At 38.3% G+C, this 72,089-nt stretch overlaps 1 protein-coding gene across 1 annotated transcript; it reads right to left on the bottom strand.

Annotated features, from left to right (window-relative positions):
* Positions 1–15,337: 15,337 nt before the first annotated feature.
* Positions 15,338–65,985, bottom strand: LOC124612650 (integrin-linked protein kinase). Its single transcript, XM_047140957.1, has 9 exons — positions 65,705–65,985; positions 59,206–59,371; positions 55,738–55,930; positions 40,200–40,280; positions 37,143–37,338; positions 36,778–37,021; positions 35,068–35,167; positions 34,522–34,652; positions 15,338–15,979 (listed from the first exon to the last, which is right to left on the bottom strand). The coding sequence occupies exons 1-9, from the start codon at positions 65,791–65,793 to the stop codon at positions 15,833–15,835; spliced, it is 1,347 nt and encodes a 448-aa protein (XP_046996913.1). The 5' UTR covers positions 65,794–65,985; the 3' UTR covers positions 15,338–15,832.
* Positions 65,986–72,089: the final 6,104 nt, after the last annotated feature.

The raw sequence follows: 72,089 nt of genomic DNA, 5'->3' as shown, positions 1-72,089 counted from the left end.
CTGATTCATAAGGGAAAATGCCAAATATAGGACTCCAAGTCCAGAAATCTTCTATTTGTCAGCTATTGTGACTCTATCAAAGGGCACCGTTTGATTGATCTTGACACATACATCATTAAGAGTGGAACTGTAGTATTTTTAGTCATCTACAAGAATTAAACAGAAGAAATCAAAAGACAATATAGAAGAAACACAGAATGTGTAATTCCACAGATGATAGTTTTACTACAAGTTTCAGTGATGATGTTGAATTTCAATCAGATGATGATGATTCCTGCATACGTGATAGTAGAATATTTACAGATACTCCGATACAAGGTTATAGCATACAGAAGCGACCTACAAAACGAGATTATTCCGTGCAGAGAGAAAGACATGCATGATGTCAGTTTATTTAACCAGTTCCATGTCAGAATGGTTCTCAGACTGCTGAAGGAAGTGATGGATGAAGAATAGGTCTGCTTGATGAACAATAAAACATGGTCATTGGTAGATCTTACTCAAGAAAAAAGGGTTTTACCTTGTAAGAAGGTATTTAAAAAGAAAGAAAAATGAGGAGGAGGAATCAATGTGGAATAAGGCAAGATGTGTTCAAAGAAAAGCTGCTGATTATGAAGAAGACTGCTCACCATTGTGAGGTTTTTTATCTACTTGCTTTGGCTGCTAAAAACAATCTTGAGGTGTATAAGATGGATACAGCTAAGTGCATTTCTGCATTGGGACAATGACATTGAAATTTTCATCAGAACCAAGGATATACTCAGAAGAATGCAGGTATGTTTTTTACATAGGTTTCTGTATCATTTGAAGCAGGTTAGCTGATAATGGAATCTGAAGTTGAATAAAATACTGTTTGAAATAGGACTAAAAAGGGTTAAGAATTGATCCCTGTATATATTACTCTGTTGATAAATTGAAAATGTTATTTCTCACAGCAAAACAAATTAAAATCAAGAAAAGCTAAAAGATAAATTGTGTCTGAAAGTTATTGGTGAAGTGACATAATGTATTGAAATGAGCATAACCAGAAATTATGAAGCAAGTGTGATTGAGCTAGACATAAGAAGTACATTTCTGCAAGCAGTAGTGCACACAGTGTGGCGTAACTGTTGGCATTGCTGGCTGGCAATTCAAGTCTAGCCACCAGCAATTATTTGTTAGGTAGTATTTACCATTTCTAGAACATTCTCAAAATTTCTTCTTTGAATATTCTGGAATATACGATGTTTGTATGAATAGAAGCCCTCTTCATCCAGGAGTTCAGTTCTGTTCTGGCCGTATGTTGGTGTCGGTAATAAAAGTGCTTCCAGTGCTAACAGTTGCACTTGACTGATGACCTTGCTTTTGGATTCGGACTTGAGTGTAATTATGAAGTGACAATATGAGTGAAGTATTGGATCCTGATTTTTGGAATATGCAAGTATAAATGAAAAGTTGAGGCCCTTCTCTAGAGTTTACTACATGCAGATATTTACAAGATTCGTGAAATATTTCATGATTAAAACACAATGCAATCCATAATTCAAATTTGTTTTACATGCTGTTTCTCACATAAAGTTCAGCAATATTACTGAAAAACTTATAAGTTATCCACGAAATACCATCCATTAGCTTCAGAGACACTGAAATTAAGAAGGCAGCTGCATGAATTGCTGCTGTCAGCCAATCACAGGAGCACAGGACACATGATCTAGCTAGCCAATTGCAGTAAGCACAGCAGACATGATCTAGTCAGCCAATTAGAACATGACTATTTCATAGCGTGCACAAAAAATATAGGTACAATATAGAAATAAATAGAACTATGGCTTCATGTATAATTTGGGCTGTTTGAAAAATTGGCAGCTTATTTTTTCAGAGCTATGGTTCGACTGTGATGAAAGTCTTAAATTTCTGTGTGTGAAGCAATGACACTCCTATTCTTGTTTGCAGGAAATATTGGGTTGCTTTATTCTGAATATGTTGCAGTTTGCTAATTATGATTTCTGAGGGTATGATGCAACTTGTACATACAAACACAACTTAAATTGTTGAGAGCGAAGCAGTGACATTGATATTCTTTGTTGTTGTAACAGATTGATCTGTAGCATAGCCAGAGGTGTAGGTTAGGTTTCAAGGTAACAGTTTGGTTGTTGTTAGAGCAAAGAAATTGGTCGTGATGACAGATCAATCTTTAGCGCAATCCGAGGTCTTGGTTACTTCAGAAGGTACCAGTTTGTTTGTGAGTTGATGAAACCTACAATCATGAAAGTGAAAAACCTGGTTGTGGTGACATAGTTGTTTATATGATGCGGTGCTGTTGTGAAATGTGTAGTCTTGCTTGTCATGAATAATACAATTATAACCTAGATTACAATTGTGCTGCTTCACAAAAATCTCTTTTTTTTAGCAGAGTTGTAGCTTATTGTGACTAGCTTGCGGCAAATCTCTGGTGGTCTCTTGGGATGAGTCAAATTAAATGTTATCGTCCAACCAGTGTTAAAGTGCTGTGACATATTATAAAATTTGGGCCCATTCAGAGGCAAGTATCACCTGTTTAGCCATAATTCAGTCTTCAACACGGATTGCCGCAAGTGCTTTCTAGGTGAAGTAGCTTTTCATAAATTAATGAAAGTAGCCTTATGGTCGGCAGAGCACAATGTGCTACCACAAGGAATGGAATGCTCCAGGTGCCAGATGCACGTAATTTTTTACCCAACAAGGGTTCTTTCTGTTGCTAGCGCCAATGGATGGTGCTGAAGGGTAGTCGCATGGTCAGTGTGTAGTGCACATTTAAGTGTAATGTCTGGATCAGTATTTGGTTTGATGATTTGCATATGGTGCCTGGAAAATCTCTGACTTCTGTACCATGTGGGAGTCCATGTGTTATCTGATGACAGTGAGACGTGTCACAAATTTCAACATGTCTACATGTGTAGTGACTGACTGATCTTCCTTCTGTATTTATTGAGTGGGTGATAAACAATTCACAACAGTCAGAGGGACCAGGAGTCGTCGTTGAAATAGACTAGGTGAAATTTGGGAAAAAGGACACACAACGGCCGTGAAATTGTAGAAAATTGGGTGCAACATTTTGCGGATTATCTAGCTGAGTATATCTTCTGTTGAACACTTCTGAAAAGAAATATTTCACCACTTGTTTGTTGATGTGGCAGTACTGTGATCAAGTAATTATTTCCAAGAATGTTGCAAGCATGACTAGTGACTACAATTCTGTGCTTTTTGAGGAAACTGACCTCAACACTAAAGATATGTTGCAGCACCAATTTGATTGGTACTGTGCACTTTGTATATTAATTTGAAAATTACTTTAGGTAAGTTCCATGCTTGAATTTTTTTCATTGTTTGTGTATCCACATATTGAAAATTTGATTGGCCGATTACAAATCATGTAATGTGCTTTGATTCACTGAGGAGATCACGTCTTGTGCTCAGATTGTCTAACAAAAGTATGTCACACAGCAAAATCTTGATTTCACAGTTTCCGGCGCTATCATACCATATTTGGTAGAGTTTGTATTTATCCCTGCATATTCCAAAAATAACAGAAGAGACAACACACCCTACAGACAAGCAATACAAAGTTTGCCGTATCTCACACTAGTGACAAGACTGAATATCCTATGTATTGTAAACAAGTCAGTACTACAATGATACACAGAACCTACACTGGCTGGGTGTAAAGTGAGTTCTTAGGTATCTCCAGGTAAACAAGGATCTGCAACTACGTTTTGCCAAAGAAAACTCCACAGAAATAACTGGTTATTGTGACACAGACTAGGCCAGTGTTCCAACAGATAGGAGGGCCTGTCTGGATAAATTTCTCAGTTCCAAAAAGGTAGCAATGCACAGAATTTGTGGAAATAGTGAACTATATAACTTTCTACGGTGGAGGTGATATACATGCTAAGGTGTCAGTAGCTCATGATGCTCTGTAGCTTCAGCATGCTCTGTAGCTTCAGCAGCTACACACTGAACTTTGAAATATAAATTAAAATAATTATCTTTGTCAATCACTTTTATTTTCTGCCATAATATATATCGAGAGCTTATATCCTTATCTTCAGGTGGATCAGTGGATTATTATTACATTTTTGTATTCTGGATGTAGCCAGAGGTTTGTTTTGTTGTTTTGTATCTGAATGCCATCTAATAATTTAAATGTATATTTACAGTGTACCTCAGGTTTTTTTTCTGCTGAACAATTCAATTCAATTCAATTTTTATTATCACATAACATGCCTTATACAATAAAAGATTGTGACATAGGTGACCTGTCAGTTTTACACTATATATAATAATACTAAAAATAGACAATAAACTAATAATATATATCGTGTAACATCTTCAAAGAGGTATTTTAATTACAATTGTAATGCATTGTTGCCATTCATGAAATCTTCTACACTATAGTAACATCTATCTTTCAGATATTTTTCCAGGTCTCTTTTGGTACCTTTTACATTTGGGTCATCCATATCTTTCCATATTTTATTTACAAATTTCATGCGCATATAGTATGGGGTTTTTTCATATGATTTTAAACGGTGGGTAGGTAACATGTAGCTCGTTCTATATCTAGTATCATATTGATGCAAGAAGAAGTTGCCCTCAAAAAGTTGTGGGTTTCTTTTTGTGAAAGTTACGTAGATGTATATGCTTTGAATGCTCATTAGATCTAGTTTTACAAATAAAGGTTTGCAATGTTGCTTTGGTTTTGCTCCCACCATTGCTCGGATGATTCTTTTTTGTAGTTTAAAAGCTCTAAGTAAATTTGTTTTTTCAGACCCCCAGAAAATTGTACTATACCTAATGACTGAAACAAAATATGCATTATATACGGTTTTTCTTACAGCTAAATCAGTAATACTATACAAGATATTAATAATATATACAAGGCTATTCAGTCGACCCAGTATGTTGTCCACATGGTGACTCCATAACAGGTTTTTATTGACTAACACGCCAAGGAATTTGACACAGTCTGCAGTCTCTAATTTTTTGTCCATATACCTTATTTTATTTATAGACTGTGCAGATTGTTGTGGTAAAATGAACAATTTCTGTTTTTGTAAAATTTAATGTCAAGTTATTGTTTTTGACCCATGCCTCCACTTCCCCAAGTGTTTTTTCAATATGACAAATTAGGTCTACCTCATTTTTACAACAGATTACAGCTGTTGAGTCATATGCATAGAGGATAGTATCAGACTGGACCTGACATGGCATATCATTAATATAATACAGAAAAAGCAGTGGCCCTAATATTGAACCTTGTGGAACACCTAATTGAGTGTTTTTTCAGCCAGAGAGAAATTTCTTGCCATTGATGTTAATAAGTACTCTTTGTTTTCTGTTTGCCAAGTATGACGACATCCAGCTAAGAGATTTGCCTTGAAAACCATAGCGTGCCAATTTTTGGAGAAGCGGGTCATTATTTACTGTGTTGAAGGCTTTGGACAGGTCACAAAAGATGCCTGACACACACATTCTTTCATCAAGATATCTGCTGACTTTTGTGACTAATTCATTTATTGCATGGATTGTGCTGCGGCCTTTTCTGAAACCATATTGATTGCCTAAGATAATGCTGTTAGATGAATTGTGATTTTCGATCTGATCAAATGCAGCTCTTTCAAATATTTTTGAGAAAACTGGTAACAGTGAGGTTGGCCTATAGTTGCCCAATTCATCTTGTTTGCCTTTTTTATGTATGGGCCAAACTTCTGCATATTTTAATCGATCTGGAAAATATCCCTCATCAAAAGATTGGTTGATTATGAAAGAGAGTGGATATGCAATACTGTGACGGACTATTTTTATTATTTCAGTGGGGACCTCATCCCACCCCGCAGATTTTGAATTTTTTAGGGACATTATGATTTTGATGACATCTGAGATCGAAATACGAGAAAACTTAAAACATGGGCAATTGCTATCTGTCATATAGGGCTTTGTTTTTGGTGGTGAACAGTCACCAAATTTGTTACAGTTTATGAAAAAGTCATTGAATGATTCACAAATGTCACTGGGTTCTGTAACAGCTCTACCATTTATCACTATTTTAGAAGGGCATTTTCTCTCTGCCTCACTGCCAACTTCGCTTCTTATAACAGACCCAACAGCTTTTGATTTGTTTTTCAAAATGAAGTTAAAAATAGACAATTGGGTAATCATAGAAACAAAAATGTAATGTTATGTATTAATAGCCATTGTAAAATTTTGTGAGAGAAAATAAAATTATTTAACAAAGATAATTGTTTTAATTTCTCTTTTGTAATATAAACAGTCAGAATTTCAAAATCACAGCCCAACATCACAGGCAAATTCTGTACTTTAGTCAGTCTGTCAGACACCACGTCACATCCTTTGATGAACACAAATTTGATATATGACCGTGTAACAGTTACACTGAACTCTGTTATTCAGGACAATTGAAAAAACACAATGGAGCTGGCATCTAAAAACTGAGGATGAAATAAACAGTTATCCCTCTGCACTTTAGAGAGAATGTTACACAGTCATAAAGCAAATTTGCGTTCATCAAAGGATGTGATGTGGTGGCTGACAGACTGACTGAAGGAACAATGTACAGACATCAACTGTATTGTGCCTGTAAGGACGTTACATATTAGAATGCAATCATTATACTCCGATTAAAATTACTTTGTGATTGACAGATCGCAGTGGCAGGGAGTAGCGTTGTTGGTGCGCAGCCAGCCACAGTTCACAAGTTGCTGCATGTACCTACAAAATAGGCAACAAAGGGAGCATGTGGTGCTCGAGAAAGGACTATGACATTTGTGGCAGGAGCCACCTGCCAGCCAATCACACAGTCAGCTAATCTCACAATAATTTTTATCAGAATATATATGCTCCCACAGTCTCATGAAATTGTGGAGGTAGATATGAATATTCATTGACTGGGAGATTATGTTCTATGTGATGTATAATCTTTGGAGTTAATTTCCTTCAGTTGCGATGGCTGCTGATGCTATTATCTCAGTTAGCACCAATATAATAAATTTTGTTTTTATAACACTAGCATATGAAAATCATATCAGAAACTGTTATTGATAATATTCAAAGGCACAAAATAAGCAAAGACTTTATTAAATTGCAACCCACAAATAATGTTGGACAGGCACAGACTCATGTGAGTTGGGGGGGGGGGGGGGGGGTTGGCTGGATGGATAGAGACAGAGAGAGAAAGGGGGGGGGGTGTTTATTTTGCTTTGCAGGAAGAGGACTTACTAAACACAAAATTTAGCTTCTGGAAAGCCAAATGTAATTTTCACTCTATGTACAGGCACAGAAAACCACCAGTGTTCACAAGGACTGTGTTCTGAATGAAAAGCCTGCAGCATTTGTAAAAACTAGAAAATATTATAAAAGAAGATACAGATAGTGAAACTACAAATTTTTGACTTTCTTGTTCATATTAAAGAAGAATTACTTTGAGAAGACTATAAAATTATGAGACAAAATTGCTGGCTAGTACCTACCTCTAAGGACCACCACACACATTCTGGTATAATTGTCAGGTAAAAGTGTACAGGTAAACAGGAGCGTGTGTGCCAGCTGTTGCAGGCCAAACTGTACAGGTATAGCAACCTGCGCAGGTGACCAGAGAAGAATCAAAATTCAATTCATTCTACCTGCACGGGCGTGTCGACCTGAGCATGTGTGTCACTCCAGCACGCTTGTACAAGTTTTTGATTAGCTGGGGCTAGCTCCCTGAGTACAGAGCATCAGTTGTCTTTGTATTTACGTGTACAACAGTGTTAACTAGTGATTACATGCACAGTAGTGCTCATCTCTTGTGATCAACATGTCAAATCGAAAATGGAACCCAGTGATAGAAGAGTTTATTGAAACGTATAGATTGGAACCTTGCCTATGGCAGGTGAAATGTAGAGTTCCACAACATGCAGTTTATGAAAGACTTGTTATTAAATTAAAGGGGTCAGAATCCGATGCTACAAAGCAATATCTAGTTTAAAAAATAAATAATTTAAGAAGTAATGTACGTAAAGAGAAGAAGAAATGGGAGATGTCACTGAAATCTGGAGCTTCAACAGACAACGTCTACATATCAAAATTGTGGTACTTAAGATTTGTTCAATTTTCTTGGCAATCGAGATACTCCTGGTGCATCACTGTCAAACCTGGATGATGAGGATGGATGTGAGACTGATGAAGTAAGTACTGACTGTTTATAATTCTCATATAATTTAATTAAACTACATTTTGTACTTACAAATAGAAAGTTTATATTTAGAGTCCACATTTTTTATTAATTAATACAAAATATTTTAAACTGTATGAATTAATAACTTACTAAGACCAGACTTCTTCTTTTAGTCTATTTTTTTGTTTTGATGAATCCTATTGTCTTGCCATGGAACTTTGCCTTCATTCATGAAGTTTGAAGCTGTTTAGCAGCAGACGTAATGTTTCCGTGGTTCAGATGTTTCAGTGTGGTCATATATGATTCTGAGGTATCCAGACCTGTAATGGCAGTAGTTCCATCGCACGTCTCCTAATAGGTACTGTTTGGAGGTGCATAAGAGCTTGGATGTTGTTCCATCAAAAAATTATGCAATGCACATGTTGCCATCACCACTTTTATTACATTCTCTGGTTCCAAATTGATTTGAGTATGGAATCCAAGTATTCCAAAACAATTTTCAACAGTGTGTCTTGTTCTCAAAATGTGGTACTTGTAAATTTCTTTACTAGCTGGATCTAGTTGCACTTGTCGAAAAGGCTTCATAATATTAAGTGTTAGAGGAAAGGTGTCATCAGTCACAAAAATGTAAGGGACGTTTTCGAAATTTTCTGTAACATTGCATGGCTTAGGAAGTTTGAGCTCATTACTCTCTAACTTTTCATAAAATGTAGTATTCTGAAGAACGCCTTGTAATGGATCTGGGAGATGTTATTTTTTTACCGTATTTGTCGATACTGAATTGAAAATGTTTTCTTATATTTTTGTCAGAATTCATTATAATTTGTCTTATTATATGTTAATTTACTTCTGTTTTTGAGAGTAAAAGCATATTGATTACTATTAGAAAATGTATCGAAGAATAGCAAAGAAACTGATTGTGTAAAATATCTTTGACGTTGGAGTAGTCTTTGACTATAGTCAGTCCGAGACGGAAGCTAACTCTTTGTGTGTGTTGACGGAAGAACAATGTGAAGGTCGCAGTCATAAATAATTTTGAATTATGTTAACTATTATTTTTGTATTATCTGAAAAGAAGAAACTACATTGGAAGAAACTGTATTTGAAACACCAAAATGAGAGAAACACGTTGAACCACGTCATTTTCTGCAGCCGACATAGATGCATTGTGGAATCATACGTAGACAACTGAAGCCAAGACTTATATTTGCTTGCAAACGTCTAATGGAAAAGGTACTGTCACGAAATATGGCAAATTTAAGTTTATAAAAAATAGTGACCATATTTTCAACTTGTGTAATAGCCGGGAAGCCATATTTCAGCCTCCATCAGTAACACGTCTACTAGTTCCAAAATCCACTAACAGGAACCGATAGTTACCATCTACTATTGCAAGAAGTACCATACTGTGTCTGGCTTTGTAGTTGAAGTAAAAAGATCTGGAATTTGCTGGGGGAACTATGTCTATATGTATACCATCCATGGCACCAAGACAATGTGGGAAATTCCATCTGTCTTCAAATGCTTTAGAATAACTTTCCATTTCTCAGCAGTCAGGAAACTGAAACAACAGCAAATTAATGGTATTTTTTCACACTGAGGATGTATAGCAATGATGACTGCAATGGGCTTTATAAATTTCCTTTTACAAGCAAAATAAAAACAACATTTAAAATAGCACAAAACCAATGCTTGTTTAAAAAGCTGGGTTATGAAGAAAATATGAAATAGAATTTTGAAATACTACAGTAAAACTATTTGTTTAATATATTTTTTAAAGAAGTTTTGTGTTATTTTTATCTTATAGTTTTGTCTTTTCTTGATGTAAACAATAAAGCAAGGGAAAATGACTTTTAGGGTCTAATAATATGCTTCCTTCAGAATAATATTGAGGATGCTGCCCCACAAACACCCAGCATTGAAGAATCCTCAGAGAAAAAGAAGGGTCCTCAAAATTCCAAAGACTCCCAGATCACGACCTAATTTGGCAAAAAAAAAAAGAAAAGTGTGGAATTGGCCAATGAAGTTCTGCTATCAGTGAGAGACCATTTTAAAAAGTCTTTGCCCCATGATGGCAGGTATGATCTATTGGGAAAATCTATTGCAATGAGAATGAGGACAGTGAAAAATATTACTGTTTGATTGTTGAAAAAGAATCATTGACCTCCTGCACAGCCTGCCGCTGTGGCCAAGCAGCTCTAGGCGCTTCAGTCTGGAACTGTGCGACTGCTACGGTCGCAGGTTTGAATCCTGCCTCGGGTATGGATTTGTGTGATGTCCTTAGGTTAGTAAGGTTTAAGTAGTTGTAAGTTCTAGGGGACTGATGACCTCAGATGTTAAGTCCCATACTGCTCAGAGCCATTTGAACCTCCTATATGAAGCTGAAATGGGAATGCTTAAAGTGCAATTGAGTTCATACACCTCTGAATATTGAAGCAGTCCCAGCTCAAGTACGAGCTCGAGTCCTAAAGCAGCTGCTTCATATGATCACTTTAACCAGCAAACAGTGCCTGTAGGATTTGTAACCTATGAAGAACTTCCACTTCCACACTCACCATGTACTTTCTTAGCTACCTTTGATAATATTTGATTTTTGAGGTACTTTCAATTTTTCTATGGCTTTAATTGATGAATACTACCAAATTTTCAATTAGTTTTCTAATTTCATGAGTTGTTCATTATTATGCCTCAGTTAAAATTTTGTCTTTGAATAGTAAAAAGAGTTCTAAGAATAAAAAAATGTGTGTATCTGTTATACATACCTGAAGATACACTCATTTCAGCATACTGTAGGTGGTGTCACATGTCTCTGGAATTATTTTGCCAAGAGCTTGGGGTGGTATTATAGCAGAATATTTGAGACATTCGTACCATCGACCCATTGCAAGAAACCTCAGAGTAGCTGTCAGTCTTTCATGGGCAGAAATAGAAGTTTTCATAACTGTATTTTTCATTTGTATTAAAGGAGTCACAAGCGACAATAGTTTTTGGTAGGCGTCTTCATTCGTCCGCAAATAATTACAGTAATCTGAACATAAATATTTTACTAATCTCATATGAGTGTATTCATTTCTCTTTGTCAGCCATTCTTTACACCACATTTTTTGTTTTTGCTTCTTTTTACACTTCATGGCCACTAACAAACTGACTAACACGATTGCGCCGTCTTCTTGCCTGCTCCCCATTTCTCAATTGACTGAGTTAAAATCATCCGGTTTACCATAGCATGTGTGTGCCCCACCCTGCACAGGTATATCTTTCTAGTATACCTGTGAAGGTTTACTTGACAGGTATACTGGAATGTGTGTGGCAGGCCTAAGAGAGATGTCAGTACTGCCAATACACACAAGTAAGAGTACATACACTACCCTTGTTTTGGTGCTAATAGTTCTCTCCTAAGGGAAAAGACAGGGCTATATTGGGGAAGGTTAAAAAGGAAGGTTAGGTCACTCTGACACCAGGATGAGAAGGACCCACCTGCTGCGCCCAACCTTGACTGTGTTACTTCTTCTTCAGTTATTTTCTTGCTTTCATATACTATATCTCATCATCTTCTGCACTGAGTTCTTAAGGTGTGCCATTCTCCTTTACAATGGGCTTTTCCTCTACACCATCTCTGAATAGCATGTTGTTACGAAATAAGCAGAAGTGAATCATAAATTTACAATTTGTAAAAAATTACAAAGCGTAATACATACTATAGAGCAAAATTAAAATTTCTCCAATAAAGTATACAAAACTGCCTTCTTGAGGACACTGATATTTTGGCTGGGTAACAAGTTTGTACTATAAGTAACAGAGTATTAACTAGTTTCTGCCAGAACTTAGCTCTAATTGCCAATTCTTAACCGTGTAGTCTGAAGTACTGCTTGGAAATTATGAATTCTATCTGACATAAGTTTCGTGGACACTGTGCCTGCAATATTTACTCTCAACAAACAGGAATTAACTCCCATTCTGGGATTTGGATCCATTTTTAAGATACTACACACAATGTAAGGAACTAAAATAAATGAAGATTACATGTAGTTTAAATGTGTATTTACTATGGAAATGATTTTGAAATATATAGTTTAAAGCTAACACTAGGTTAGCTTGGTTACAAAGTATCTGTGTTCACAATCAGTATTTATCAGAAGTTCTACTTATTTCTTAGATGTTCCACTTTGAAATTGTAACAAAAAAATTAACAAACATGGCTTCTGGAGAAAAACTAAAAAGTGAGCCTTTGTAAGCTACGAAATCCACAGTATCACTTGTAATGCATGTTGTCATATATGAACCCTTATTTTATTGTGCTATGTCAATAAAAAGATCCAAAGGTAATTTAAATTAATAGATGGGGGCCAAAAAAAAGCGTAAGATTCCACAGAATGCTACACTCTTCACCCAAAATAAGTCTAATTTTCGTACAGCTTTGGCTAGTGTTTAAATACTGAGGGAAATATACTCATCACAAATCCATAGTAATAACTAATATCCACAATAACAATGAAATGATACACTTCAAAATTATGTTAAATGTTACAATGGTAATACATTATGTGTTTTCAAATAGAAACATAAAGACATCTCTTCAAGCAATTAACTTCATTAATAAATTAATATTTTATAGACAACAACATAAAAATAGAACATCAAAAGTAAGATTATAATACTCCAGCTAATTCACACAAAGATAGGGAGTTTAATACAAAAACGAAATAAACATTATTAGATACAAAAAATAGCCATTTAAAGTGGAACGAAATTTGACAAATTATACGTACAATCTTCACAAGATACCCAGAACTACACCAATATCTCCATCAATAAGAATTTTCAAAATGTCACATGCTATGCTACAATGCAACGTTTTGAGATTCCACACAATCAATGCAAGCTGCCTAAATGCTGACATATAATTTCACACAAGCATGTGGGCAGCAGATACTGAGTAATTTTAGGAAAAAATGAACAAAACAGCAAACATTCCCAAGAGAGCCAACATGTGTTTACCAGTGTAATGGGCTGAAATTAATATCCTTGACATCAGGTAAGTATGTGCTGGACTGCATCTAATCCTCCACATCCAACAAAAGACATTTCAAATTTAAGTCTTAGTCCAGCACATGGTTCAATTTGTCACAAATGCTCAGTAAAGCAATTACTCTTTTAATGAGTAAGATATTCCACTACAGAACTGCTATGGATTTAGCCTTGAGAAACACAAAATGAAATTTAAAATGTAATACAAAAAATGAATGTGAAAAGCATACAAAAATAACTTGAAACTAAAAACAAAAGGTTTATTTTCGAGTTTCTTACTGTTACACAAAATCACTCTTGTTTTACTTAAACATTCTCTCACAAAATGATGAAACAAATCAGCTCATGGACAAATAAAATATCAGCCACAAGCTCGTAATGCTTCTTAAACAGAAACCAAAGTGCAACAATCTAAGTACCAACAAACACAATATTTAATTCTTATGTAAGTTTAACATTGTACTTAAGATCTGTTACTTATCAAGAATGCACACACATATGCAATTGAAAATATCTGAAAATATGTATCTTCTTGTATTAAGGACATGAAGAAGTTTCAGTGACTGGATATCATAGCATAAGAGGCAGTAACATGCACTGCCTTTTGTCTCAGGAAGTCCCATTTCCACAGCTGAGGAGAGGAAGGAAAAAAATGGGTATTCTAAAGATTTAACGGAGTTTCATTTTTACAGAGATGTTATACTTAACGTCCTAGTGCTACCCTACATTTCAAACACAAATTAGGTAGCACCGTACAGGGGCATCTACATTCTGACTGAAAAATGACCCACTCAAATATAAACTTAGTAAAAAATGTGAATAATATAAATCAGTTTCAAGTGCGATACAGCTTAATGAACAACAGCAGTGAAAACTCTTGGAGCACATGAAATGACTACCTCTCATACTGCAACAGAACAGCTTCTGCAACATGTCTTCTGAAGGAAATTGTGTATTACGGAAAATATCAACCTATAAGTTACTGACTCTTATTGTTGACTGAAGTGTAAAAGGAACACAGGGGATGAAATAAATCAAGACTAAAAAACACTCACACTCTGTGTGTAATATAACTGAAAAGATGCCTCATTTTGTAAGAAAATTACAGAAGATAGCATTTATGGTTCTGTAAGTGTCCATATTCTGTAACCATACAATTTTATTATCTGAAACATCAAACAAAATCGAGAAAAGGCAACCACTCACTTGCAGCTGATTGATGTTTGACACAATTAACTGCTCATAAAATTGCACCATGTGCCTGCAGCTGCCTTTCCTCATTTCCACAATCCGAAATACTGCTATTCTTTAATATCACGTGTTGATGCTGACACTAGGACAGTGCATCCAAATATTCAAATGAATTATGTGCATGACAAATGTTAATGACATTACCAATGAAATGAGTATTATTAAATAAACAAAGAACTTATGAGATTCTAATATGATAAAAAAACAAAAAGCAATGACAAAATACTGACAAAACTATGATAAAATAAGACTACTGGCAAGCCTTCTGTGTGTACTAAGTTACACTCAATTAGGCACTTATGGGAAGAACAAGAATGTGCGCATTTCTTTCGACATCCAGTTTTAAAATATAATACGTGATATTACTGTCTTTACTAGTAAACAGTTTGTACATGGAAGTCTAAACAACAAAAATATGCTCCTTCTTTATCATAAGATTTGATTAGTCTCTTGATACAACATAGGTAAATTGATATGTAAATATAAACACATCCTCAAAAACAAGGCACTTCATATAGAAACTATGAAAAGTGTATGGTGGAAGGCATATCAACTTTCTATATTGGAGAACTCACCTTCTGAGATCTAAAAATACATGGCAGTGTTTGCAATATAAATTCTAAAATGCTAAGCAAAATTAGGTAGTTTGTTTCATAAATGTGCTATCAATGGCATACACCTATGGTACAATAAGGCACTATTATCAGACTAGTGATAAACATCACTGACAAGCAGCACCAATAAAGAAGCCACTTTCTGCAATTATGCTTAGGAAACCTTATGGTTATGTAATAATAAGAAACTGCACTCACTTCTTATATCTCTATCCTCTGTGTCAAATTTGAATAAAAGTTAACCCCCCCCCCCCCCCCCCCCTGTGTACACACACACACACACACACACACACACACACACACACACACACACACACACACACACACACACAATATTGTGTGTATCAGCCCACAGCTATTCAGTCCTACTCAAAATTTCTTTGTGATATACTGTGGCACCTTGTTACAATAGAACTGCTGCAAAATAAAAGTCATCTGCATTGCAGCTGTATATGAACACTGCTATCAAAACTTTAGTGTCACAACTGCATATCCACTTCCAAATTTGGTGAATATTATGTTACCTGGAGCTATGCTATAATTTTGTATTGTCTTCTTGAGTAACTAAAGTAATTTTGTGACACAATTTTTGCTAACATGGTTGTCGTCAATGTATGTTAGATGCTATGCCTTATCCGCACAACCCAGCAACAATGACTGAGACAGAAAAGAATCTGCCACTGTTCACAAAGTAATTCTGAATAGGGTGTACACTTGAACATGTGCTGTAAAACAGACGATGTGCCAATTATCGTTTCATTTTATCAAGAATAGGCAAAACCATATCAAAGGTTGGCCTCTTCCCTGGATCTTCATTCATACATATTCTAATCAATTTAGCTAGATGTGATGAAATCCCTGGTGGGATACTGATCCGTAAACCTTCCAAAGCAATCTGAAACAAAATAAATAAAAAATTTCTACATTATTGCTCAAAGCAAACTTTTGAAATTAGCCTTAATATCTTGGTTATCATTGTGCAAATAAGAGATAAAACATGTGAACCACAACAAAGTGTAAAAATAAAATAATATCTGTAAAACTGTAGTATGTAGCAGATCATATCCACTGAAAAACCAATTTCAAATAATGTAACCAAAAATACATGACAGAAAAGAATGATATAAGACTACAGTAGAACTCATCAACAAAGTAAATCCTCAACTGTGTATGCTGGTGTAGGGGCAAAGAGGAAAATGAACTCCAAAATTCAGTCAGCACTTCAGTAGCTATCACTATTTACTGGATATGTGAGAATTATTGTAATACGAAACCTTCTCAATTGTTCTGAACTGTAATAGCACACAACAAAATAGTCTACGAGGCAAATTGATAGGTGAAAAGAATGTGAAATGATCCTGAACAAAACATGGGTATGTGAGCAAAGGACCAAGAGAGACAACATAATACTAAAAAGGCAGTACGTGAACCAACACCTGTCAACTCTTAGAAATGCAGCAACAAGAGGTGGACTTTTTTTTAACAAGTCTGTGATGATGTTCTGCCGGGTTTTTGAGTTTGATATGGTCACGGCGACTAAAATATGACAAGTCTATTCTCATGTCAGACGTATTGGAGAGATTCATAGCAAGCTGCCCGAGTCTGCACACTCCTGGCCCATACATTTGTTCTGGTAAGCAGTTGCTCCATTCATGTGTAGCTGTCAGTTCACTCAGTTCAAGGCTCCAAAACACGACAAGTATGAGTAGAAATGCTGGATGACTGTCGGTAAACATTCCAAATATATACTAGATCTTTTCCCATGCATTGGTAAATATGAAACTCGTCCTAGTTGTGAACATCTTAATGAATTTGTAGTGAATAAAGTTATAGGTAAAGATCTAAATAAAGGAAGGAATGTTATTTCCAACAACTTCTTCACCTCACTTTCACTAGCATGACATCTGGAAAAAACCAAACAAGCTTGCTTGCTTGGTACAACGAACAAAACCAGAATTGAAGTGCCTGAGTGCATGAAGAAAGCTCGCAAGGTCCTATGTGTAACTTTCAAGAATGCTGATACGATCCACACAGTGTATCAAAGAAATTCATGAAAGAAGCTAATAATTCTGTTCTCTGCATCCTGATTTACAAACTGGGACTGTTATGAGGTCAGAGCCTGACAGTGTCACTGTAGAATGAAACTAAGTCAGGAGTAGATATTATTGCCCATATGACTGGCAAGTATTCAATGAAATTGCGTGAAGACAATGGTTTGTTGATATTTTTTATAATATTCTAGATATAGCAAGCATGAATGCTACAAACAAATAAGAAACCTTCTCAAGCTCATAGTGGAAACTGCCAAAGATTACACAGAAATGAGATGTAGGTGGAAGTCATTGTCACTGCCAGGTGCAAAAATCTCACAAAGAAAGGAAAAGTTCATATGAGTGAGCAACATGTGACAAACCAGTTGGCAAGGAATGTGTTGTTACTGTTTTCTATGGCTGTGCAGATTGCAAAGCTCAGTGTACAGAGGACAATAAAACATATTCAAGTCTCTGCATATTTGAGTTGACTTGAACACAAATTGTGAAAATATTCAATTCTTATTTTTTTATTACTCTTATTATTATTATTTTATTACTACTACTACTCCTGCTGCTGCTAATACTACTATTAATTTTTTTGTAAAAGATTAATACAATGTCTCCAAGACAGAAGTCAGCTGTATTGCCCAACTCTATTGCTGTACTACCGTCAGACACAATGGACCACTGCTTTCTATCAGGTTGGTGGTCTATTTGAAAGCACATTAGATTAGTTTTACTAAAGCTTAAAGCTTAGTCAAGTACATTAGAAGTAATTTTTCAATACATGTAAGAAGCCAGAACAATTCTGTGCCCGATGATTCCACAGGTCCTCAGCAAACAACAATTTGCATAGTTTAGTAATTCGCTGTTGTGCACAATGGGTAGATCATTTATGTATAATATGAGTAATTGAACCCGCAGTACTGATCATTGGTGCACACCATACTTTACAAGAGCTCAAACAGAGCTGTACTTATTAAATGTGTTAGCTTTTTATTGCTTCATTTGTAGAAACAAATGTCAGTTATCTAGGTATGACTAAGAGACTTTAAGCTGTTTCTCTGATGCTGTTAACGTTCCAGTCTAATAAGTACCAGTTCATATGAACATGAAAAATCTAAGAACAAATGTGCCACTCTTTATCTGTTCTCTAATTTCATTAATATTCTATGTATACGGTCACATATGAAAGATAATGTAGATGAACCTTTCCTAAACATGTTGTACTGGTTGTTCATACATTTTTGTATTCCTGCTATGCCAACCACAAGAGGGAAAATCCCCACCCCCTCCCCCTCCGCGGGGAAGGTTCGATACATGGAACCCTGAGGTTGGCGTGGCGCATGCAGTGAATGGCGAGTGAGTCATGTGGACACTGTTGGACGCTGGTGCTTCAACTGCGTGTGTCTGACGAAATTTTGTGCAGGAGAGCACAAGAGCGGTCAGCACAATTTGTGGCAATTGTCTAAAAAATGTGGGGAATATCATGTGTTCAGCATGTATTATGACTGCACTCTGCTTCTCAATTGGTGTGTACTGCAACAGAATTACTCATCGAATGGGGAATGCTGGCTGAAGTTATAGTTTGAATTTGGTTAGTCTTGTCAGTTTGACTTGTCAACTGTATTTAAACTTACTTCATCACATCCTTTTGAATATTCTGTGAGCTGCTACAGTGATTCAGACGTTGTGCTTACACTGTGTTATACCTTCAACGTGAACTGCTACAATGTCATTTCACTTTAGCTAACGCATGCATCCTTTGATCATACAGTAACCTGAACATTCGATTGACCAACAATGAATTACTATGAGTGAACGAAGTATTTGGCAAAGAAGTAAAGCCCCTAAGGTAGTTTTAGCTTAACTATTATATGATTCATTTTGTAAATTTTTAATGTGACTGAATTTACTTGATATGTTATTAATGTGTTACATCAGTTGTGCGTTATCACAAGTTGCTCATTATCATGGTTAAAGTTATGATTGTGTGATATTAATAAGTGCTCTGATACACATTCGATTTAACATAAATTTGACTTGTTCTGAGTTAAGATATACACTAAGGGGGCCACACCCTGTGCAAGGTTAGAATCTGTTTAAATAGGTCCAAGTACCAGAAACATCTGTAAATCCAATCGTGTTCAAAAGGATACAAAAGCTTTGGGATTTGGTAAGCTTTCTCTTCGTGAAGCTTCTACTATTTAAATTCTTTGATAAAATTGTTTTTGGGTCAAAATAGTCTGTCTGTATTCAAAGAAAACTTTATGAAGCCAAAGAGTTTTTCTGCACAGTAAATAAATTACAGCTCGGTGATGCTCTTAAATAAATGTGTAAATTCTGTATAAGTGCAGCCTGTGTGTGAATTGGGCCAGCCCACCACATTATCCTTATCAGCTGCCTTGTATTCCCTTTTGATGTCAAGTCGATTTATAGTAGGGTAACACTGTGAATTTTAATTCAAACTGAAAGCTACGTAAACTTTCACTGAATGGGTGAACTAGAATGGGAATGAGTTAGTGTTCACATCTTTTAAAATAATGGAGACTTTGCATCTCATCTACTAGAGATTCTATTCTGCATTTGTTTATGACACACACACACACACACACACACACACACACACACACACACTGTCCAAACAGGTCTTGAAGCCCCAATTGTACCGACCGGCTGCCATGTCATCCTCAGCCTTAAGCGTGGATATGGATGGGAGCATGTGGTCAGCACACTGCTCGTCCAGCTGTTGTAAAGTTTTTGTGACTGATGTGCCACCACTTCGCAATCAAGTAGCTCCTCAATTGTCATTTTATGTGTAAACACTGCCACAATTAAACGGAATTTTATATGCCCCTGGGGTGGCTAGGCGGTGACGAGCATCTTTTGTTGACCTTAGGCAGTGTAGTTGTGGCAGGGTTTACATAGGAACTACAAAAAGAAGCATCAATACACGGTTGACGGAGCACAAAAGAAACTGTCGCTTGGGACATATCGACAAATCGGAAGTAGCGGAACATGATTTTAAGGATGGAGATCACAAAATAAAATTTGGTGAGACAAGTGTGCTAGCGAGGACGTCGCATTATTATACACGTATGTATAGAGAGGCAATTGAAATCCACAAACATAAATACAATTTTAATCGTAAAGAAGAAGGATTAAAATTGGACAAGATATGGCGGTCGATGCTGCATCAATCACGTGACAATCGATTGCCTGCAATCGAGAGAACAGACGATAGCCAGAGATAGCTACACATCAACGCCACATGACGTGCGGTGGCGCCCTCTAAGATCTCCATATAAGCGGCGGCCCCAGCTCCTAGCAGCCAGTCGTCGACTCAGCTAGGAAGATGTTCTCCGTAGTTGAGAACGAAACATCAGGGAGAAGATGTTCTACAGATCGACCATGGCAACTTAGCCCGGAAGTGTTTACTGATGAAGACGCCGGCGGTGAAAGCCTACATGGGATGATTCGACGCCTCTACGGGGAGGAAATGTCAACCAGGGTACGACGACTGGAGAACCTACACAAGAAGAAAGGTCAACAACTTTGCTCACTCACTTTTCTGCTATGCTGTCATGATATCGGTATAGTTCCCAAGTTTTTAAAAGTGAGAAGAATGTTTCATTCGGCACAAGCTAACCGTATTTATTCTCGTATGGAACTGGCATTACTACGTGAGCGGATACATCAGACATGACGAGGACTGGCGGTATGTGATAGTCAACTGCTAAATCTTCATTTACTTATTAGCAATACTATGCAGTTTTGTCATTGGAACAAAGTTGACAGTTTAACATTTAGATCTATGGAGATTAGTGCAGAAGTGTCTTCCAATAGGCAGAAGGAGAAGTTTGATCGTCTACAAGAGGGTCGACAGGAAACACTGATTCCAAACAATTCCCAAACGGTTATTAATTTATCGGAAAAAGAATTGTCTAAGGAATAACTTTCTGTTCTGTCTAAAGGAGGGAATTTTGCAATCACTCCATCCAAGGTTCCTATGGAGGACATTATTGCTAATATAGAGGTAGGAATTCGTCAGTTACCATCATATTCTGCTGATGAAATTAGGATGGAAACCTCCAGGATATTTCGTAAAGCTAAGCCACCCAGCAGCAATCTGTCTCAAGGGGAAAGGAAGGCACTGCGGGAGATCAATGCAGACAAGAATGTTATTATAGTTGCCGCTGACAAGGGAAATGTTACTGTTTTAATGAATACTGAGGATTATCGCAAGAAGATCAGTGATTTCCTGGAACCCAGCACATACAAGAAGTTGAAAAAGGATCCCACAACGATTGTGCTGAATGCCACCAATCGTCTGATAAAACAGTCTTCCATTCCTACAGAAGTTAAAAAGTATCTTTGTAAAACGGAGGCTTATCCTCCGAGATTATATGGATTACCAAAGATACATAAGCCTGATGTTCCTTTGAGACCGATAGTCAGTGCAATTGGAGCTCCTACCCAAGAACTAGCCAGACACCTTGCCTCTTTGTTACAACCTTAGATAGGCAAAACTGAGAGTCATATTAAAAAACTCTCTACACTTCATTGAGAAATTGAGGGAAATTACTGTCGGTCCTAATGACATCCTTGTCAGTTTCGATATAGTGTCTTTGTTCACTATGGTTCCAGTTGATGAAGCTCTCTCTCATATAGCCGATATGTTCCCTACTGATATAGTGGCCTTGTTCCAACACTGTCTATCCTCAACCTATTTTCAGTACAATGGTGAATTTTATGAACAGATTGATGGGGTAGCCATGGGAAGCCCCCTAAGCCCCGCAATTGTGAATTTATTCATGGAATATTTTGAACATCAAGCACTGCAGTCAGACAAAAAAAGTCCCTCGAAGTGGTATCGGTATGTGGATGATACCTTTGTAATATGGAATCATGAGGAAGAAGACTTGAATGATTTCCTGATGCACTTAAATAGCATCAACCCAAAGATCAAATTTACTATGGAGAAAGAGAAGAATGGACAACTTAACTTTTTGGATGTATCAGTTATCAAACGGGCGGATGGGACCTTAGGCCATAAGGTCTACAGGAAGGGTACACATACTGATCGCTACCTCCATAAGAACTCAAACCACCACCCTAGGCAAAAGAGGGGGGGGGGGGGGGGGGTCATAAAAACACTAGTGGATTGGGCCAATAATATTTGTGAACCAGGCTACTTACAAGAAGGACTAAATCATTTATAAATGGCTTTTGCGAAAAATGGTTACACGAAAAACGAGATTAACCGAGCACTTCACCCAAGTAGAAAAATGCCTAAAAATAGGAGACAGCAACAACCATCAGCTGGAAAAGTATTTCTTCCGTTCATCCATAACATCACGGGTCGCATTGGGAAAGTACTAGCCAAGTTTCAGGTGGAGACTATTTTCAGACCTACTAAGAAAATTAGTGAATGCCTAAGATCAACAAAAGATGCTCGTCACCCCCTAGCCACCCCAGGGGTGTATATAATTCCGTTTAGTTGTGGCAGGGTTTATATAGGAACTTCAAAAAGAAGCATCAATACACGGTTGACGGAGCACAAAAGAAACTGTCGCTTGCGACATATCGACAAATCAGAAGTAACGGAACATGTTTTTAAGGATGGAGATCACGAAATAAAATTTGGTGAGACAAGCATGCTAGCGAGGACATCGCATTATTATACACGTATTTATAGAGAGGCAATTGAAATCCACAAACATCAATACAATTTTAATCGTAAAGAAGAAGGATTAAAATTGGACAAGATATGGCGGTCGACGTTGCATCAATCACGTGACAATCGATTGCCTGCAATCGAGAGAACAGACGATAGCCAGAGAAAGCTACACATCGACGCCACATGACGTGCGGTGGCGCCCTCTATGATCTCCATATGAGCGGCGGCCCCAGCTCCTAGCAGCCAGTCGTCGACTCACCTCGGAAGATGTTCTCCGTAGTTGAGAACGAAACGTCAGGGAGAAGAAGTTCTACAGATCGACTACGGCAACTTAGCCCGGAAGTGTTTACTGATGAAGACGCCGGCCGTGAAAGCCTACATGGGATGACATACTTTAGTACTTCGTGCACTAAGTGCTTTACATCCATGAAGCTGGCACCATAGATTCCTCTTAGTCTGCAGAGGAAAATCTTCTAGCATCCGTAGAAGATGGTCTGTTAGTAGGTTGCAATACTTGTGCGTGTTCAGTGTTCTGACTTTGAAAAACGGGCCCTTTGAGCTGATGGTTCACTATCTCGCATTGCATGCTTACACTCCATTAATGCTGACGTTCCACTTGACGTAACCAACAGACCAATAATGCATCATTTGGTGATGATTGGTAAATGTGGCTTCATCATTAAACAAGATATATGTAACATTTAGAATATCCTGTCTTAACACCCACATGCAGAAGTTAACACGATTCTCATAATAATTTCCACGCAGCTCTTGATGGGCTTCGTGTCCATCTTGGCCACAATAATGTGTTCACTATGCTGTTTGTAGTAGCTTACCCGCACTCCTATTTTTTTATTCATGAAAGAAGTAAGTACAAAAATGTTCAGGGAAATTTGGAAATACATAAATACAGGTCACTGAGGAATGATATAAACAGGAAGCGCTCAAAAGCTAAGAAGAAATGGCTGCATGAAAAATGTGAAGAAACTGAAAAAGAAATGATTGTTGCAAGGACTGACTCAGCACACAGGAAAGTCAAAACATCCTTCAGTGAAATTAAAAGCAAGGGTGCTACCATTAAAAGTGCAACGGGAATTCCACAGTTAAATGCAGAGGAGAGAGCGAATAGGTGGAAAGAGTACCTTAAAGGGTTCTATGAGGGGAAGATTTGTCCGATGTGATAGAAGAAAGAAACAGGAGTCGATTTAGAAGAGATAGGGGATCCAGTATTGGAATCACAATCTAAAAGAACTCTGGAGGGCTTAAGATTAAATAATACAGGAGGGATAGATAACATTCTAGCAGCATTTCTAAAATCATTGGGGGGAAGTGGCAACAAAATGACTCATAGTATGAAGGCTTTCACGACCGGATGAAATATCTTCTGGTAAACCTTGCGGGATGTAAGGTCGTGGTCCATGAAACTCTTCAGCTCCTGACGTTTCGTCCAGTGCTTCGCTGGACATCTTCAGAGGGGTGTTTCTCCTCCGGTGAGTCTTGCCGACTGACGGGTCGGACGTCTGAGAGCGACTTATGTATAGTAGAAGGTGGGCGTGACCAGAGTTACACGTGATATGCAGAGATAACCTTTGTCAGAGATAAAACTTAACTATCGATCGTAACCTTGTCACGGATAAAACTGTCTAGCAATTCTGTAGTGCTACTGTCCAAATATCACTAAGTTTCATGGTCTCTTCTTTCCGATTAAAATTATCCCTATGTTTATATATTTCAATTGCTTCTCTACAAAGCCGTGGGTAATAGTTCGTCGTCGTAGATAAAATTTTTGTTTCGGAAAACTTCACTTGATGATTTCCTGGCTGAAAAGCGTGTTCTGCTACAGCCGATTTATCTGTTTTTCCTAATCGGCAAAGACTTCTGTGTTCTTTTAACCGTGTATTTACGCTTCTTTTTGTTGTTCCAACATAAACTTTACCACATGTACACGGAATTTTATATACGCCACTGGCTGATAGAGGAGCGCGTTTATCTTTTACAGACCGAAGAACATGACAAATTTTCTTCGTTGGTCTAAAAACAGGTCTAATATCATGTTTACTTAAAATCTTTCCAATCTGATCCGTTACTTTCTTTATAAAAGGGAGAGAGACTGTATTCTTCCATCGTTTTTCGGACTTGTCCTTAAGCTTTTTGTTGTTTGGGTGCAGAATTCTGCTTACTTCTTTCTTTGAGTAGCCATTTTTCTCAAAAGCATGCTTCAGATGTTTTAATTCGTCGTCTAGATACTCCGGCGTGCAAATCCGTCTGGCTCTGTCAACGAGACTTGTAATCACACCTCTTTTTTGTTTTGGATGGTGGTTAGAGTTTTTATGTAAGTATCTGTCTGTGTGCGTTATTTTTCTAAAAATCTGTTGTTTCAAGCTTCCATCCGTCTGTCTCATAACTAAAACATCCAAAAACGGTATTTTGTTATCATTTTCTCTCTCCATGGTAGACTGGATTCTTGGATTTATATTATTAAGGTAATCAAAAAATTCGCCTAAGGCTTCTCTACCATGTGGCCAGACCACAAATGTATCGTCTACATACCGATACCAGCGGGATGGTTTCTTATCTGCTTTTTCCAAGGCTGACTGTTCGAATTTCTCCATGTAGAAATTAGCTACTGCAGGACCCAATGGGTTACCCATTGCTACGCCATTAAGTTGTTCGTAAAACTCATTATTCCACTGGAAATGACTGGAAGTAAGACAGTGTCTGAAAAGAGCAGTCAGATCTTCTGGAAAAATATCCGTTATAAAATCCATAACTTCATTAACTGGAATCATAGTAAATAAAGATACTACATCGAAACTTACTAAAATATCTTCAGGAGTCAGAATTAAACCTTCAATTTTCTCTATAAAATGACGTGAGTCCTTTATATATGAATCCGTTTTTCCTAAATATGGTTGTAAGCGAGTTGTTAGATATTTTGCTATTTCGTACGTAGGAGAATTGATAGCACTAACAATCGGTCTCAGAGGAAGGTCCTTCTTATGTACCTTGGGTAGGCCATAGAGTCTAGGACACATAGCTTCAGTCTTCAATAAAGCTCTTTTTTCTTCTTTTTGAATAGAAGTGGCCGATTTTATCAAATTATTTGTTTTCCGTAGTACGCTGGCTGTAGGATCTTTCTTAAGTTTTTTGTATTGCCCTGCCGTTAAAAGATTCAAAATTTTGCTTTGATAATCTTCTGTATTTAAAACGACCGTAGCATTCCCTTTATCAGCAGGAACAATCACTATGTCTTCATCTGCATTTAAATCTCTCAGAGCCTTTCTTTCGCCATTGGTTAAATTACTTTCCAGAGGTTTACTGCGGCATAATACTCTGGTGGTTTCGATCCGGATTGCATTTGCAGTTTCTTTGGGGAGAGTACGTATACCTGCTTCTACATTTGCAATAATATCCTCAACAGGAACTTTCGGAGGTGTTATAGAGTAGTTTCCTCCTTTTGCAAGAACTGAAATTTCGTCTTGAGATAAAACTCTGTCTGACTTATTAATAACAGTTTCGGACATCACTATATTATTTGTAGTTTCTGCATAAGTTTGTAACTTTTCGAACTTCTTCTTATGCCTTCTAGTAGTCGTTTCCATCATGGTTTCCATAGATCGAAATGTAAGGCAATCTATTTTATTCCATAGGGCTCTCTGTATCTTACTAGCAAGGAATAAATGTAACTGCAGTAACTTACGGTCAACATTATCCATCTCTCGTCTTGTATAATGTATCCTCTCTCGAAGTAGTGCTGCTTCTGTATAATCAAATATCCGATGAACGCAGGCTGTCTGGAACATCCTCTTCAACTTTAGAAAATTCGGTATGGTAGACGAATCCCTACAACGCAACAAGAATGTTAAAGTACAAATTAAATGCGCTCTCTTCTTACGTAAAATTTCCAGGCGTCTAACTGATTTTGAAAATTGCTCCCCGTAGAGTCTTCTGATCATAGTATGAAGGCTTTCACGACCGGATGAAATATCTTCTGGTAAACCTTGCGGGATGTAAGGTCGTGGTCCATGAAACTCTTCAGCTCCTGACGTTTCGTCCAGTGCTTCGCTGGAGGAGAAACACCCCTCTGAAGATGTCCAGCGAAGCACTGGACGAAACGTCAGGAGCTGAAGAGTTTCATGGACCACGACCTTACATCCCGCAAGGTTTACCAGAAGATATTTCATCCGGTCGTGAAAGCCTTCATACTATGATCAGAAGACTCTACGGGGAGCAATTTTCAAAATCAGTTAGACGCCTGGAAATTTTACGTAAGAAGAGAGCGCATTTAATTTGTACTTTAACATTCTTGTTGCGTTGTAGGGATTCGTCTACCATACCGAATTTTCTAAAGTTGAAGAGGATGTTCCAGACAGCCCGCGTTCATCGGATATTTGATTATACAGAAGCAGCACTACTTCGAGAGAGGATACATTATACAAGACGAGAGATGGATAATGTTGACCGTAAGTTACTGCAGTTACATTTATTCCTTGCTAGTAAGATACAGAGAGCCCTATGGAATAAAATAGATTGCCTTACATTTCGAACTATGGAAACCATGATGGAAACGACTACTAGAAGGCATAAGAAGAAGTTCGAAAAGTTACAAACTTATGCAGAAACTACAAATAATATAGTGATGTCCGAAACTGTTATTAATAAGTCAGACAGAGTTTTATCTCAAGACGAAATTTCAGTTCTTGCAAAAGGAGGAAACTACTCTATAACACCTCCGAAAGTTCCTGTTGAGGATATTATTGCAAATGTAGAAGCAGGTATACGTACTCTCCCCAAAGAAACTGCAAATGCAATCCGGATCGAAACCACCAGAGTATTATGCCGCAGTAAACCTCTGGAAAGTAATTTAACCAATGGCGAAAGAAAGGCTCTGAGAGATTTAAATGCAGATGAAGACATAGTGATTGTTCCTGCTGATAAAGGGAATGCTACGGTCGTTTTAAATACAGAAGATTATCAAAGCAAAATTTTGAATCTTTTAACGGCAGGGCAATACAAAAAACTTAAGAAAGATCCTACAGCCAGCATACTACGGAAAACAAATAATTTGATAAAATCGGCCACTTCTATTCAAAAAGAAGAAAAAAGAGCTTTATTGAAGACTGAAGCTATGTGTCCTAGACTCTATGGCCTACCCAAGGTACATAAGAAGGACCTTCCTCTGAGACCGATTGTTAGTGCTATCAATTCTCCTACGTACGAAATAGCAAAATATCTAACAACTCGCTTACAACCATATTTAGGAAAAACGGATTCATATATAAAGGACTCACGTCATTTTATAGAGAAAATTGAAGGTTTAATTCTGACTCCTGAAGATATTTTAGTAAGTTTCGATGTAGTATCTTTATTTACTATGATTCCAGTTAATGAAGTTATGGATTTTATAACGGATATTTTTCCAGAAGATCTGACTGCTCTTTTCAGACACTGTCTTACTTCCAGTCATTTCCAGTGGAATAATGAGTTTTACGAACAACTTAATGGCGTAGCAATGGGTAACCCATTGGGTCCTGCAGTAGCTAATTTCTACATGGAGAAATTCGAACAGTCAGCCTTGGAAAAAGCAGATAAGAAACCATCCCGCTGGTATCGGTATGTAGACGATACATTTGTGGTCTGGCCACATGGTAGAGAAGCCTTAGGCGAATTTTTTGATTACCTTAATAATATAAATCCAAGAATCCAGTTTACCATGGAGAGAGAAAATGATAACAAAATACCGTTTTTGGATGTTTTAGTTATGAGACAGACGGATGGAAGCTTGAAACAACAGATTTTTAGAAAAATAACGCACACAGACAGATACTTACATAAAAACTCTAACCACCATCCAAAACAAAAAAGAGGTGTGATTACAAGTCTCGTTGACAGAGCCAGACGGATTTGCACGCCGGAGTATCTAGACGACGAATTAAAACATCTGAAGCATGCTTTTGAGAAAAATGGCTACTCAAAGAAAGAAGTAAGCAGAATTCTGCACCCAAACAACAAAAAGCTTAAGGACAAGTCCGAAAAACGATGGAAGAATACAGTCTCTCTCCCTTTTATAAAGAAAGTAACGGATCAGATTGGAAAGATTTTAAGTAAACATGATATTAGACCTGTTTTTAGACCAACGAAGAAAATTTGTCATGTTCTTCGGTCTGTAAAAGATAAACGCGCTCCTCTATCAGCCAGTGGCGTATATAAAATTCCGTGTACATGTGGTAAAGTTTATGTTGGAACAACAAAAAGAAGCGTAAATACACGGTTAAAAGAACACAGAAGTCTTTGCCGATTAGGAAAAACAGATAAATCGGCTGTAGCAGAACACGCTTTTCAGCCAGGAAATCATCAAGTGAAGTTTTCCGAAACAAAAATTTTATCTACGACGACGAACTATTACCCACGGCTTTGTAGAGAAGCAATTGAAATATATAAACATAGGGATAATTTTAATCGGAAAGAAGAGACCATGAAACTTAGTGATATTTGGACAGTAGCACTACAGAATTGCTAGACAGTTTTATCCGTGACAAGGTTACGATCGATAGTTAAGTTTTATCTCTGACAAAGGTTATCTCTGCATATCACGTGTAACTCTGGTCACGCCCACCTTCTACGATACATAAGTCGCTCTCAGACGTCCGACCCGTCAGTCGGCAAGACTCACCGGAGGAGAAACACCCCTCTGAAGATGTCCAGCGAAGCACTGGACGAAACGTCAGGAGCTGAAGAGTTTCATGGACCACGACCTTACATCCCGCAAGGTTTACCAGAAGATATAACAAAATGACTATTCACATTAGTGAGTAGAATGTATGAATGTGGCAACATACCATCTGACTTTCAGAAAAATATAATCCACACAATTCCGAAGACTGCAAGAGCTGACAAATGTGAGAATTATCACACAATTGGCTTAACAGTTCATGCATCCAAGTTACTGACAGGAATAATATACAAAAGAATGGAAAAGAACATTGAGGATGTGTTAGATGATGATCAGTTTGGTTTTAGGAAAGGTAAAGGCACCACAGAGGCAATTCTGACATTGTGGTTGACAATGGAAGCAAGGCTAAAAAAAAATCAAGACAAGTTCATAGGATTTATTGACCTGGAAAAAGCGTTCGACAATATAAAATGGTGGAAGATATTTAAAACTCTGAGAAAAACAGGGGTAAGCAATTTGTGCAGGAGCCAAGAGGGAATAATAAGAATGGACGACGAAGAATGAAGTGCTCAGATTAAAAAGGTTGTAAAGCAGGGGTGTAGTCCTTCGCTGTTACTGTTCGATCTGTACATCAAAGAAGCAATGATGGAAATAAAGAAAGGTTTAGGAGTGGGGTTACAATTCAAGGTGGAAGGATATCAATGATACAATTCATTGATGACATTGTTAACCTGACTGAAAGTGAAGAACTACATGATCTGCTGAATGGAATGAACAGTCTAATGAGTACAGAATATGGATTGAGAGCAAATCGAACAAGGACGAAAGTAATGACAAGTAGCAAAAATGAGAACAGCGAGAAACTTAACATTGGGATTGATGTCCATGAAGTAGATGACTGAAGGAATTCTACTACCTAGGCAGCACAATAACCAATCCTGGACAGAGCAAGGAAGACATCAAAGGCAGACTAGCACTGGCTAAAGGGGCATTCCTGGTCAAGAGAAGTCTACTAGTATCAAAAATAGGCCATAATTTGAAGAAGAAATTTTGAGAATGTACGTTCGGAGCACAGCACTGCATGATAGTGAAACATGGACTGTGGGAAAACTGGAACAGATGAGAATCGAAGTATTTGAGATGTGGTGCAACAGACTAATGTTGAAAATTATGTGGACTGGTAAGGTAAGGAATGAGGAAGTTCTGTGCAGAATTAGAGGAAAGGAATACGAGGAAAACACTGACACGGAGGAGGGATAGGGTGATAGGACATCTGTTAAGACATCGGGGAAGGACTTCCATTGTACTACAGGGAGCTGTAGAGGGCAAAAAGCTGTGCAGTAAGACAGAGATTGGAATACATCATCCAGCAAATAATTGAGGACATAGGTTGCAAGTTCTACTTTTGAGATGAAGAGGTTGGCACAGGAGAGGAATTCATGGCAAGTAGCATCAAACCAGTGAGAAGAGGGACATTCTTCTGTTCCAGAATCCATTTGAGTGTAAACTTGGTGACATACTAGTTGAGGTACAGTCGGAGCTTATTGATTTGCTAGCAAAGGACTTGTTGAGAAGAACAGAGATGGAAAACTGAATTTTACCACTGCTTATGTGATGCTGAGTTTCCAAAACAGAAGAAATTTGCTGTTGTTATGGCATCAGTATTCAAGAGCAACTTATGTCTGTGAGCAAACATTTAAAAAAATGAAGAACGTGAAGTCAGCACACAGAATGAGGTTGAGTGATGAACATTTGAAAGGAACTCTCTTGATTGGATGCAGCAAAACTGAACAAAACAATTGAAGATATCTTGAGAGCCACATGTTGGTTTCACAAATCTCACTAACAGTTGCCTACTGCTTAGATTGATAGATTCGGAAATGTGCACACTAGGTCTGGTGTAACTATTTTTTGTTAACTTCGCATTCTTTACTAACTTTTCTCTAAGGAAATATGTTGGTTGTTCTTGTCTTTTGTGCAATCCCTACCATTCACTCATTGTTAACACAGAATGCTGAACTTAGTTTCTAGTCTTTTTCCATGGAGCTTTTATTCTGGCCTGTAATGATGTGACTCTCACTTGTCATTTTGTCAATCATCCAACTCACCGAGAAGAAAGTTTGGTTATCTCTGAGTTAGAGTAACAACTCTTTTCAATATGCTATACTAGCAGGAAATGGTGAACTAAAATTCTCAATTTTTACTTCACAAAATAAATGATAATATTTAAGAATTTCCCTTTCTGTATAGTCATGTTTTGTCTATGGCATTAACTAAAAATAGTAACTTTTGAATATAAACAATTTCCTCTTCATTTTGGATGCTGCCTTTAAAATGACACACCAATTGGTGATTTTACATGTGACTGCTTTACAAGGCCTAAAAACTTCGAAATTCTGATAATGGGTAAGTAATTAGCATATTGGAGCTCAACACTCTATTTAAGGAAAAAATAGTTTGGTTCCCTGAGATACATTAAAAAGGGATTTTACTATGCAATGTTATTTTTTTTCTCCATGAGCTGTAACTACCCTAACACATTTACCTTTAGTTTCCTTTAAACTTGCTCTATATACAGATTAAATAACAGGGGGTGGGGGGTTAGACCACAAAACTTACTCACTCCCTTCTCTACTGCAGCCAATCTTTCATGCCCACTGAATCTTTTAACTACAGCATGGCTTTTGTACAAGTTTTAGATAACCTTTCACACTCTGTATTTTGTCCCAAGTACCTCCAGAAAATCAGTCAGTGCATTCCAGTCAATAGCTACAAAACCTATTTCTAAATCTACAAATGTTATAAATACGGATACGGGGTCTGCTTTTCTTCAACCTATCTTAGAGGATAAATCTTATGATCACCACTGCCTCATGTATACCAACATTTCTACAGAATGCAAACTGATCCTCCCCCATGTCGGTTTCTTCTAGAGTTAATTTATGTTAGTATTTTGCCACATGACTTATTAACAGTATAATGAATGGCATATTCCTATCATATTCTGTGTAAGACCACAAGCTGCTGTATTCATGTTAATACAGTGCCACATTTAATGGTTAACCCCAACCCAAAGATTAAAAAAAAAGATCTCTGTCAAGATACGCAAGTCTCGTTGCCATACATTGGAAGAACTACCTATCACTGAATATCGTGTGGCTACCAAGTCATCTGACAATCCAGTTTCAAGGAAGGTAATTGGTCAGGATCATAAAAGCTGGCCAGAGCATGTCCGTTCCTGCACAAAAACTGTTTACTGGGGATAGTTTTTACCACGAGATCAGTTGTCAGTATTCTTGGGAGTTCTATTGTTATATGCAAAACGCAAATCCCACTGGATTCTGATCCTGTCTAGACTCTGCAAGAATCCTCTTTACTTCTGGTCAACGTGGCAGCACATAAATGAAAGTCTCAGGGCAAAATGGATTCTACTCTCTGGCCACTGATAATGACGACTCCTTATGAAATTATGTCCAGAATGTATCACAGCAATCTTCTCTACCACCATGACAGGCAATGATCTTATTTGTGTTGGCTCTATTTGCAGAGTTCCAAGCTTCTGAAATCATCCAACACTTATTCACCTCTCTGCTGCATTCCCCAAACAAATTCTGAGGTGGGCAAGGACATTCAAGACTCCCTCCAAACAAATTCTGAGGTGGACATAAACATTCAAGACTGCAACACAAGAATCTCTCACATTCTTTCTTAGCAACTTCAGATCAATGCCAATAGCTGGGAAGATCCTGGTGGAACTGCTGCTTGGTTGCCATCTCTAGACTATGTGGCCACACCCAAGGTCACACTTAAGATGCTGCAACATGCCATAAACAGCAAAGTGGACACATTCGTACAGCGGATATCCAGATTTGGCCCCTGGTACCACTGTAAGACATCTGGAGTATCATCTGTACCAAGTGGTGACAAATTGTTTCTACTTCCACAGGTATTAGAACAAGCTGTCTCTCAACAACAACAACAACAACAAATGAGTTCACTAACCTACAACCTCTTCCATAGGCTGCAGTAACATGAATTCTTCAGCTCTTCATAGTTGCTATCGGCTAACTACACAACATTCTGTTCATTCCTCCTAGCAGCAATAGGTACCTGCACCTGCCTACAATCTCCACTCTACGCCATTACATGGGCTCCTGCCCCTGGCAATGCAGCAATCTCCTCCACACTGTCTTTGCTCCATGTCATTCTCCATAGATGGCAGACCCAGCAAATCAGGAAACACTGTCCCTGGAAATTTTGCAGTCTGTACTGTCTCCAGCCACGATGAACACTGAGATGTCACACTGTCCTGAGTCGTACTTTCAAGGTTCCCCAACACTGTCATCAGCACAAGACAAATCAGTTCAGGGTAGAAGGGATGTAATATCTGGTGGCAATACCCACAGCAAAGAGATCAAGAATGATAGCAATGAGGCTGTAAGCTGTGTTCTAAGTGTGCCGTAGTATCCCAGGAGGGTGATTATAGAGGCCAATCCAATCGTCTCCAGAATGGCTTAAGACGCTACATGGGGTATCGAAGCAGCACAGACACCTCTATGGTATCCTATGTCCAGAATTACTAATGTTGACGATAGATCCATTATGAAGACTTTGACTGTGGACTTGTATTGTGTTTGGTTTTTTTATCTGTCTTTACATGCTATTCTGTTAATGAAAGCAAGCAGGTGTAAGATTGGTTTTGTAAAGCATATTCATGTCAATTAAATCCGCAAATAAGAAGCAATTATTTTCATTTTAATAAAAAGTATTCGTGGCTCAGAACACAAACACAGCATCTGTAAGTACAAGTACAAACAGAAAAATCTAATCACAAGAAGAACAAGCTATGATGTTTCATTTTTGAAGATAACATAAAATTACTGGAGAGCCAAACAGAATTCTCTCTTTTCCCTTGTAAGTTATGCCTCCAAAATAGCTATGATCAATAACATAACATTTTGTCACAAAACAAAATCGTAGGATCCAGTACTTGGCAATTCTGCATTGTGTTATTTGAAGGAAGTTAGTAACATTCGTCAGAACCATCTTACCTTCATACCCACTTCCATTGGTGAGTAATCCGCAAATGGCACTTCCCGGGTTGCTAACTCCCACAGTAAAATTGCATAGCTCCACATATCACAAGCCTCCCAGTTTCTTTCACTTGGTTTCTTCTGCAGTGCTGAAAAATGCAATGTGTTTTTAAACATACAGGGATAGCTGTAACAAATTCTTAAAAAAAAAAAAAACCCTACAAACTTAACCCTTTAAATGCTCTGGATGTGTTAATGCGCACGCCTTTGTGCATGTCCCTGTGTGCTCTGAACGTGTTTACGCGTGCCACCAGTCCTTCTCCCTGGTACTCTGAACGTGTCTACGTGTGAACACGTTCGTTCGGAGTACCAGGTAGAAGGACTAGTGGCACGCATAAGCACGTTCAGAGCACACAGGGACAGGTACAAAGGTGCACACGTTAACACGTCCAGAGCAGTTAAAGGGTTAATAAAGCATTTGAACCTTAGCCTCTTTACAAGAAGTGCAGGGAGAACATTCCTCTGCTCTATTGAGAGACAGTATGTAAAAAATAATAAACATACCTTCAGGAGACATCCAAGCTGGGTAGTAAACTCTACCCTTCTCTTGAAACGAGAACTTCGCATCAGCCATATTAATTCGTGCAGTCAGATCATCATCTATCTGTAAATGTAAGAGAATGTAACTGCATTACTCCATTACAAATATATACATAATATAGAACAAACATTTTCAGATAATAACCATATTTAAGTCATGATTTCAAATATGTACTATTGATAAAGATTTGGTAAGTCTCCATAGGAAACAAAAAGGTGAGTTTTTCTGAGATTATAAGCTACCCTTGACCTGTGAGGTGATGAAAACAGATACAATGCCTGCAAAAATTATTTGTCAGTGAAGTGAAATGCATATTGACAATCACTAGCTTCTCATGACACTCATACCCATCATTACCTTTGGAGAATTTCTGTTTTTGAACTTTATTTTCATAACAGTAAAGCCGCTCTTATGGTCCATAGATTTACAACCCTTAATTTGTCTAAAACATCCTTTTCTTCCTCTTTCACACTTACTTAATTTATTTTAATGTCAAGCAATGCCAGCATGGAGGATGTGGATCATATCTAAGGGTTTGTTTTGAATTTCTATGTTTAAGCATTGTGTTTGATGCCAAATTTGAAAATTTATATTTTCTAATCAGCTGAAATCAATTAATCTTAGCTAATGCAACAGATATTATCCATTTCTAAACCTGAACACAATTGTTTGTTCGTCTCTCCAACAATAAAATGAAAATTTGACAACCTAAATCATTCTTACAAGTTGGCTCTACAGCTTCCATACTTTTCTAACAAATTAAATCATTTTAAATAGGACTGTGGTGGTCTGTATTGATATTTTGAACACTGTTCAGAAAAGTACCAAATAAATGTAACGCAGAAATGCTGGGTGTGACTCATGTGATGAATGTTGTTTCAATGAACAAAGTATTCAGAGTTTTATTTTAAATATAACAGAACTAATGACTTAATTTTAAGCATTGCATTTAAAATATGAATTACTTGTGTAGAATCTCTATTAATACTTGAAATATTCTCTTACCTCGTCTTTTTCCTACAAGTGCCCATCCTATTCTAATACAGTATGACTTTTCTTGGGAATGCAAACTTCAAACTATGGGTAATATTTTAAATTGTGTAACTCGTTGTTTCAGAGGAGGCTGAAGAAGCCCTCCAGAGGCTCAGAAATCTCCAATGAACTATTTGACTGTACTGTGTATATCTGACCTCATTAATAGACCTTTTCAAACTTAAGTCTTACACATTCACGATGTTTTGTGCTTTTTCAGTTCATATGTACTACCTGCTTGCAGCGTGTACGGTGTGTTTTCCTATCTATTTCATATTTTTTTTCTTATATGATATTCCCCATCACTACTCAGTTTCTTACTCTCACTTTTAATCAGTTTCTTCATCCGAACTATTATCTTTTGACCATTTGTTTCCCCATTTTTAAATTTTCTCAAATGTTATGACAGGGGAATGTGTAACAAATACAGTGTTTAATAGGAATAAGTGGGAACACAACTGAACTGTATGTCTGTCTGATGAGGTAGAAGTGACCAATTTTAAACAAGACACATTTACTTACCACTCTCCTTTCAGAGTATTTATTCTCTTTTTGCCTTTTTATCTTTGCTCCACTGTCAGTAATCGGAAAAATGGAAAGAGTTATCACAATGATTCCTTTTTGAAAAAAGGCTCACTTACCATAACATGACGACTATTCAGATGGTACTGAGGGATAATACGTTCCAAGCTGTGCAGAAATGCCATTCCTCGTGCAACATCCAAGGCAAATCGAATTGCTTGTGCTGTATCCACTACTATACCAGTACCTTCATGAAGAAGTGTATACAGGGATCCCCAAGGCATATACTGACTAATAACAACCAAGTTTGGTGGGGAATTGCAACAACCAACTACTGGTAGTACATTTGGATGGGAGAATATCCTATAAGAAAAACAAAACTTCTGTAAATAAATAACAAAGTGTAACTAATACTTTATAACACTAAATACTTGTCCCAAGGCATGGAGAAACTTCCAACTTTTTTCAAGCATTATATTCATACCGTAATTTTGGAAACTCTTCATTGAAATCTCTCGAGATTCGAGATGTACATTCTCGAATAGCTAGAATTTTTGCCACAATTTCATTCTTCTGCCAGCGGCCACGCCAAGTCTCTCCAGATGGTGAAGTTGCTATTTTTGTATGCAGTGCCAAGTCTGCAATATTGATGCCCTTGTGACGAGATAGAGTAGCATCTCCTGTTGGTAAAAGTTAATGTCAGTACCAATGTTAAAGATAAAACACAAGTATTGCTACATGAGAACATGAACACTGGTCACTATAATTAAAAGATACTGTGAAATGAACAATACTGTTTATGTAATCTTGAGAGTGAAAAATGCATCACAAAGGAATGTTAGTAGAGAATGAAATACACACATCAAAAAAAGTCTTGCATCATCCTAGTTCCCAGTACTCCTGAAGATAGACATTGACTGTGGATATTGTACCACAGACACAGCCCCTTTGACCGTTCAGAGATTTCACTAAACTGCCCAAAGATGTAAACAACTATGCATGAGCAGCACCTATTAGACGGAGGGGGTCTCACAGCAGAGCGGTTCCAATCATTCCACCAGGAAGGAGATACACAGCTCGTGTTGTCTGCAGTTCAACCATGCCTGGACGGTCAATACCGCGGTTCGATCGTGTCCTCATTACTTTGTGCCAGGAAGGGCTTTCAACAAGGGAAGTGTCCAGGCGTCTCAAAGTGAACCAAAGTGATGCTGTTCAGACATGGAGGAGATACAGAGACAGGGACTGTCAATGACATGCCTCGCTCAGGCCGCCCAATGGCTATTACTGCAGCAAGGGTAGGGTTGTTTCGGGGAGGAGACCAGACAGTGAGGTCACTGGTCTCATCGGATTAGGGAAGGACAGGGAAGGAAGCCAGCCGTGCCCTTTGAAAGGAACCATCCCGGCATTTGCCTGAGGCGATTTAGGGAAATCACGGAAAACCTAAATCAGGATGGCCGGACGCGGGATTGAACCGTCGTCCTCCTGAATGCGAGTCCAGTGTGCTAGCCACTGCACCACCTCGCTCGGTATTATTGCAGTGAATCACCGCTATGTACAAATTATGGCTTGGAAGAACCTTAACAGCAACGTCACCATGTTGAATAATGCTTTTCGTGCAGCCATAGGACGTCATGTTATGACCCAAACGGTGTGCAATCAGCTGCACGATGTGCAACTTTACTCTCAATGTCCATGGTGAGGTCCATCTTTGCAACCACAATACCATGTAGCACGGTACAGATGGGCCCAACAACATGCCAAATGGACCGCTCAGGATTGCATCACGTTCTCTTCACCGATTTGTGCCGCATATGCCTTCAACGTTGGAGACGTGATTCGAGGCAACCCGGTCAGGCTGAGTGCCTTATACACACTGTCCAGCGAGTACAACAAGGTGGATGTTCCCTGCTGTTTTGGGGTGGCATTATGTGGGGCTGACGTACGCCGCTGGTGGTCATGGAAGGCACCATAATGGCTGTACGATACGTGAATGCCATCCTCTGACCGATAGTGCAACCGTATCGGCAGCATACTGGCGAGGCATTCGTCTTCATGGATGACAATTCGTGCCCCCATTGTGTGCTTGTTGTGAATGACTTCCTTCAGGACAATGACATCGCTTGACTAGACTGGCCAGCATGTTTTCCAAACACGAACATGCCTGTGATAGATTGAAGAGGGCTGTTTATGAACGACGTACCCATCAACCACTCCAAAGGATCTACTTCGAATCGCCATTGAGAGTGGGACAATCTGGACCAACAGTGCCTTGATGAACTTATGGATAGTATGCCATGATGAATACAGGTATGCATCATTGCAAGAAGACATGCTACTGGGTATTAGAGGTACCGGTGTGTACAGCATTCTGGACCACCACTTCTCATGAGCAATAAAAAGTGCAGAAATAATGTTTATTTTGATCTGTATTCCAGTTTTCTGTACAGGTTCTGGAACTCTCGGAACTGAGGTGATGCAAAACCTTTTTTTGTGTGTGTATATTTTGAAGTAAAATAAAGTTTCTCTTCTGGTGCCCTAGTATCCCTAAATATGGGTGTCATTTTGATTATATCACTGCATAAAGTATAGTGCACAACACACTATAAACATGACACAGGGCACACACATATATATGGTGAATACAGAAGAACAGCAAATAAAAGGAAAAGAAAAACATGATCAAAACACAACAATGTAGTACAGTGCTCAAGGCACTATCAACATACCACACATACATTAACACAGAACATATAAGAACTATTGGTATTTTGTCGAAAACTGACATTCTGAGCCCATGGCTGTGTATAAAATAGAGGCTGATTCTTACGGAGGAGACAACAGCAACCAGCCACTTCTTACAATGTTATTTATTTATTTAAATAGTGCCCTTACCGGTTTCAAACTGAAATGTTGTTCTTCAGACGGCTAGTTCACATTAAGACACATTTTACATTAGCTTTCACTCTTTGTTTTCCCAAACGATGGAATTTACTCGGGGTGGTGGCGTCCTACAACTAAAACAAGATGTGAGACTATGTCTTTTTAGCTGCATGAGGCCCAATTACAGTTAGACAGACATTGTCTCGCATCTTGTTTTGGTTGTAGGATGCTACCACCTCAAGGAAACTTCATCACTTGGGAAAACAAAGATTGAAAGCTTATGCAAAATGTATCTTAACATGAACTAGCAGTCTGAAGATGAATCTTTCAGTTCGAAGCTGGTAATGGCACAATTTAAACAAAGAAATGGCATTGCTGTTGTCTTCCCTGTAAGAGTCAACCTATATAAGAACTACTACTACAAAAAGAAACACCACACACACACACACACACACACACACACACACACACACACTTGAAAATAGAACACTTCTTTAAAAGCTTGAACTACCAACTTCTAGACCTGACACAGTATTTCTTCTATCCGCAACATGCCCTACACATATTTCTGAAATATAGGGCACATTTTGACTAAATGTAACAGATCTGACAATCACTTATAACATTTAATGCAAGCCAAATTTCATTGAAATCTACTTACTACTTCTCGTCTTCAGTCCAAGCCAGCTTTGATCTTTGAAATTTATCTTCTTGAGGTCTTGGTTATTTTCCACGGCCAAATCTGGAGCAAATGAAATATTCTGATGATAATACACTGGTTAATATTTTTAAACACGAATTTCTTTACACCATGTAAACAACTTGACAAAATACGTGTTAAGTTTTTAATAAGACGGTAAACCTCATTCTAAGAACAATCATCAAGAAGAAAGAAGTTTTCAGCAGAAAAAAAAAAAAAAAAAACCTGCATATCAAAATTACAGTTAAAGTCCCAGTAATCACAAATAAATAATGTAAATACCCACACCCTGTCATCAGATCGCCACATTGTGTACCGTGATTCATCACTCCACACAATGTTTTTCCACTGTTCAATTGTCTGATGTATACTCTTCTTACACCAAGCGAGGCGTTGTTCGGCATTTACCAGCTTGAGGTGCGGCTTATGAGCAGCCGCTTGACCATGAAATCCAAGTTTTCTCGCCTCCCGCCTAACTGGCATAGTACTTACAGTGGATCCTGATGCAGTTTGGAATTCCTGTGTGATAGTCAGGATAGATGTCTGCCTAGTACACATTATGACCCTCTTCAACTATCGGCAGTGTCTGTTAATCAACAGATGAGGTCAGCCTGTACGCTTTTGTGCTGTATGTGTCCCTTCATGTTTCCACTTCACTATCACATTGGAAACAGTGCACCTAGGGATGTTTAGGAGTGTGGAAATCTCCATACAGATGTATGACACAAATGACAGCCAATCACCTGATCATGTTCAAAGTCCCTGAGTTCCGTGGAGCACCCCATTCTGCTCTCTCACCATGTCTAATGATTACTGAGGCCGCTGATATCGAGTACCTCCAGTAGGTGGCAGCACAATGCACTTAATATGAAAAACTTATGTTTTTGGAGGTGTACAGATACTTTTGATTACGTACTGTATGTCAAAACAAAGGGTGTTTGACATTTGCCATGGTCAGCACATTCTCCAGATCTCTTAACTATTATAAGTATCTGTTATGGATTGCCTAGAGACTGGAATGCCACCACTTGCCAACCAAATTATCTGCTAGACTCTGACACAGAGCTGAAGCAGCCTGGAATGATTTACCCTTATCTACCATCCAAGCATAATCTGACTAAATGACCAGCCAGGTTAGGTAGGTGCCACTAGAGGTGGCTGTTCTGTGTGTTAAATTTTGCGTCACATATGCCCCAAATCATCTACAAACTTAAAAATTTAAAAATGTAGTTTTTCTACTGTACTGTATATATTTAGTGGCATTCCGGCCTGAGACACTGGAGTTGGTCATGTGTGCATGCAATGTGCTTGCTTGTGCGTATGACTGATGTGTCTCTCTTTTACTGATGAAGGCTGTGGCTGAAAGCTTTATGAAGTGTCATTTAATTGTGCCTGGCTGCAGCTTAATGTGTCTTCCTTACAGTGAGTAACAATCTGTCTTTTGCTACTTTGTTTATAATGGAAGTGGACGGTTAGGGAAGTTAAACCTTCCATAATGCACATATAACATCACTAAAATGATTAGTAAAAGCTTACCATAAACAGAAAAAACCACATCCACTAATGAATGTGTACCATCACTGGCACAGCTTAGTGAATGTGTACAGTAACAGATTATTAATGGTTTGTCCAACAATGGTACCAGGCATGACTGTTCATCAGTTGGTTATTGTTATGTTATACAGCAGTGCAGCTACAGTGGAATTAGTGAAGTTTTACAAACATCTTAGAGTGGAAGGCGAAACCTCGGATATAATTGTGTTTTCATGGACAGATAACAGTACAAGTCACTTATCAGCAAGGTTAAATCACTAAAATCTGGACGAAAGAGGGACTGCAACAACTACAAGTTTTTGAAGAGACATAAGAGTTTGAGTTGAATGGAATAATGAAATTAATACAACTTGTTACTGAAGAAAGCAAAATTATGTACTATGTTTATGATGAAGACCTGTACGATATTCTGCAGGATCCTCATGTAATGACTCGTCATGGAGGATGTAACTGAATGATAAAATGGTTAAAATCAAAATACTGTAATATAACATTTAGAGATGTCTTGATTTATCTTGGCTTATGTGAGCCTTACTTACAAAAACCAAAATGTCACAAGAAAGGAACCATAGTGAAGCCCATGCTGTTTCAAGAATTAAACTCCAGGTGTCAAGTTAATCTCATTGACTTACAATCACAACCAGATGGAGACAATAAATTCATAATTTATCAGGACATCTTACCAAATTCATTGTCCTCAGGTCACTAAAGTCCAAACAGCTGATGAGGCATGCGATAACATTATTGACATTTTTACATTGTTAGGTACCTCTCAGTGTACAGGTAGACAATGGTTGAGAGTTTGTAAACAAAATAATGAGCAGCCCAAATTTAATATTGTGCATCATAAACCTTGACACAGCTAGAGCCACTGCAGTGTAGAGCGAGCAACTCAAGACCTAGAAGATATGCTGACTACATGGATATAAGAACACAACAGTGCAGAGGGGAGCCATGCACTAAGGTTGTACAGTTAATGAAGAACAGTGCTGTATGTACATTTTGGAATTAAAGGTCCTCACATAGAGTGATGTTTTAATGCCTTCAGAACATGGTTCGTCTTCATCAAGTTTACCTCCTGAAACACTGGCAGACAGTCACTCTGAAGGCGACTTTGAAAACATAATTAATCAAGTGAAAGTTAGCAGTGAGAAAGGAACTGAAAAGTTGCAGGATAATGAACATAGTAAATTAAAGATCACAGTAATTCTCCAGTGCAAGACGATAACACACCAACAGGAACAGCAGTTAAGAATAGAGGGAAGCATGTTCCAGACAACAATGAATACTGCCCGACTAGTTTAGACAAGTCAACTCATCCTATTTTTAAAAAAAAGTAGAAATGGGGCATACAAGTGCTTCTGCAATAAACAAATTTTATATAATATGTCTACATTTTCAAATTGTAGCTCAAAATATACAACTTTTGAAATATGTCTATGTTCTGTTACTGCAACCATAGTGCACAGTCCTACCTCTTGACAACATAGGTATACCTTCATTAGTAATGATATACTGTCCCTAGTGAATGTGTTTTGTTTGGCAAAACTGGACTCAATAATCCACTTTCACAAAAAGGATATGTGAACACACACCTTCACCAGTGATGCAACACCTTCCCTGAAACTTCCACTTCCACTCTAACACAAACACATGGTAAGTAAACTTCCATTATCTGCTATCCCTCCTGATGCTGCAGTGTTAATGGTTGGTGGTATATTTAGCCAACCTTCACTTGCCAATGATTGTTTTCTCAATTATGGAACCCAAAATGCACATACATCTATTATGCTGCTGCTGTAACCACACATCAATAGCTTCAACTGCTGCTTCACACTTTTTTTTACCACTAGAACAGATACAAATTGTTTTGGAGATTTATATTTTTAAAAATTCAGTTTATTCCCCAGCTTAACATACAACCTGAATACAATTTTCCTGTAATCATAAGTATGCTTTATTGCTTCTATGAGGGTGTGCTAAAACTAATGCCTTTCTATGTGTAAACTCTTGCAGATTTTTAAATAAAACAAATGCTGTTAACATTCGACATCTTTATTGACCATGTCTACATATTTATTTTTCGACATAGTCACCCTGGTGACAAACACATTTCTCCTAATGAAAACCAGTTTGTTGATAGTACCACCATAGAATGTTTGACTTGGTTGACTTACCCCTCACCCCTGCTCACATCGCTTCACTGCTATCAACATGAAGTCCTCGATGTTCTTTAAGTTTTGGAAACAGATGAAAATCAGATGGGGCCAAGTTGGGCTGTGTGGAAGATAACCAATGACAGTGACTAAATGTGACGGATTGCTGCAAATGTTGTAACACTTGCGTGTGGTCTGGCACTGTCATGCTAAAGGAGAGGGTGCTCTACATGTCGACCAACTCTTCGAATCTGAAGTTCGTTTACAGCAAAATACTTTTCATGCACTGACATTGTTACATTACATACGGCCATGTTATGCACTCTCCAGAGCCCTCTAGTGATAGCGACTACAAATATGTCTGTGAAAGAGGCTACAAACATGTCAACATGAAGAATAAAGATGTAGAATATTAATAACAGTTGTTTCATTTGAAAAGTTTCAAAGGGTTTTCACATAAAATATTTGAAAGCATTACTTTTCAGCACACCCTTATATCTTCTTATCAAGTGGAACTGCTACATATTTTCATATTAATGTTGTGATCTCCCCATATATAACATTTGTAACCAGATAGATAAAAAATCTACTCCCCAAGTGGTTGCAAGAGAACATACAAATAAAAAAAGGTTTTATTTATTCCACCTTTTGGATTCCATGGCTCCTTCTTCTAGCAAAAGGCTGAAGGGGAAGGAAGAAGGGTGAAGGGAAAGGGACTGGAGAGGTTTAGGAAAAGGAGTAGAGTTAGGAAAAGTCACCCAGAACCCACGTCAGGAGAGATTACCGGACGGGATGAGAAGCAAAGACCGATTGTTGGGGACTGCACCAGATGAAATCTGAAAACCTGAGAACTTAAAGGTGGCAGACAGGGTAATATGCTAGGCAGAGATTACTGCTAAAACACTGGGCATGGGTTAAGAGGAGTGAAAAGAAGTTAATAGTAATGAGAACCTAAGTACTTATATGCAAAAGAGGTGGGAGTGGGTCAGTGAAAAGCACAGAAATCAGAAAACGAAAGGTTTAGAAAACTAGCATTAGTTACTGTGATGAAATGCTGAGACAGAAGAAATTAATGTACATTAAGGCCAGGTGGGTGGCGAGAAGCAAGAAAAAGCTGTAGCGCTAGTTCCCATCTGCGGTGTTCTGAGAAACCAGTGTCTGGGAGAGGTATCCAGATGGCGCGTGTGGTGAGACAGGTGCTGAGGTCACGAGTGACTGTCTTGTTGTAGAGCATGCTCTGCAACTGAATACTGTGTGTTGCCGGTATGCACCCTCTGCTTATGCCCATTTAGTCTAACTGATAACTTGGTGGTAGTCATGCCGATGTAAAAGGCCAAACAGTGTTTATATAATAGATGGTATACGACGTATTGTTTCACAAGTGACTCTCCCTTCGATAGTGTATGTTTTGCCAGTTGCAGGGCTGGTATAGGTGGTAGTTGGAGGGTGTTTAAGGCAAGTCTTGTAGCAGGGACAGTCACAGGGGAAGGAGACATAGGATAGGGAGATAGGTGCAGAAGGAGCATAGGCTCTGACAAGGACATTTTGGAGATTGGGAGAGTGACAAGAAGGTATTCCAGGTGTGATGGGCAAGCTCTCAGACAGAAGGGATCTCATTTCAGGGCATGATTTTAGGAAGTCATAGTCTTGTCAAAATAGGTGATTAATACATTCAAAAGCACGATAATATTTAGTGACAAGTGATGTGCTCCAAAGATATTTTTATGGAGAGATCATAAGTACTAGGACTGGATGTGATGGCCTGGGAAATCTGTTTCTGAACTAGGCTGTTGAGGTAATTATGTCCAGTGAAGGCTGATGTGAGAATGGTGGTGCATTGCTGTGAAGAGTCTGCATCCAAAATATATGTTTACCTCGAATGCCAAAGATGTATGGTAGGGAACATATGACACGGACTGGATGGCAGTTGTCAAAATGTGAGTACTGTTGATTGTTAGTAGATTTAATGTGGACAGAAGTGTGTACTGGGCCTTCAGTGAGAATGATATCAACATCAAGGAAAGTGGCATGGGATTTAGAACAGGATCATGTGAAATTTAATTGGGATAAGATATTTAGAGATTCCAGGAAACAGGTCAGGCTCAGCATGAGTCCATATGGCAAAGATGTCACCTATGTATCTAAACCAAACCAGGGGCTGAGGGCTTCTGGATCCCATGAAAGCCCACTCCATGCGACCTACATAAAGGTTGTTGTATATCTGCCCCTCAAAGGTGAAGTAGTCAGTGGTAAGTGTAAAATTGATTAAGGTGAGCAGGAAGGATTTCATAGGTTTAGAGACAGATGGACATTGACTGAGGAAATGTTCAGCAGCAGACAAGACCTTGTACTTGGGGGTATATTGGTTTAGAGGGAGTTGACATCAGTGGCGACAAGCAAGGTATGTGGTGGGAGCGAGACTGCCACACATTCCAGACAATCTAGGAAATGATTGGTGTCCTTAATCTAAGAGGGAAGTCTAAGTACTATGGGTTGCAGGTACCAATTAACTAAGGCAAATAAATGTTCAGTGGGTGCTTTGAAGCCAGCTACTATAGGAAGGCCAGGATGATTGGGTCCGTGGATCTTAGGAAGAAGGTAAAAGGTGGGAGTGCATGGTTTGGGTAGGTAAGAAGTTATATGGATTGAGAAGTTAGTTCTTGTAAGGGGCCAGAGGTTTTAAGGAGGGAGTGTAGGTCAATTCGAATTACAGGGATAGGATCTTGATGGCAGATGCTGTGTGCAAAAGTGTCACACGCCTCATTCTCCTGTCGGTCAAGTACCTTAGTGGTACAGATCCTTTGTCTGCTGGGAGGATAATGATGCAGTCATCAGCTTTTAGGGACCACATAACCTGGAGTTATGCAGAGGACAGGTTAGGATCATGTAGTAGGGCCCTGAGGAAGGATTGTGAATCAGTACTGAATTGAATGAATACTTGGAAGACTTGTCAGGATGATTTTGAGGTAGTAGTGGTGGATCAAGTTGGGATTGTGGTCGGAACTGTTCAAGGAGGGTTTAATATTAGGCTTGCTGTTGGAAAGGCTTTGGAACTGGGCTGAAAAGCGATATTTCCAGTTGATTTTATGTGTGAAGGAAAGCAAGTGCTTCACCAAAGCAGGATGATTAAATGCAGGTTTAGGGTTGAAAGTGAGACCCTTGGATAATACAAGTAATTCAGGAGGGGCAGATAACTGCAGGATTTTGTAGCAGGAGAGAAGTCTGATGGAGTGGAAATTCAGGGTGTACCTATACGTGGACAAGGAAAAAAAATTCCTGGATTTCCCGGGTGAAAATACACTTTTTCTGTGTTAAGTGACAGTATCCTTTTCTTCGGAACTGTAAAACTTATCAGTTATCGAGATTGCAATGCGTTTTTGTAAGCCAGTCGTAGCTCAGTTTATCGAGATTGCAATGGGCTTTTGAAAGCCAATCATAGCTCATGTCATGTGATCTCGCAGCCGATACAGCGGATATTCAAAGCATAGGACAGGTGATGTAGTCAGCCAATACCATTATCACTGTTAAGTAGCGCATACCACAAATAGGAAAAGTTAATGGTTTAAATTAGTATACATAGTGTTGCTACAAGAAAAGCAAAGTTCCACATAAATATTGGTATCAACAATTAATAAGCTGCAAGAGAAGTTGAACTTTCACGTACAACGTTTATCTTCTTTGCGCGTTTTACACTTCAATATACATCACACAAATGTGCCAGTGAAATTTTTAATAACGACATAAATGTCTGATCTTCGGGGCTCGAAATTTTTCTAAATGGTCATCCTCAAAGAGTTGATTTTTAAATGAGAGTCAAACACTCTGTGAATAAAGAAATTCACCCCACATTTTGCGTAAAATGAAATTTACTTTGAAAGTAACAGTTTTCAATCAATCATTTGCAATATTTTCCCGTGACCTGTTACAGAGAGGTTCGTTTCAGCAGTTGCCAGAGAGCGCCAGATAACAGGCGTCACAGCGCTTGCGCAGCTACGATGACACAAGAAGTCCGTATGTTCATACGTGTAAAACATTAAAAGATCTTACATTATTTCATTAAAAAAAAAAAAAAACATCAGAGGATATTCCAAGATCATCGGAACTTCATGAACTGTAATAACGTGCATTTTCGGTTTAAAGTGCACAGTCGTACGTCCAGGTTCCGGCGTAAATTTTCTTGGTGAAGCAGTACTGTATTATTTTATTTTTGGTTCTTTATTATGGCATATGCCATACTTGAAAGAAGATGAAAACATGCTCTTCTGAAATGCAGAGAACAGTTGAAACTAGCCAATAGTGTGGAATTAAACATTTCATTACAAATAAATTGACTGTATTAGCGGAAAAGATTAATAAAAACCACATTTCTTTAGCAAACCGACAAGAATAACTTCACTGTTCTGCAAGGCGATTAATGCTTGACTGAAATTGCCGCCCGGGGCAGATACCCCGTTTCGCTCCCAGTGAATATGACAGCTTGGGCACGACAGTAAAATTTTTCCGAGTAGCATCTTGCTGCTACTGCTTATACAGCTAACAGTCACACTTTTGTAGCCAGAAGCGGGAGAAGGTACTACACATGTGCGACTCAACTGCGCATGCGCATGGGCCCACACGCAACTGCTCACACGAATCTGATGTAAACAGTTGTGACGTCACCCTCATTGGAGGCAATTTCACATTTCCTTTGTAACTTAAGTTTTATTTTAGTTTTTTCGTCTTGTTCTTGTTTTATTGTGCAGTGTTATTCTGCAGTAGCGGGATACAGTAATATCCTTTGTTTGAATATTATTTCTTACCAGTCAAAATAACAAAAAATTAACTGAAAACTAAAACAAAAAATCCCAGAATTCTAAAAAATTCCTGAGTTTTTCCAGGATGAAAAAATTCCCGGGTTTTTCCCGGATCTCCCGGGTCGTATACACCCTGAAATTGGCACTTGAGTCATACAGGTTAGAGATTCGTTGGGTAAGTGCAAGGGACTGCTGTACTTGAAACTGTGAACGAGACACTTTCAATGTTAGGCCTTTTGGAGTAGCTCCAAGGGACAAGCAGGTTTCAAGAAACAGAATGTGGGATGTTAGTTTTGATAGTGCAGAAGCATGTTTTAGAAGGGAACAGATGTAAAATGTGGTGGGATTCATCATGGGAAGAGAGGACAGTTTGGAGTGTTAGAAATGGTGGGACTGGCTAAAAAGAGAAGCAGAGGATGGAGAAAGATAGAAAAATGGAAGAAAAGCAAGGAAAAAATTCAGAAAAACCAGAAAAATTAGACTGAAAATCATGTGAACAGACGATGTTTAACAAGAAGTAATGAGTGGGCGAAAATTTCTCGCCAGAAAATATCTCTGAATCATTTTAAAAAATGATTGGAAAAGAAAAAAATCACCTGTGAAAGTCATGAAAACAGACAAAGTTTTAAAAACAGGACAAACAGACAAAGTCATAGGAAAAAATGTAACATACTTCGCTTGGCAAATAAATTAATGTCAATCAGAACAGTTTGGCGAAAAACAATTGCACAACAATATGAAAGAATTATGTACAAAAAGGTAAGTGGAGACAGAGAGAAAATAACTGTAAATTTGCAAATAAATTGGCAAGAGACAATCAGGAGAAGGCCCTGCAGTGTAGTGAACCATAAGAAAATAGTTACGGGCAAATTCATAAATAACAATGAAACTGTTATATGCAAATACATAAAAGACAATGGACCCATCTATATGCATGAAAATCACAACTAGAAAAGATGTAGGGGGAATGTGTTGATTAATCTGGTTGGTACAGATAAATACATGAAGAGACTAGCACAGAAGGTAGAAAACAGACAACAGTTTGATCAAGACAGAAGACAGCAAAGACTGCCAAGAGGGTTATATAAGATGGAATGATGGCCACATGGGCTAATGTAACAATGAAAATAATCAGTTTTTGACAATATAATGAAATTTGACAGAAAAAATCTAGTCACCAAGTGGCGGCAGGAGCACACACACAACAAAAGACTACTTATGCAAGCTTTCAGAGCCAGTGGCTCCCTCTTCTGGCAGAAGAGTTGAAGGGGAAGGAAGAGGGGTAAGGGAAAAGGACTGGAGAGGTCTAGAAAAAGGGGTAGATTTCGGGAAATGGCACTTTGCAATCCAATCCCAAAACTTTTCCAACAGCAAGCCTAATACTGAACCCTTCTCGAACTGTTTTGAACACGATCCCAATTTGATCCACCATCATACCTCACAAAATCATCCCTTACAAGCCTTCCACAAATTCTTCATATCCAGCACTGACTCACAACCATTCCTCAGGCTCCTACAACATGACCCTAACCTGTCTTCTACAGAATCCAGACTCTGTGTTCCCTGAAAGCTGATGACTTGATCATTATGCTTCCAGCAGACAAAGGACCTATCACAGTGGTAACTGACTGACAGGAGTATGTTAGTGAAGGTGTACACCAGCTGTCTGACACCTCTATACAGCATCTGCCATCAGGATCTCATCGCAGTGAATCAAACTGACTGCACTTCCTCCTTGAAACCTCTGGTGCCTCAAAAGGACAACCATCTCAATCCATAGAACTTCTTACAAACCCAAACCATGTGTCCTCCACTTTCACCTTCTTCCTAAGATCCACGAACCCAATCATTCTGGCCTTCCTATAGTTGCTGGCTTCAAAGCATCTACTGAAAGTATATCTGTCTTAGTTGATCAGCACCAGCAAACCAATATACAAAATCTTTCCTCCTATATTAAGATACCAATCATTTCCTAGATTATCTGAAATCTGTGCCAGTGTCACTCCCACCACACACCTTGCTCGTCACCACTGGTGTCACCTCCCTCTATACCAACATCCCCCCCCACGTACATGGTCGGTCTGCTGCGGAACAAACCTCAGCCAATGCCCATCTGATTCCAAACTTATGGCATCCTTCTGCTCACCTTAATCAACTTTATACTTACCATTAATTACTTCACCTCTGAGGGACAGGTATACAAACAGCTCAGGGGTATGGCCGTGGGAACCAGGATGGCTTCTTCCTATGGCAAACTTTTCTTGGGTCGCATGGAGGGGGCTTTCCTGGGATCCAGAAGTATTCAGCCCCTGGTTTGGTTTAGATACATTGGTGACATCTTTGCCATATTGACACCATGGGACCCACAAGCATTAAGCCCCTGGTCTGGTTTAGGTACATTGATGACACCTTTGCCATATAAACTCATGGTGAGCCTGACTTGTTATAATTCCTGGACTCTCTAAATATCTTCTCCCAATTGAATTTCACAAGGTCCTATTCTAAATCTCATGCCACTTTCCTTGATATTGATCTCATTCTCACTGAAGGCCAGCTACCCACTTCTGTCCACATTAAACCTACTAACAATCAACAGTACTCACATTGTGACAACTGCCACCCAGTCCATGTCATATGTTCCCTACCATACACCTTTGGCATTCGAGGTAAACATATTTTTTTGGATGCAGACTCTTCACAGCAATGCACCACCATTCTCACCTCAGCCTTCACTGGACATAATTACCTCAACAGCCTACTTCAGAAGCAGATTTCCTAGGCCATCACATCCAATCCTGGTACTTTTGATCCCTCCATGAAAATAGCTTTGGAGCACACCACTTGTCACTCAGTATTACCCCGCTCTTGAATGTATTAATCACCTATTTCGTCAAGGCCATGACTTCCTAAATCATGCCCTGAAATGAAAACCACTATGTCTGAGTGTTTGCCCACCACATCTAGAATAGCTTTTTGTAGCCTTCCCAATCTCCTCAATATCCTTGTCAGTCCCTATGCCCCTTCTGCATCCATCTCCCTATCCTATGGCTCCTACCCCTGTTACCACCCCGCTCCTAGAGTTGCCTTATGCACCTTCCAACTACCACCAATACCAGCCCTGTAAATGGCAAACCATATGCTGCCACAGGGAGAGCCCCTTGTGAAACGACTCATATCATACACTAGCTGTTATGTAAACACTGTTCGGCCTTTTACATTGGCATGACTACCACAAAGTTGTCAGTTAGAATGAATGGGCATAGGCGGAAGGTGTATACTGGCAACACACAATAACTGGTCGCAGAGTATGCTCTACAACATGAGTCGTGAACTCAGTGCCTGTTTCAGCAAACATACCATCTGAATCCTTCCCCCACACACCAGTTTCTCAAGAGTTCCGCAGGTGGAAACTGGCACTACAACGCGTCTTTGGTTCTTGCCAGCCACCTGGTCTTAATGTATGTTAATTGCTTCTGTCTCAGCATTTCCTCACTTCAACTACGCCTCTTAGTTTTAGTTTTCAACATCTTTCATTTTCTGACAAGTCTGTTTTTCACCATTCCTCTCTCACTTCTGTCACATACGTTCACAGCTTTTCACTCCTATTAACCCTAGGATGCCCAAGCCTTCTTTTCTAACTTGGATGCCTAAGGGGCAAGGGGGGGGGGGGGGGGGGGGGGGAGGGGTTCGGCAAACTCACAGGTATTAAATAAGTTTTCTGACGAAAAATTACAACTTTCAAAATGGTTTATGTATTTTAACTAAAGCATCGGTTTATAAATGTTGTAAATTGTTATAAATATTGGATTGAGTGAATAAAAATTTGACATATTGCAATACAACATACAGATGTGAGCATATACAATAGACTACTTTGAGTCCTCAACTTCAAGGCAAGAGACACACTTCACAATTTTTTCTGAATGTGTGTACACACATGTTTATGACACTGCCCACAATACTGTTTTGGTTTACTTAGATTGTTGTACTTCTGCTTCCTTTGTTTTAGCTTTTCTTACACAAATATGACACCGACCTTTCCCTGCAGGAGGCTGACATCCTTCTGTTGTCACTTCTTTGATTTTCTTTTGTAGAATAGTCTCCATTGATTGAACAATTTGGTTAGATAAGCCTCTTGCATTGGCACTTCTTTCTTCTACCTGCAATTTCACTAGTTCCATCCCAGCTTGCAGAAGATGAAGTTTCCGTTTGTTGTGTTTCTTTTCATTCCATCTTGGATGTTGCTGGATGTATATGGTGGTTGCATTGATAGCACAAATGTCAATGAGAGAGTAAAATACAGACAGAGGCCATCCCTTTGTTCCTCTCTTGCAGGTGTACATACGCGCCATTTGATCAATGGTATCAATTCCACCTTTACTGGAATTATAATATGCATTTATCTCAGTTTTATTCTTCTCTCCTCGAACACTGCCTTTATCTTGGTGCACTGTTGCCAAACATCAATAAGTTTTTACTTGGTTTCGTTTTTGCTGTGTAGGACACCAAAGTTACAGGAGACCTACGTGTTGGGAACTGCACTAACTCACTGCAAGTTTACAAGATAAATAACAGCTGACTAACATCAATAATCATTTCCTCTGAAACTAAACCGATTGTTGTGAATATCAAGAATACCAACCAACAAGAAACTAACGTGCATTGTTGTAGAGATGAAAAATACGAAATCTTACTAAGGGAAATTTTCTATAGCATGGAAGCCAAGGGGGGGGGGGGGGGGGGGGGTTGTTGGACCCTTTTTCTTTCAAAGCAGGAATTTTCTATAAAATATATTGACACTAACGTTTCATTAAATAGCCAACAAACAATAACTCAAAGGGAATATGTAGTATGAAAGTTACTTGGGCAAAAGCAGGGGACATAAAAAAATTGTGGGTTCAACGAACCCCCCCCCTTAGGCGTCCTAGGGTTAACTTGTTCACAATGTTTTAGCATTCCCTTCACTCCTAGTTTTAGCATTCCCTTCACTCCTCTTCTTTCCCCTTCAACCTTTCTGTCAGAAGAAGGAGCCACTGGCTCTGAAAGCTTGCATAAGTAAAACCTTTTTTATATGTGCGTTCTCCTGCCACCACTTGGTGAGTAGATTTTTTACATATTCAACTACATTATATTGTCAAAAATTTATTATCTTCATTATTACATTTGGTAAGTCACTGCTTGAATGCCGGTAAACAACTAAACTAAGACACAAAATTACAAAGATACTGGTGTTTTGTAAATACACGTATTGACTTCTAATTGTAGAAAGAGAACATCTATCATCACTGTTAAGGCGGCTTTTCTCTTAAAGTCGCTGTCATAAAGTCCTTGGATGGGCAACTAAACTGGAATGACATGTTAAAGTCTCCTTCAATAATATCAATAAAGTCCCAGTCCAACTAATATGAAGGTTGAAGATTGAACTTCACTTGTCCACTGTGATCCACAGATAATTAAGACAGGAACACTTTATTTTTGCTTGAATAATCAGGGTTGTACTGAATTTTCTGATTTTGCCTAAACTCTGAATTGAAATGTAGTGGACTGAATTATTAAAATACAGGCCTAAATCTGACAGGTTTTATTGGGAAACTGTGTAAAGAGGCATGATTGTAAATATACAGGGTGTCCACAACAAAAGTTCCAATTTCAAAATACCACAGAAACAGAACCACTGTTCACAATTACGTCAAATTTGAACAGAATGTTATTGATGTAGGGGGAAATGTCATAGGGAGGGGGTTAAAAAAAATAAGGAAGAGATGGTGCTTAAAGCATCAGACTATGTACACATGCACACCAATAGATGTGCGGCACACAGATCATGCCGCATGCTGCTGGTAAAGCCCTTGACTGTGTGCTGGTAGCCCTGCATAGGCTCCAGACACTAAAGAGTATAAAAAAAGTCATTGGTCCAATGTCTGCAAGGGGTCTGAAGAAAATGATTACAAAATTCAAAAAGACAGGTTCATCTGAAGCAGTTTTGAACATAGCTGAATTGAAGACAAGCATTGTGTGCTGCATTCTGAACATGAATCCCATGTGTTGTGGAACATGGTGTTTCTTGATTTCAACTAGTGGCAGAAAACGCTTGACAGCATCTTGGACATGTCTTGTGCCAGTCTCACGGCAATTAGAAACTGATGAAGTTTTCCTTTTCACGTGATTTTTGGCCCCAGGCCAATTAAAAACTGATGTGATTTTGCTTGTTGTCTGGTTTCTGGCCTCAGGACAACTAAAAACTGATTTTTCCCATACGGTGTGGTACAACCTTGCTGTGGTGGGCAGGCTTACCTAACCAACAAGGCCACAACCGCTAATTGCTGAATTTTTGCATCATGCACACTGAACAATACAGATACGGTAACGTGCAACTCAAAGCCTAGCTGTTGTATTGCGATTCATTTGTCATTTGTAGCACAGCCCATTTACATTAAGATGCTTACAGCACCATCTATTGGTAAAATTTTGTTCCATAACATTTCCCCCTGCGTCAATAATATGCTGTTCAAATTTGATGTCATTCTGAGCATCAGTTTTCTTTTTACAGCATTTTGAAACTGGAACTTTATTCATGGACACCCTGTAAATCACTGAAGTGGTCACTGGAAGAAAGTGCTGGTCCACAAGTGCGTAACTTGAGTGACTGTGTGTTATATGTTTGGTTAAATTCAAAAAAAGAACGTAAACACAAGGAGTCAAAATGAACTGTATAGTAGGGAGCACTACATGTGAAAAAAGCTTGTCATTTGAAAACACAACAGACAGTGTGATCAGACTAACGCTTACTACACTGAGGGAAAGCAGTATCTTCCTTCGACCCCTTAAATTTCTTATAGGGTAGAGTTTAAGCCAGTATGACTGCTTCTTCACATTCCTAGTGAGAAGATTCAAAATGACATTACTACTCACGAAAATAACATTAACAGAGTTTATTTCTAAAAAGCATCAACAGTATTAGCCTTTAAGCAAACAATAACATTTCAAAGCACATACCATGGAGACGTTTTGCTAAGGATCCACGAGCCTTGTCGAGTGGAGTATCACCATCCTTGTTTGCCAATGAAACAAGAGCACCACGCTGAACTAGATCTTGTGCAATTTCTTGGTAACCCCAAAAACATGCATAATGTAAAGGAGTATTTCCATGTTCATTTGTGAAGTTCACATCTGCATTATTTCGTAATAACTGTAACAAACCAACACTACTGTTTTACAACATATTAACATTCTCAGAGTTAATGCTGTATTTCAGTTAAATATTTACGGTGTCGTTCAGTAACATACTGCTTACAACTGCAAACAGAATAAAGCAGTCAATGAACACCAATCACTCTACAGTGAAGGCGTTGAGGAGTGGAGAAGCTGAAAGCTCTAGCTCAGGTCTTGAACTTGCACTCCTCCACAGAGCTCTGAACATATGGGTAATGGTTGTCTTTACTGATTCCACTGTTTGTATTCCATCCAAGATTTTCCATTATCATATTACAATAACTCAGTTATGAATACAAGGATTGGTATGAACATCAAAGTGCCTCAGTAGGCACAGTTTCGTTGGAGATATAGTAAAGCCTACTTCCAATCAATGAAAGACTTATTCAAGGCATTATATGGACAACGTACAGCTCAAATTTCAATCTAAACCATGGCACTGCTTCATATTTTTCACAAACACAATTAATTAGCTTTCTAAAGAGGTTGCATTCTAAAAGTATGTATCATTAGTGAGTTGGTTTAACTAGTGGTAAAGCAGGCTCTGTTCATGATAGAAACCTACTAAAATCAGTATAATTAAGAATGCTGAGAGGGCACATTTTGTGCACGCATAGGCAAAAGGAGGGACATTTTATTAACAGTAACTGGTATATGAGAATAACTGTTACAGCTGGTGCACAAATTTTCATCTAGAATAAACCTAATCAGTGTGGGAGATTCATACACAGTTAAATGCACCTGCATAACATTTAAGTATATATAAAGATGGAATTGCAATCGCCAAGAGAACTGCACTGCTTGTGATGCTGGTGTGTTCTTACTAATTTCTTAAGATTTAAACTGTAGGTTGGCAACCTTCCAACTGAAAAACATAGTGAGTTCACAAAATACTTTAAGAATAAAGTCTAATCAAATACATCTTTTCAATCCATATTCTGAACAAGAACATTTCCTTACTGTGCAGCCAACAGTAACTTAGGCTATCTGGGAACCTTGTCACCTTTTCAATGTATATTTTTGTGTCAGTGTCAATGAGTGTTACATGTTCTTATATATTAACCAAAATTAAGTAATGATTCATTTCACACAGATGATTTACAAACCATCCCTAGTTAATTGGTTCAAGCCCATCAATGTCTGTCATTTTCTACTTGTTTCCCTCTTCGGACATTCCTTGCAATCTGTTGACATCTTGGCTTGTCAGCTATTCTGCTAGATATCAGCGACATTCAGGCACGATATTTTGACAATGTGGTGACTTGTTATCTTCATCAGGTGTTACCTGTGACTGCTTGTTGAGTGTAACAGATCCAGTATGTATACCTATCCCCCCCCCCCCCCCCCCCTGGTAAGTTCCATGCAGTCTGTCTGCAGTTTGCTCCTGCTAACAGTGTCTTAATATGTTACATCTTTGGTCTTGGGTGTTTGCCTGCATATTGGCATTCTGTTTCTCGTCCTGTGCATTTCTAAGTACTTCCTCTAGGGCCTGCTCCTGCTAGAAGCATCCTGTGACATTCTTGTCTGGTGCTCTGGCTGGCTGATTTTGGAAGAAATAGATCCCATATAGGGCTGGTATGTCATAGTCTTTGGGTCATCTTGCTCTTCTTATAGATTGTGTGATGGAGTGGCTAGTTGAAAGCTTTTTGAATCTGTTTTGCCATGTATCTATTCTCGCAGAACACTGATCATAGATGCTCTAATTCTGCTGCCAAACTATCTGGGTTTGACAAGGTGACAGCAGGATTCTCAAGAAGCATAACATCAAGTATGTGTTCTGTCCAGCTATGAAAATAAGGAGTCTACTGGGAAATGCAAAAGATGATGTAGAACTAAAAAAAAACAGGAATTTATAATATACCTTGCCAATGTGGCATGTCGTACATTGGCCAAACAACTAGGACAGTGAACATCAGATGCAAAGAATATCATATGCACACCCAACTAAGCAAGGCAACTAAATCAGTCATTGCCAAGCACTTCTGGAACTCAGTCATTCCGTGAAATATGATGAAATGAAGGATCTAGCACAGAGCCCCAGATACTGGGACAAAGTTATAACAGAGTCTACAAAGATAAAAGTGATGGAAAATCTCATGAACTGTAAGACACTGGGTACTAACTCAGTCGAATTTGGGATCCTGTACAGGAGTTGCTGAAAATACAATGGCGTCAGCAGTAAAACTCCACAAAAAGAGATGGACATGGGGAACAAATACCAGACACAGCACCAGATCGACAATACCTAGAACTATGCAGGGCCGAAATTAGACTGCCAGTGTGCAGACGGAAGCACTGGACAATACACCAGCAACCCACTTAGCCTGGTGCAACAGACCAAATACAGAATGTTTCTAGTGGAGGCGGACAACAGAGGGAACACCTGGAACTGCAGCAGACTGAAAATGGATTGCCAGTGCATGGACGAGTGCACTGGACTGAAGAAGGAATGACTAAGGATGCTGCTAGTGAAAGCGAACTGCAGACAGAATGCCTGGAACCAACCATGGAGGTGGAAGGTCACAGATATAAATCCTGGACCTATTCCACCCAATAAGCAGTTCTCAGATAGCACCTCACGAAAATTATGAGTCGTGTCATCAAAATATTGTGCATGAACAATGCTAACACCTAGCAGAATGCCTGACGCCACAAGAGGTCAAGTATTAAAAACTTCATCCCCACTAAGACGTGATTAAATTTCAAATATCGTTATATCTATTGGTGGGATTCCTAATATGCGAGGAAAAACATAAGAATTCTGCTAAAATAAAACAAATAAATGCTGACAATTAAAAAAAAAAAAGGTCAACGAAACATAAAGGCTAACATTAATGGATAGACTGCTATTGTATCACCATTAGTGTCACAAAAGGTATTTGCAAATAAAAGGTCTCAATCAAAAGGTCCAGTAAAATGAAATTTATAATTCGCCAACAAAAGGGAACAAATACATTATAAATGTTTTTTGCACTATTAACTGAGCATGTGAAAGTTACAAAAATAATTTGTTTCCTATTTGCACAGAATTGCTTATAAAAAGTTGTCTCCAATGTTAATGATACCGTGCTTTACTTATCTACAGCTATATTACTAGCATTAGTAGGAATGGTTTACGTACTGACTACATATGAAATTAATTGACATGATTCCTTCTTTTCTAAAAACAGCTTGATCTATCAGAAAAAATTAAGAGATTCATCATACAGCCATTTTTACAGTAGCCAATATTATATGTCTACGAGTGCTTACCAATTGAACTATATCGCGATGACCATGTGCAGCAGCTAAGTGTAAAGGCGTGTCATCTCCTCGATTGGTTGCATTAATACGAGCTCCACGCAGTATCAGTAGGTCAACTATTTTCAAGTGCCCTTCCTTGGATGACCAGTGCAGTGGACTAAAGCCATGGTCATCTCTAAAAGCAAAGGAAGACTGCATTTAATGCAAACCGACACTACAAACTTGTTTTGAATGTTTGTGTTGGCTACATACAAAGAATTGTCAGCATAAATAACAAAAAGTAAATAATTCCACTAATGTTCTTGTTATGAAGAACAGTTCACGCAAGAAGTGAAGCATTCTCCTGCGGTTATGTTAGCTGTATGTAAGTTAACAAGAATCTAGACTATAGTACACAGAAAATGTGATCTGCATCGCTGCTCAGCTTCCTATCTTGGGCTATCCTCACCCACATTCTACAGCATTCAGCATGTCAGTTTTAAATCTTAATACAGTATTCACATACTTATATTTTTATACAGTACTGTACTGTACACCTTTCCAATGTGGCATGTCATATATTGGCCAAACAACTAGGACAGTAAACATCAGATGCAAAGAACATCAGAAGCACACTCGACTAAGCCAGGCAATTGAATAAGCCATTGCCAAGCACTTCTGGAACTCAGTCATTCCGTCATTTCTCAAAACTCCACAGATGGGAACTGGTGCTACAAAATGTCCTTGGTTCTCGCCACCCAACTGGCCTTTACGTTAATACCTACACAATGACTACTCTTTTCTTCACTCCGTTTTAGTTTTCTCCATCTTTCATTGTCTTAACCGTCTATTTTTCACCCCCCCCCCCCCCTCCACTGTTATGTACAATGCACTTAGCTTTTCCCTCTTATTATCTCACACATGGTGTTTAAACAGTAATCTCTGTCCTGCATATTACCCCGTCTTCCACCTTTAGCTTTCAGGTTTTCTGCGCTTCTGCTGACTTTCATAAAATCTACCCCTTTTCCTAGACCTTTCTGGTCCTTTTCCCCCAGCCGTCTTCCTTTCCCTTCAACCCTTCTGCCTGGAGAAGGAGTCACTGGTTCCAAAAGCTTGCCTAATTACAACCTTCTTTTACGTGTGTGTTCTGCCACCACTTGGTGAGTGCTTTCCCCCCCCCCCCCCCCTCAATATAAGTAAATTATTCTGTCAAAAATTGATTATTTTTGTTGTTATATGCATTTATATTGAAAACATAAGATTTTATTTTAATTATGAAAGCATGTGCTAATATATGAATTAACTGAAGTTTCTGATACCGCTTTGCCAACTCATAATCAAAGTCGCCTTCAAACCTAATCTAGAACATGGGCTACACTTGTCACCACAAACTAGCTTCCTAAAACTAACACAGACAAAAAATAATATTGTCTGTCTCCTGTTTTCTTTTTGTCTGCACAAGCAGGACATCACAAATCATCATCATATTGTGGGACAAAAGCCCATCCAGTACCAGTGAGATCAGTTGGCTTCTACAAAACCATCACAATCAAGGTACCAATCAAGTTATGGGAGCTCATCCTCTAGAAGTAAAAATTAAAAGTATTACAAGACTGAAGTTTGACTTGTACATCACAGAGTTTTACTAGGCATGGTTCTATTGGACAACTGGCAGAAGGAGGTACACACTTCATTTCTTCAGACCAGAATACTGGTTCGGAAAACAGTTAACAGTGAACCTATGGTTCAACATTTAATGCAAATAATGTTGTCACTTGATTTTAAACAGCCATAACACGCTTTAGTAGAGCTGGATGTCACTGTAACTGCTAATAAAATTGTAGGACTAAACTCAGAAATAACACTAGCTCTTTCCATTTCTAGAGTGTCACTTGCAGGCACTAAGTGACAAGCTAGATCAGGTAGTAATGCTAATTATACGCTATAAACTGCATTAATAGAAACAGCTCTAACTAACAAATATAGTTAACAGCAAGCTTTGGTTACGAGCTGTGAACAAATAAATGAATTTAGAACAAATAAATGAATTTAAAACAAACAACATTATTGCAATTCTATAAGTTGCTCAAGTTGGAATTTGGCAATTGTTAAAAAGACAGGAAATATTACAGTATAAGGAGAATGTTATAAAACAATTTCACAAGTGAAATCAAAAGTGGGGCACAGAAAGCACAAACAATGTAAGATTCTTATTATTCAAGTATCAATGCTGTTTCATTGGTGTCATGAGAACAAATGCTAAAAATAGCAAAATTTGAGCACACAGACCAATGTGGTAATTGCTACTATTTGTTTTCCTTCATAAGAATGTCTGTCAATGACACAGTATGTAGCACTTAAATATAGAAGGCTCTCAAGAAACATCCCTCATTTGATCCATATTTGCTACCATTGGATTCACAACCGTTTCAAATGTAATTGAGGAAATCAGAATATTGCTAATTTTAAGTCAGTAATTAGACTGAATTAAAGCTGACCAAAGAAAAAACCATTAACATTATATCACACGACATTTGGATTTTTTCTGGGATAAAATATGTCCCCTTACAAGTCTTTGTATATATATTGGAAATAAAATGTTTACTTTACAATAAGAGTTGGCCTCATCAAATTATAGGTGATATCACACATACACATGATTCTAACCTCTCTTCCCCTGTCATCATTCATATTGTTTAGTCTGACTAGCCAGACACAATGTTTAATTTCTCACGTTATGAACTGTCACATTCATATAGTCTGGTGCAATGGTACTCAACATGCTCCAGTGTAACACAAAGCAGGAAATGGAGAAACTTTAACAATTCAAAACAAAATTAGAAACCTATCTCACTTGCCAGTCCTTCCGGAAATGATCTATATTGCAGACTGAAAATTCCTTTCAGCTACTGGTACATGGCACCAGCGCTCGTTTGCAAATGTCCATGGCAAGCAGCAAAGTATTATAAACAGCACTCATTTGTTACAAATATGGTAAGGAAAGCTCTGCAAATATAAACAATTTAGGACTAGAGGAAACAATTTTTCATCTGGCACAGTGTAGCAGGTGTGTGTGTGTGTGTGTGTGTGTGTGTGTGTGCGGGCGCGCGCACACAGTGCGCATAGGCCTATGTCAATAAGCTTTTTATGTGCTTGTCAATGACTCAATGCTTCTATCATTCAATGACTGCTCCCTCTTACTCCTAAATTATTTACTCTTGTTTATTACAAATGTATGTAAATATTTTCTTTGAAAAATACAAGTGCAGTCAAGTACAGTTACTTTATTAATACAAACAGCAGATCTTGCAGTCCATGTTGTATATTAATAATGTGACATAAAATGTTAACAGTAATCTCAGACTTTTTGCAGACAATGCAGTTATCTTTAAAGAAGTACAACCTGAGAAAAGTTGCACAAATATTCAGTGAGATCTTAACAGAATTTTAATGGGGTCCTAAGACTGGTAAATATAGCTACAATAATGTAAAATATACTGTCAATTTTGCAGAATGCAAAAATATACTGTCATATGATGAGTTTCAAGTGAAAAATGCAAGTCTTACAAATGCCTGGGTGTCACAATCTGTGCAGAGAAATATGATTATAACATAGGCAAAGGCAACATAACATACGGAAAGCAGGTGGCAGACTTCAGTTCATTGGCAGGACACAAGGAAAATGCAATCACTGTACAAAGGAAAATGCCTACTACAAATCATTCATGTGAAAAAAATCAAATAGGCGGTACTGAAAAGATAAAACTACAAATAAGGATAACACAATGGTTACAGGTTTCTTTCACTCACTGAGAGGATTGCAGAAATGCTAAAATATTTGAATAGGCAAAGCCTTGAAGATGGACACTAACTATTTTGCAAAAGCCCACTAATGAAGTGTAATTACTGTTGTAATATAGGCTACTGCATACTGCTCCCACAAGGGCTTCTGAGACAAGATTATACCAGTTACAGTGCACACAGCGGAATTTAACAAGGCACTCTTCACATGCTACATACACGAATGTACTGGGAAGAAATTCAATATGCAATACAACGGGAAATATTCTCTGCTATACGCCTCACTATGGTTTGCAGAGTGTGGATGTAACTGTAGATGTAAATAATAGGATGATAAGGAATGAATAGAGGAGCAAACAGTTACTTGTTTGGCTCCCCGCCTCCCATACACATAGTGGCTTTTCTTCTAAATTACTAAGTTAAATTTAGATGGTGTTAGCATAAATAATATTAAGTCCCTTGGAAATAGTTTATTGTTATACAGTCTATAACTTGTTACAGTTTCTTGTCTTTTGTTGACATACAGCTTGAAGCAGCCCCCTTTACTGAAGTTTCTCCTCTTGATGGGATCTACACAACAGGATGAAGTTATGAATAAAATTGTCCTGTTGGCAAAATGAGACAGTCAACTGCGCCAGTAATAACAAATATGTGGTAGTACCAAATGATGTATATTGTAAAAAATGTAGAATCTCATCATTGATGTAAACAAAGTGATTAAATGACTCAAAATACCATCTTGAACAAACTGTGAAGATCACAACAGGGGTGGGTGTTTCTTAGTTTCTTTAGTGTGTATGACGTGAACTGCAGTCATTTCTAGTCAATCTGCAAACAATTCTTGTTTATTTCAGTAGATGACAATGTAGTGATGTATGCAGGTGAAATTTTCCTCACTGTTAGAAATAATTGAAGACTGACAGTAGCCTATTACATGGAAAATCATTCAACTCACAAAAACTGGCATACAAATGGCATTAGGCCTATACAAAAAACAATACAAACAGATAAAATGTACTAAAAACTAATTTTTCCCACATTTAGTATACTATATTCTGACATGCCGTCAAATCTTGTTCAATGTAAAACACAATACCGGAATGACATATTACAAAATACATACACCAAGATACTTTAAAATGTCTGTTTTCTCACAAGGTAACAGGTCCCGAAATAGATAGGAGCAAAATCCAAGTTTTTAATTTTCAAGCAATACTGAGTGAAATAAGTCACTACATTTAAATAACAACAATTTGGCATGCACACATGGCTTTGGATGTTGCTTCAACAGTTTGGGGACAAACATATTAGTGAAACTTCCTGGCAGATTAAAACTATGTGCCGGACCGAGACTAGAACTCGGGACCTTTGCGTTTTGATGGTTCGCAGGAGAGCTTCTGTGAAGTTTGGAAGGTAGGAGACGAGGTACTGGTGGAATTAAAGCTGTGAGGGCGGGGCGTGAGTCGTGCTTGGGTAGCTCAGTTGGTAGAGCACTTCCCAGTGAAAGCCAAAGGTCCTGAGTTTGAGTCTCAGTCTGGCATACCGTTTTAATCTGCCAGGAAGTTTCATATCAGTGCACACTCCGCTGTAGAGTGATAATTTCATTCTAGAAACATTTTAGTGTTTTCATTCAAGTGCCTGCCTCAGTCAGTTTATTACATTGGATCACAAATGGCCAAAGTTAAAAAAAAAAAAAAAAACCTCTTGATGATTGGAACATAGCTGAAATTCCACTGCTACAACTTCCTATAGTACACATATAGGATTTCTGGGCATGATATATTGCTACAATCTATAGTAGAATAACAACCCATCTACTGATTACAGTATTGGTAATGTGTATACTTAAAACATTGGAACATAATTTGAATTGTACCATCACTTCGATGAAGTTAAGGGTTTTTAGTATGTATAGGAAAAAGACACAAAAAATTCAAGGGTACAATACTACTGTTGGCTTCAAAACAAATACATGCTTGAATAACGCACAATTTCTTCATAATGGGCAGCCTAATCTCACAATTGACAACGGGGAATGTGGGATGTGTTTGAAATTGTGGCCTATTATGGATATTCATAGTTTTCTGAAGATTCAAAACCCTTATCCCTGTTTCTAAAAATAAATGGCCAAGTGGTAATCAAGTGAAGTTACTCTTAGGAGAACCAGCTGATGTACATAAAGTTAAAAATACTACGTAACATTAATGCTATGTGATATCTGAGATATTCAACATCGAATGTGATCTATGAAAGCATAGAAAACTTACAATGCTCGGCTTTAGTAGCCTAGAAATTATCCTACATGCTTGGTATGTATCCATGTGCTGTACTGCTAAATTATGTAAATAAACATGTTTGAAATTATTGACTCAGTCTTAAACCTAGGGATATGTGTAACAAACAATAACATGTCATACAAACAAGTACACATATATCATGTGTACTTGTCTTTCTGACTTGTTCCATTCTATGAAATTTGCTAAGTTTCTAGGAATGCAGGTGTATCTAATCTAATATAATCTCCTTAAAGACACAGCCCACGCAATACAAGGGCAACTTTCATTTGGCAGTGTGTAGGTTCTTGCCATTTTTGGTAGCAGATGAAGGAAGTGGGCGACTATATTACGTCACTAGTCACTGACAGGAAACGGGGCGTGGTCGCTGGTTAAGTGACGTATTTTAAAGATTAAGACGCTACACTCCCATAAACAGTTCATACATTCCTTACCCTTGATTCATGTCATGTTCGGTGTCGTCAAGCCACACACGAACCTGCATAGCGTTACCTTCTCTGCACCACTGAAATATATCTTCCATTTTGGTCAACTGAGTAGGCTATGTAAAGGCCGAAGGAAAAGACGCTTCAAATGTGCAAAGATTCACTCAAGGATAATGAGATTAATTGCCAACAATAACTCAATTACGCTTTAAAATTGACAACACTTCTTGTAAACAACAAACACTTGAACTGTACACACAGCAACAATGTTAACGTAAACTACTTAACATCCAAAGATTACACTCATGAGTAGCAAAGTGTATATATATATATAAAGCCAAAGTTATGGCGAATGTTGTTTTCATGGAGGTTATTCTTACCTCCATGGTTGTTTTCGATGATGGCTAAATCATAAACATATAAACGCCATATAAAACAAAAATAAAGAATGGTCAATGTCTCAAGCAAGGACGTATCTTGCTGTGTTGACATTTGAGTGACTGGAAATCGATATTATATGAGCGTCCACTCTTTTCCTGGCCGCCACTAAAGTGCTGTTTACACACGCAATAACAGTGTCGCCACAGCTAGTGGCACACTGCAGATGTAATGTAGTTGCATGTGTGAACTACCAGTTCTCAGTGGCGCAATTTAAGAGAGGCAATTTCTGTCTTGCCACAAAAGTCGAACTTGGTTCTACTTTGTTGCGCCACTTTTCTTCCACCACTGCTCCCTGATGGCAGTTATTTCGAAACACAAGCATTCTGTCTGTCTTAGTTATCGTGGTGCAATTGCTGCTGTACTCCGTTCGATTCCAGTGTGTTCTCATTTTATTACCCAAAAAAGTGGAAACAGCGGTCGGCAGGTACACTTTCGCAGCTTCTGGAACTACAAGAACAGCAGCCTATGTTTAATTTCTGCAGCAGTTTGTGTGTGTGTGTGTGTGTGTGTGTGTGTGTACATGAGAGAGAGAGAGAGAGAGAGAGAAAACCAATGACGTATCCCACAATCTTAAAAGATTTTTGGATGAATAAATAAATAAACTTAATATATGTACCGTAACCAAAAACGCGAGTCTATAAAATTCGCGATTTGTGAGACCAAGCAGTCTATAAATTGTGGGTTATATGCAGAAAATGGCTCCTGAGTGTGATGTGGCAGCTTTTGAACTAAAAATTACTTATTCGAATTGCCTATATTATGAATACAGCAAGATTCTAAAATTTTGGAAAAGTGCTGTGTCTGTAGCTGATATTCACATGGCAACTTTTGGTTATTTTGCCACTGCATACAGCATTTTCGTCTCTGAGTGTCATTTCTTTTATAAATGCGTTTGTGGCCATGATTTATTTCTGTGCGAAATCTATTTATTTAACTTTTGTCAGAGCTCTAATACTACAACCTGCATTATAAAATTCATACCCTCACATATGATTTCAGTTGACACTGTACTGAAAGCTGTGTAACTATGTAGTTTGTTGCGTCCTTTGTAAATATTGGTTCACGATGCCATTACAGAAAGCCACAAGCTGTGGCGCCACATTAGTTTTGTGTGTGAACCTGGCTTAAGTGCTTCGTTCGAGTTTGGATAAGCGTATGAACAATCTTTCGGTCTACCGATCACTTTATCGATTTGCTACGACAATGCTGTTAAATAGGAGTACACGCATGTAAAATCTGTTGCAAGACAGAAAATTGTAAGCCTAGCTTCATCAGACAGGGGGTTGAGCCTATACCTATACTGTTGCACGTCCAGTCGCGCAAGAACTGTTATTAGGCGGTCGATTGCCGCGCCAAGTGTAAATGCTTGAAAATAAAAACGGAAGGCAATACAGGCCCACTGATTTCGTTACAAGAATCTCGACATACGCGTTATATTAAAAGGCTGAACAGTTATGGTGACTGCCAATTGAAAGAGTATTTATGATGGGAAATCTTGGATGGAACTAACTTCTGTAGATGAAATACAGATGCCTTTTTGTTAGTGCTGGTAAGCACATAATCATATCCAAATGAAATGAATGTACTTATTAGAAATTCAGTTGTTACACACATACAAAGAATGTTGAAATATACAGTTCTTTTAGGTTATGTAAACATAACCAGAAAAGCATGTATTTGACATATTGCTATGCAACAGATCCTTCTGATGAAGTAAAGTATTCAGAAAAATATTTGTGAACTTTGAGAACCACCTGTGAAGCATACTTATTTGTTGCAGAAATACTGATGTGCAGTGTTATGCGCAGTATGACACTATGTGCAGGTGATTATTATTTTTAATGATTATATTTTCGCAGTCGCTGACTTTTGTTTTATCTCTGTTTTATATACGTTGTATTCTGCTGTTGAATGTCCTATTAAATGGAGTAATATGACTTACAGTTTAGTTTTTACATTGTAATAAAGTTAATTCATCCAGCCCTGCAACAACTGGTGACCCAGATGTGATATCGGATGGTCACTGACTTGAAATTCGGTGATCACTAGCACTTTGTGTCATGCCATGTTATGCTACATACAAAAATCCGTGTTAACTGTATCGCACATCTTCCATTTCACAGTTTACTAGAACTACACAATTTGAGACCTACCACCAAATGTAGACCTGTCTACTGGCACAGTAATTAATTGCTTGACAGTGAAACTGACACAGTTTGAGCAACAGAAACCTGTGCTGTGGTTCGTGCAACTAGAAAGTCATTCTGTGCCAGTACTCATAACAGCTGATGACACAAGTACAGTTGTGTAGTTGCTGTGTTCAATAAAGATACAGCCAGAGAGTTGCAAGACATTCTGATGTCCCACCAAGCACTGATCATTACATCAAGAACACTCTGGTTACCCGGCTCTTGAAGTCAGACATGAAAGAGATTGGAGAAGCTACTTCTCACTGAAGAGCTTGGCAATTGCACCCCATAACAGCCACTATGCTGACTGCATGCTTTAGCAAGCAATACAGTCACTGAAGAGATTCTGCAGAATATTTAGTTGTCATGCTTGCCATCGAATACACAGAAAATTATGACAGTGTGTGTTAGCGATCTAGATGTACTCATGCAAACTGCGGATGACTTAGCAAAAATGTACCCATCCGCATATGTCACAACAGTGACCACAGCCTCAGGGAAATAGCACCCTTGCCACACTACAACCACAGCTTGCTGAGCTCATTGCGCAAGTTGCTGCATTACCCATTTAGACTAACATTCACCGATGTCATTGCTACCACAGCCACTCATCTTCATCAGCAAGAGTCTGCTGGTACCACCGACAGTATGGTTCTGAGGTGCTGAACTATAGCCTGCTATAGTGATGATGGTCACTGGCTCTCCACATGACAGCCATTGACTGCGTGTAATGGAACATGGCACATAGTTACAGTTTTGGTAGACACAGATAATGATGTGTCAGTCTATGCATGTACCTGTCTGACACTTAGCAGCTGTGATGATTGTGACCTTTTCGCAGCCAATGGTTCTTGGATTGGACATTTTATCATTTTATGGATTCCTGCTTGACCTCCAATACGGATGACTTCTTGACATTACCACCAACCTAGCAAGCCAAGGGCGAGTGCATTGTGTGGAAGACACAGCAGTACAGACGATTACAGCTGATTATGTATTCATAGAGATCCTCAGACAGTTCTTACAGATCATACAACAGGCTCCCAAACTAACACCTGTACAGCACTCGACGGTGTGAAACGTCCCCTTTCAACAATTGTACATGACTGTGCTTAAACTGACACACAATATTTTGTTAGCGCAACGCAATCTGACTTTCAAAATTCCCTACAAAAGAATGGCCCTGACTAACATTAAACTATACCTTTCACAAATCACTTACCTCACAAAAATCTTCGCTTCTCAAGCTACTGCAATACAGCGAGCGCCACTACTGCCAGCTAAATAAAAGATTCAAACTATGGAAGGCACTAACTACTGATAGGGATAGTTAGCAAATGAAAGATATTAATAGAGAACGAACAATGTATTTACCTTGATATCATCATATATAAATATAGCAGTTCATGACAAATTTCAAAACTCCGCCATCTCTCTCCCCACATCCACCACTGCTGGCGGCTCACCTCCAACTGCGCAACGCTACGCGCTGTTCACAGCCAGCTGCCTAACACTACAATGGCGAGTATTACAACAATGCAAAGCAGCCACAGACTGCACACCGCACAGCCAGTGATTTTCATATTGAGCGCTACATAACGTTACCAATAAGAAAACATAAACAGCCTACTTACATAGCCCCCATGCTCCCCACAAAAAATTTTACAAATTTTTTGGGCATTGGCCAATACATGTTTGTTAAAATTTTTTTTCAGAATTACAATAACAAAGATATCAAATGCACACACTTATTGATACAATGTTGGTCAAAAGCTAAAATTTTCTCACAGGCTATAAAGATAGTCCTGATTCATCACAGTAAAATAGCAGTGTTTTTCTCAAAGTCTGAGCAGTAAAAGAAAATGCACACAGAAGTAGTGGATTTCCATGCTGTCTTGAAGAAGTAGTGTTGTCCTTCCAACGGAAAGACAGTGCTGACTCTCGACATGCTGACAGGTAATGGGCCACAACAGAGCAAACCCACTGCAGAGTCAGTCGAAGTTTTGATGAATATTGGTAGGTAGGTCATCACAGAGCAGACCCACTGTAGTCCTGGTAGAGAGTATGGTATTGGTGGGCCACCAGAGGTGCAGACCCACTGCAGTCCTCGTAGAAATGTCCAGCAGCCATCTGTTGCGATTGTGCAGGTGCACATTCACCATCGAAGAGTCTTGCGGAGAACATAGCAAGTCCATAAACCACCACTTGTGCACTCACAAAGTTTTTGGAATTGTCCTTAGAACCAGCAATGCTGTTATCCAGTCCCTTGCTGAATTATTAACACACATGCAAACACTATCAGTCCCTACTTCTCACATATTGTCCATATACTATGACCAACAGAAACGTGTGCAGTGAAATGTAACTTACAAGTTAATAATAAGATGAACTGGTGTCAATTACAATTTTATAACATGAGAATACAATTACAAAGGTACAAAATACATCATTAAAGTACATAACAATACAGATAACATTAGTAGTACAGGCTTTACAAAAGAATAGAAATAAACATATACATCAGTGGAATTATGAAATGAGTACATACATAAAAGATCACAATAACTTTTGAAACATCAACTTCACACATGAGCATTAAACAGAACAGAATTAATAATGTCTAACATCTTTATAAAGTAAATAACATATTATTAATGCCAATTATATTCGAGGATAACAGTATTCCTCATCATAGTGAATGTAGCTTAGTATTAAAAGAAGAAAAAATTCTATGAAACTACACAGAGACAGGAAGAAAAATACACAAGGGTACACAAACATATAGTGGGATAACACAAAAAGAAAGGACAGGGTTTGTTGTACTGCAGTATTTTGCATTATTTCTCGGAGATCTCCCTTCATTCGTCATTATTCCCAAAAAGTCCTATCTATACCTGCTTTCTGTATTCTATTCATATTTCTTCAAAATAAATATGGCTCATTGTACAATACTCATTTAGGCCCAAACCGTTTTCATGTAACTTTCAAAGCATTCTTCCCCTATTCTCCATAGTTCGTTTCTTATATAGTCTACCCCCTCTTAAGCTAACTTAAATCTACTGAGCTCAGATATTAAACTAAGGGACGAGGCAATGCAGCAGCACAAAATAAGTAACACAAATAGCAATGACCAAAAAATTGGAAAATTGCAAAGCAAGCTACAGTAAATCTAAATTACCAAGCAATGCAACATTACAACTAATATGAGCCAATGTGCAGCAACAAAAAAATAAATCTGGCTTAGCAGAGTAACACAAATTAAAGTTCAGTAGCACTATGCCTGGCAAACAGCAGCAGAAAATTAAATAACTTCTACCTAAACATGACATAGCTAAAGCAGAAAAAATAATACACTAAAGATAACAATGCAGATAAGGGAAATGTATATTCACATCTTAATGTCTATGTAATTAAAGTGGTGCACCACAACAACTGATTGTAAAAAGAAATATTACCATGTACTTGAAAAGAAAATTATGTGTTATTGTTATTAGTTCCTTCTTATTGTTCTTTCCTTTCCAAGTGCTCCTTTTTTAAAGAATGTGGATCATAAAATAATTATTTAATAGATCTGTTGACAGAAAGTGTTCACATTAGCAAATGCATTTCATTTTATAAAAGCAATGCTGCAACACAGCTGGAAACCAGATATCAAGTGAAATAAGCAACTACGAAAAGCAAAGCATAAAAATATCATTCAGTAGTCATGTGACATTTCATAAGTTAGTAGAAATTCTCTCAACTCTCATAGAAAGACGCTTGTC

The sequence above is a fragment of the Schistocerca americana genome, chromosome 4 (assembly GCF_021461395.2).
Source record: "Schistocerca americana isolate TAMUIC-IGC-003095 chromosome 4, iqSchAmer2.1, whole genome shotgun sequence".
NCBI lineage: Eukaryota > Metazoa > Arthropoda > Insecta > Orthoptera > Acrididae > Schistocerca > Schistocerca americana.
The sequence above is the reverse complement of the archived record's forward strand: the minus strand, read 5'-3'. Positions and strand labels throughout refer to the sequence as shown.

Coding starts and splice junctions, on each gene's coding strand:
- LOC124612650 (XM_047140957.1), bottom strand. CDS start 65,793: ATGGAAGATATATTTCAGTGGTGCAGAGAAGGTAACGCTATGCAGGTT. Junction 59,372..65,704: donor GAACATGACATGAATCAAGG/GTAAGGAATGTA, acceptor CTTTGCTTTTAG/AGATGACCATGGCTTTAGTC. Junction 55,931..59,205: donor ATCGCGATATAGTTCAATTG/GTAAGCACTCGT, acceptor GGTTTGTTACAG/TTATTACGAAATAATGCAGA.